General features: G+C 46.3%; 1 protein-coding gene across 1 annotated transcript; it reads left to right on the forward strand.

Annotated features, from left to right (window-relative positions):
* Positions 1-18,608: 18,608 nt before the first annotated feature.
* Positions 18,609-39,583, forward strand: ACBD3 (acyl-CoA binding domain containing 3). Its single transcript, XM_065835254.2, has 8 exons — positions 18,609-18,895; positions 27,502-27,643; positions 28,704-28,844; positions 29,598-29,756; positions 31,767-31,941; positions 35,063-35,255; positions 36,295-36,579; positions 37,482-39,583. Exons 1-8 carry the CDS (start codon positions 18,637-18,639, stop codon positions 37,691-37,693), a joined length of 1,566 nt encoding a protein of 521 aa, XP_065691326.1. The 5' UTR covers positions 18,609-18,636; the 3' UTR covers positions 37,694-39,583.
* The last annotated feature ends 14,345 nt before the right edge of the window (positions 39,584-53,928 follow it).

A 53,928-nucleotide genomic window follows, 5' to 3' on the forward strand; every position in this document is an offset into this window, starting at 1 on the left:
AAGGGAAGGTGCATGACACAGGGTTGTTCCTAGAAGATCCCTGTCCCAGAGCAGGATCAGTGCCTGCTTCCTGCTCTGCAGGCCTCCGTCTCATCTTGCAGCAATGCAGCTTCACCAGATTCTTTTGGCTAACCAGAGATGAAGAGCTGGTTTCAGATGGGAGTTCTACTTAGGACCACATAAAATGCGTATGCACCAAGAGCTGCAGAAGGCCCCCCTGACCTCTGTTCTCTGTCCACATCGCCCAGGCCAGTTCTCAAACTCTTGCTGGTGTTCTCAGCAGGTGCAGAAACCATGGACCACATCACACAGTAGGAAAGAAATACTAATTTTTTCTTCACAAAAGAAGGATTTCACACCTGTGAAATTCTCTCTATATCTGTGAGTCCAGACCGTTGGTTTTCTTCATGTAGACAGGTAGAATTCATGAAAAAAAAAAAAAAAGTCATTAAGTGCTCTTTGGAAAACTTGCAGAATAGCCACAATGTAGATATTTGCAGCTATTTTTGCTGAGTGAAGTTTGGGCCATTTGGGAACTGACCACTAAGCATGGTATAAATAGGAAGGGGAAATTTAAGTGGAAAATACCTTTGCCAGCAGTGCCTCCAGTGGGCATAGCAGAAGTAAGTAAGGGATGTACCTGCTTTGGCTGGCACTTTTTTTTGGTGAGGAAATGCCTCCATTAGACCTGTATATTGGTTGACTGCATTAGCAAAATACTCCTAGTGTGGCTTTTGTTATATAGCAAAGTGTTATTTTCCACCTCCTTCCTGAAGAAAATAAGCAGTGCTTGTATGTGGTTGTTTGACTGAAAACCAGTTAATTTTCTTTCATGCAGTTAGAAACCTTTCTTTTTCATAACAGCATGGTCATTGTTTAGATTTAGTTTGAGAACAAGAAGATAACGCTCCAGGACAGAGTTAATGTTTGTAATTGCTCTGGTCTGGGAGCTGAGGCTTCTGAGCTCTGCCCATAGGTGTGAGGAATTGAGGAAGGGGGCAGAGATGGGGCAGAGCTTGACTGACATCCACACTGATCAATGAGAGTATTCCATCCCATCAGCGTCATGCTGCATATTTGAGGAGAGTCAGGATATTCCACATAGGTTTTCTCAGAGCCAGGACTGAGACCAGTTTGGGAGAGTTCTATTCAGGGCTTGCTTTATTTTGGCCTTTTGCCATCCTGATGTTTTGCAGAGGCCTCTGGGCCTTTCTGCCTTTTTCTCTGTTCAGTCTCCAGGATCGGCTGTTCAGGACCAGGTGCTGCTGCCTGGCACTGGCTGCTTGGTGCGGATGGAATTTGTGAGGAATGGCACTGAGTATCTTATTTTATATTCTATTTTATATATATTAGTAGTAGTATATTGAAGTTATTTTATTAAACTGTGTTTACCTCAATCCACAGGTTTCTTCCTTCACTTTCAATTCTCATCCTTATTCAGGGGTGGCAGGCGGGGGAGTGAGCGAGTGGCTGTCGTGGTTATATTGCTAGCTCGGGTTAAACCACAACATTGTAAAATCAGAGATTCTTTTATGTTAGAACCGTGTTTTTATTACAGCACAGGAGAGTGGAGGGTAATGCTGGTGTAACATTGGGGGACACATGTAAAAAGGGCAGCAGCAACCTTGGACTGAGGCTCGAGAGGGCTGCTGTGGTTGCCAGTGTCACCTGTGTCAGCAGAAATTCATGTGACGTTTTGGGCAGGGGAAGGCAGTGCTGATGTTTCCTGGCTGCTGCGCTGAGGATGTGCCCATGAGCTTGGCTACGAGGATGAGATGTTTTCCAGCATAGAGGAGGTTTGTGTTTGTGCAGTTGTAAGGTCAAATTGTGCCATTGCACCCTCGAGAGTCCAGTGCAGGGCAACGAAGATGATGAAGGGAGTGGAGCATCTCCCATATGAGGAAAGGCTGAGGGACCTGGGTCTCTTTAGTTTGGAGAAAAGGAGACTGAGGGGTGACCTCAGTCATGTTTATAAATATGTAAAGGGTGAGTGTTAGGACAATGGAGCCAGGTTCTTCTCGGTGACAACCAACAATAAGACAAGGGGCAATGGGTACAAACTGGAACACAGGAGATTCCAATTAAATATGAGAAGAAACTTCTTCACAGTGAGGGTAACAGAACACTGGAACGGGCCACTTGGGGAGGTTGTGGAGTCTCCTTCTCTGGAGACATTCAAAACCCACCTGGACACCTTCCTGTGTAACCTCATCTGGGTGTTCCTGCTCCAGCAGGGGGATTGGACTGGATGATCTTTCGAGGTCCCTTCCAATCCCTGACATTCTGTGATTCTGTGAGACAGTAAACAGTGGCAGAATGTGAAAGGGACAGTACCAGTAACTCTTGCCCAGGACATTTGTGGCAGGCCAGCTAACCAATGCCTGGGAGGGCTCTCAGACTGTGGTGATGCTCTGTCTCCCCACATTGTGCAGCCCCTCCTGGTGAAGGCAGGCTCGATGGCCCTGGCTTGGCCTGTTAAATGCGCTTCTTGCCAAGATGCTGGATCCCTGTGAGATGAAACAGAGCAGGTCAGGGAAAGAGTAAGACATCAACATTTTCCTGTGAGGTCTTTTAGGATCTCAGAAGAAACCATTGTTGAAAACCAAACAGTCTTTAGTCCCAGGCTCAGAGAGGAGGTGCTGTGTGTGTAAAGCTGGGAAAGGTACCTCAGGAACCCCAGGCTATTCCTATGGCAAATGTCCACTAATGTAGTAGTACAGATATTCAGACTCACATGAGCAGAGCGTGGATTTACAGGTTTTTGGGGATAGACCTCATACAATCAGCACTGGTGAAACCTCTGCACTAAACCTTTATTCAGCAGTGTTTCAACCTTCCTCATTTTATTGTATCCTAGTTTGCATGTCTTGTATCCTGCAGGCAGTGCCCTGAGCAGTGGGCACAGACTGGAGCAGAGGAGGTTCCATCTGAATATGAGGAGAAACTTCTTTACTCTGAGGGTGCCAGAGCACTGGGACAGGCTGCCCAGAGAGGTTGTGGAGTCTCCTTCTCTGGAGACATTCAAGACCTGCCTGGACACATTCCTGTGTGATCTGCTCTGGGTGAACCTGCTTTAGCAGGTGGGTTGGACTGGATGATCTCCAGAGGTCCCTTCCAACCCCAACTATTCTGTGATTCTGTGTGATTCTGAGCAGCACCCTTGAAAGAAACTGAACCAAAAGTGTCTTCTGAATACCCCACGTGGAAGAGAACCACTTACATACAGCAGTCACAGCAGCTGCACTGTTTCTTCTATCATCACTTTTGTTGTCAGCTGACAGATATGAGGATGGAAAGAGAAAAGGGAGCCTGGATGGAACCTGGGCAACAATCTGGATTCTTTGGGGAAAAATACTTCATTAATATGTGTAATTTCAGATCCACCAGCTGGCATTGCTGCTAGCTGGACAGAAATGCCAGGCAGGCAGAGAGAAGAAGCACATCATGTATCTCATCCCGTATCTCTTTAGCAGGCAGGGGAAGTAATATGTGGCTTTTTACATGCTATAGTAGTCCAGGTGAGTTCATGGAGCATTGCAATGTGGAGGACCATCCTGGCCTAAACTCTTCCCTTAGTCGCCAGTCCCCTTGTGTTAGCTGCAGAGATTGCAGAGCACAGGCAGGAGTTGCTCCAGATCAGTGTGGTGAGTCCCTGTCTTCAGGTTTATGGAACTTGCACCCAAACTGTGTCCACTCATGCTACCGCAGCAGGTCCTCAGGGCAGCGGTGTGCCCGGATTTAAAGCAGTGCAGAGGTTTTGTTCAGGAGGTCTGTGCCACAGCAGATGCTATCCTTAGGGACCATCACTGCAACACCCTGCAGTTCTGGATAAGCTTCCCCCAAACTCAGCTTTGTTATTTTTGTTTACAGTGAGTGTGGTGGAAAGCACTCACCCAAAAGCTCTGGGAGCTGCTGGTCTGGTCTGTAAAGGGGATTGGGTGCGTGATGCTCCTCAGCGCTGGTTTTTACTGCATGGCTGCTTTTACCCAGCTTCTAGCAGCATCCCAGGGGCACCAGTGGTCAGAGCATAAAAGCAGCAGCTGTGACATTAGTCTCTTTTGGTCTGGACAGGCATCTGTGAGGCACGGAGAGAGCTACCTACTTGCTAGGTCACTATAGCTGTCAGTCAGTGCTGACTGGGGCCAGATCTGAAAGTTGGGTCCTGAGATGAGAGGTTTCACCCTGTCGTTCTTCTGCAGAGGCGGCTGCTCTTCCTGAAGAAGTCTTTGAAGAGCATTTCTCCTAAGGGATGCAGGAAAAAGAAGAAAACACCCCCATGCTTTCACTTCTGTGCTGGCATTGCATTGCTGCCTGTGGCCTTCTCTCCTCCCAGCAATGCGTGGCTTTACGGTTGCATGGGCTGGGTGGAATATATTATAGAGCAAGACTCTATTTAGCCGTGATGTCAACTGCAGCCAACTATAAAAAGCTCAGTAATGCTCTTTGAAAGTGTAACAGCTGCTGCTCTACACAGTCTCTGGTGTATTACCAGTCCGCCCTATTTCATGTGCACACAACCAAAATAAAACATTATAGCAATCATCTTATTATATAGTTCAAGGAATTTGGGACATATATTCCCTAGAAACCAGGAGGAATTCAAGGTTACCCAGACTGGGTAATTTTACACAGTTTGTTAACAGAAAGGTAATTTTGTCCTGGGTTTTACCTCGCACTTGTCTGTGTGCTATTAGTCATCCCTACATAGTGACAACAGAGCAGCAAACCTTTCCTCTGGGCGCTTTTGCTGGTTGTCATTCATGTACAGTTATATACTGAGGTCGTCTGTACTGCATGGGGCAAGTCCAGCAATGTGTTACCCAACATATGAAACCTGGTTTTGTTCTTAGCTGGATGTGGCCACATATATTTGAAAACATACTCAGCAGGCCAAAATTTCCCATAAAGTCAGGACCATTTAAGAAAAACGTGATTTGTTAATTTAGAGTGATCAGAGAAAAGCGAACGGCTGTGGAATTTTGCTAGCAATTCACCCTGTCGCAGTCCTGGAGCTGGCGTCTGGGCTGGGTTTCTGCTAAGGACAGCACTGGAACTGTGGATGCTGTAATAAAGCCAATTCTTTTCTAAAATCTGAACATTTAGGAGTAATCTCTGCATTTCACTCTGTGGGCTTCCGTCTGTTGAAAACCGTGATACATTTTTCCAGCGGTCTGTGTTTCAGTAAAATATAGAATAGTTTGGGTTGGAAGGGACCTTCAAAGGCTGAGCGACCTGCCTGCGGTTGTGTGAAAGCCAGCGGGTGGCAGAGCATGAAGGGGAGCCGGGCTGCTCGGGCTCTGCTTTCTCCCCTCCCACCCTTCCCTTTAGTTTCTGGGACTGATCTGTGACGAGCTGACGCTACCAGGGCTCCGTCCAATTCGATTTTCTGCAGCCAAATGGGGCAGCTCGAACAACACGAGTCCAGGAATCAACAGCTACATAAAAGGGCAAGAGAAAGTTGCAGAGAAATACCGTGCAAGTGCCTAGTTTGCTGTTGTGGTGGCTTGAGGTCCTGCTGGGCTGAGCCCTGGCTTGGCGGGGTCCGTTGTGGGGACCTGCCAGGCTGAGGGGCAGCACCCTCCTGCCTTGCAGAGCTCATCAGCCTGAGCTCCAGGTCCCTTCTGCATCCTCCACAAGACCCAGCAGTGCGAAGTGGCCACAGGGTTGTAGGCACGTGGATTTTGTTTGCTCTGTACCGCAGATAAGGGCCTTCATGGTGTGGGTGAGGAACGGTCTGTTCCCAAGTGACATGTAAGCTCCTCTGACACAGGTTTGAAGCAGCACTGAGCTCACTGGTCTGCAAGGAAATGGTTGGCTGCCAAACACGGCTGTTACCAAAGGAGATGGGATAGTCAGACAATGTGAGGAATGATTTGGCATCAGAAAAAGCCGCTGGGCTGGAACCGCACGCACGGCAGGACGGGCTCGGCCGTGTCTCTGCGCGCTGGCTGCACCCAGCTCCTGAGCGTGGACGTTTCATCTGTGAGGACATCAGAGACACCCAGAAACAAAAGCAAGTGGCTTCGATCACATGGGAAGGATATTAGGAAAGTTTAGCATATTAGAAAATATGAAGTTGGATATTATTATAGGAAAAGGTTCTTCACCCAGAGGGTGCTGGAGCACTGGAACAGGCTCCCCAGGGAGGTGTCACGGCCCCAAGCCTGACAGTGTTCAAGAAGAGACTGGACAACACCCTCAGACACATGGTGTGAACTGTGGGGTTGTCATATGCAGGGACAGGAGCTGGACTTGATGATCCTTGTGGGTCCCTTCCAACTCAGGACATTCTATGACTCTGTGAAGCTTGGGCAGGAGCCGGGGAGCAGCCTCAGAGCCCAGCACAGTGCTGTGGACACAGGCTCATCCTCCCTCCTGGCTCCTCAAGGCCCCCTGGGCTGTGGGCTGTGCTGGTGAGCAAGGTCAGGAGCTCACCAATACACAGGCAAACACCATAGGGTTGTTTAAATAAGCTGATGCTAAAGAGAGGTGACTTGTAGAGAGGAATTTACAGGCTACAGCGTGCAGCAATATGCTGTCAGGTGAGAACTGGGACATTTTCTGTGTCCAGCCATGTACACATAATGGTATCACAGGGGGAGCTGAGTTGCTGTGGTATTTACAGTTGTGGGGTTTTTTAAGGGCACCTAGGAAACAGGATACTGGAAATCCTTGAACATTTAATAACTTCCCAGTCAGAGCCTTTATTTGTCCTCTAAGAGTCTGCAGATTACTTAAGACTTTACTATATCCCTTGATAACTAAGAGCTCAGTTCTTTAGATATTGAGCAGCCTCCATTCTAAATAGGGATGGCTGAGACTTTTTGCAAAGCTTTTGTCTACCTTTGTCTGAGGCTTTGCAACGACTAAGTGGCTTCCACACTTCTAGAAGTGAGAGTGGTAAATCATTGGCCATGACCCCGTTTGTTCAAAGAAGAAAAGAAAATAGTTCTGCAATCCTATACAGGTGACAAGATGAAGCTGTCTGCCTCATACAATAGCCATAGAAACCTCAGGCGCCTGGTGTTCTGACTCCCTGGCTACGATTTTCCACAGTGACCAAGTAATTTACTTAATCCTTTCACTACCTCTTTGTAGAGTCTTGGAGATTCAGGGTGTCAGAAGGAATCATCAAACTAATTCCTGCAAGGCATTAGAAGGCAAGACCTTGCAGTGTGTCACTGGGGAAAAAAAAATGCTTTATTTCAAAACAGATGTTTTCCCTCAAATAAATTTTGCAAATTGAGAAAAATGAGCTCCCTCAAAAAAGAAAATTAATGGAAAACTTGGAGCCTCTTGCAATGAATGTGATGCTAAATTTGACATCTCTTTCACTTGCAGTTCAAGAAATTTTGTTCTTTGGACCTTCGGGACTTCCCACTCCTCCTGAGGGATGTTTTCTCCCGAATCCTAGGTGACTGTTAGAAAAATCAAAAATGTTATATATTTTGTAGTGCATTAAATTACTTACCTCTAAATAAGTATTATTTTCATCAAACCAGTTGTGTTGCATTGAGTACTCTTACTTATTTTTGTGGCATCTGGTAGTCCTAATCAGGACCAGCCCCTTCCTGATGTGACCACTAAAGCCTGGGGACTGGATGATTCTGTTAAAGTGATCAACAGTGAGATAACTATGCCTTGCACCAAACACAGTGAGGGAGTCAGAACGAATACCCACTGACCTGAATGTGGCACTTCACACCACTACACTAAGGTTCAACCCACAAAGGTTGCTATTGCCCTCTTTTTGAGTAGAGAGGATTAGCAAGAACTGTCTGTCCATCCTGGCTATCAGGTTACTGGGAGTTGCAGGGCACGCTACTGGTGATGTTTGGGACCTGGTCTGGCAAGGAATTTCCTTCTCCAGGTCTTCATAGAACAACTTCGGTTGGAAGAGACCTTCAGGATCATCGAGTCCAACCATAACCTAACACTGGCACTAAACCATGTTCATAGGAACCTCTTTTATATGTCTTTTAAACACCTCCAGGGATGGTGACTCCACCACTTCTCCAGATTTTGATCTGGAATGAAACTTCAGTTGCTGTTGCGAACATCAGAGCCTGGAAGATATTGTTTTGCTGTTGTGTAAAGGCTACTCAACTATTACAGTGACGGGCACTCTGTGGAGGCCTGTAATAAAGGCAACACACAAAAGGAGATAATACATTCACATAGTTTTGAGCCTAAGGGCTTGTCTATACTAGAGGTATTTTTTTTTTCCGTGAGTATCTCAGCGAGGTTAAACACGCGCTCTTCCTGCCTGTGTCTGTATAGCTACATCTCAATGAGGCCTTTTATCAGCATAACTATGTCAGCAAAAGACCCAGCTTTTAACTCTCGTAATTACGCTGGTAAGGCTCCTTAAGTGGAGGGCAGCTTATACGGATTCTGCAGATGGAAGGAAGGAAGAGAATTGCTCCTTTCATCATGATAGCGTTTTATTCTCGGGGCCCCAGTGCTGACATTCTGAGTGTTGTTAACCTCTGCTATTTTAGGGATGGTGTGTAGGAGCGCATCACCACAGAATCAGGCATTCAGATATTTCTCTCCTGAGAATACGGATCAGAAAGCTGGCTGACGAGATGTTATCACCTCGGTTAAGCTTTTCCTTTGAGAACTTGTTTTCTACTTCTTGCTTTGTTTTTTTCCCGATGAAACTCTCTCACATGCCAGCCATCCTGGACCCTGCTTCACATAAAATGCATTATAAGGTCCCCAGTGAATGACTGCATGACTATTTTAAATTGTTCATATGTGGTTACCCCACTCATTCTAAGGTTTCATTATCTTGCAGAAAAGTGAATAAAAGGATTAATGTCTCCCTGTATTTAAGAGGAAAAACATATGACCTGTTCAGCAGCAAGTCCTCTCAAGCAGCAGCAAGATACAGACCAAAAGGTGTATATATAAACTGTAGGCATTTCAAGCCAAAGGTGCTGGTTCAGATTACAGATGTAATAAATGTGCCAGTCTTGACCTCTGGCCTGATGAAAAATGAGTCTGGCAGCTTAAGGAGATCCTGACAGCCATTCCCTGTGCCATGTCCCTCCTTCACACCCCTCTCCTCACAGCTCTTCCCTGTGACACTCGTACTGACCCAGTCGTTTATGGGGCTGGGAACCAGGGCTGGGCACAAGGCCGGTTTAAAAAGAGAGAGAAAGAGAGGGTGGGATGAAGGGAAGGAGGCTGCATGTCACTACGAGCCAGTGTCACCACTGAAACCCCGTCACACCAGAACAGCCTTCTGCCATGGTGGGGAGAGGGGCCGCGGTCTCTCAGAGAGGAACGTCTGCCACCCAAGAAAAGGCAGGGTCACTACTGCAGCCCTGCACAAACTCAGATTCGTGACTCTGCCTTGCAACAAAGAGTCTTGCATTACTTTTGTGAGAAAGGATGTTACTGCTTATCTCCCTTGAGGACAGCCTGCTCACAGATAAAGAGAACAGGAAGCCCTGTGTCTGTAATTTGTCCTGTACTGTCCATTGGGAAACTGGAGTGAGGAGGTTTTAGCTCAATGTTTTCATTTTTGTTCACCAGCTTCATGCACCATAATCTGCTCTGATTTTATTATCCTTGGTGAGAAAGAGGAAGAAAAAAAATGATGTCATAACACTATCCTCAGTCTGATGAGACCTGGCTGATTGTCAGCAGTTCTGCTGCACAGCAGATTTCAGTCCATGGTTGTTGCTACTGTGAGCAACTTTCAAGGCCCACAAAAGCCACAAAGGGTTTTTTGTTGTTGTTATTACAATAGGACAAGAGGTAATGGTTTTAAACTAAAGGACGGGAGGCATGAGGAAGAAATTTTTTACAATGAGGGTGGTGAAACCCTGGCCCAGGTTACCCAGAGAGGTGGTAGATGCCCCATCCCGGGAGACATTCAAGGCCAGGCTGGATGGGGCTCTGAGCAACCTGATGTGGTTGAAGATGTCCCTGCTCACTGCAGGGGATTGAACTGGATCAGCTTTGAAGGTCCCTTCCAACACAGACTATGCTATGATTTTATTCTATGATTCTATTAAAGGAACAGAAGTCAATAGATTTAGTCCCACTGTGCAGGATCTGCCTCTCCACTCGCAGTTCACAAATTGCGAGGGGTTGAAATTGCCTGCTGGAGTGCAATTGTAGTAACACAGAATAAGGGAGATAAAAATACACTTCCTGCACTGAAAATATGTTCATCAGAGCACAAAAGCACAGGTAGGGAAGCAAACTATCTAGTGATGTGACTATTTCAGTAACAGCGGGGTGGCTGGATTGGTGTAGCGGCTTCTTAGGGTGCAGTTTGGTATTATAGCTGAGCTGATCTACAAGCCAGTTGCTGTCTGTGTTTCCCATTCATGTTGCTTTTCCTTATATTGCATCTAGTGGCTGTGTCACCACAGGGCAAATCTGTTCATCTGGCTGAAAACAGCGGCAAACTAACCGTGCCATAAAAATGAGTAGTTTTCAGCCAGATCAGCCAGCTGAATCAGTTCAGCCTGAAGCGACTCCATCGCTCGATGCAGCTCAAGGGAAAGGGCAAGAGAATGCAGCTGGAAGCCACGGTGGAGCACGACCATGGCTATTTGGCCGGAGCTCATGGCTCTATCTGCAAGCTGCACCCGAAAGGACAACCTGCTCCCGTCCTCCCTTCCCTGCTCCCGGCTGCATGGTCCTGCTGCCAGCAGTGCTTTCCTGACCCCTCAGTGAACCAGGCTGCTCTCCAAGCCAGCAGAGAACTAACCCAGGAAGCAAATAATTTTCTGCCAACTTGATAAGGTGAAGGAGATTGCTGAGAGGTCCAACGAGCCTAAGAGCTGGCAACAAAGATTTTGATGGGATTGTGTGGCTGGGAGCAGCCCAGGGTGGCTCCTGACAGCAGCCATTTCATGAAACCTCATTTTCAATTTAACCCAAAGCAGGAAAAAAAACAAACCAAAACAACAACATAAAAAAGTGAGGCACAGCTGAGCAGATGGGAACCAGCTGCATACTCTGCATTAAAAAGAGTGCATCTGATAATTAGATGAAGAGGGACGGGTTTAACACACACTCTTGAAAGGTACGTTATCCTTCTGTTTGCTGGAAGGAGTGACATGACTATTGCACACATAGCCTTGCTCTTCCCAGGAGACAGGCAGAGGGTCAGCAGACAGTTTTGCAAGTAAATCCCTTCTCTCCCCATCATCTCCCTTACCCTTGGGCAACCTGGAGGCTCAAAAGTAGATACAGTGCATTTGAAAACAAAGGCAAAAGGGAAGGACAGAGGAGGGCAGAAGCTGGTGCGTAGCACAGCACAAGGAGGAGGTGTCTGGAACATGACCCTCTGCTTGGCTCTGGTGAAACCCCACCTGGAGCCCTGCCTCCAGCTCTGGAGCCTCCAGCACAGGAGACACAAGGACCTGTTAGAGAGGGGCCAGAGGAAGCCACAGAAATGATCAGAGGGCTGGAACAGCTCTGCTGTGAGGACAGGCTGAGAGAGTTGGGGTTGTTCAGCCTGGAGAAGAGAAGGCTCTGGGGAGACCTCATTGTGGCCTTTCAGTGCTTAAAAGGGGCCTGTAAAAAAAGATGGGGACAGACTCTTTAGCAAGGGCTGTTGCGATAGGACAAGGGGTGATGGTTTTAAACTAAAAGAAGGGAGATTCAGGCTAGACATGAGGAAGAAATGTTTTACAATGAGGGTGACCCATCGCTGGAGACATTCAAGGCCAGGCTGGATGGGGCTCTGAGCAACCTGATCCGGTTGAAGATGTCCCTGCTCATGGCAGGAGGTTGGACTGGATGAGCTTTGAAGGTCCCTTCAAACCCTGACCCAGAGGTACCACTTCCTTCTGGAGGTGTTTTAAAAGAGCATCCAAGGGGACTCTGAATTTACACGGATAGCAATAATTCCTCTGGCTTCTGATGCACAGTTTTTTTTTCTGGGCAGATAGCCAAAAATGCAATTGCTAATTGCAGCTATTTCCATGTTCTCTCTTCTGTAAAATCACTTTATTAGAGGAGTTGTTTAAATTCAGGAGTGCTCACATTCCTGGCCATATCTTGTTTAGCAAAGACTTCTTGATAACAGAGCTGTGCTACTTCTCGCAGCTCATGTGCCTGTAAAAGGCGTGATTGTTTACACAGTCCCGCTGCTGCAGATGCAATCCTATCAGCTTAAGATAATTAAACTGGCATAACTTATTTTATTAGTCTGAACTGCTCTTTTATTATCACCTGTAGCTGGTATCGCTGCCTCCATGCTATGGGAGGTTTGCTGCCTGCCAAAATGGGAATATTTAGTGAAGATGGACTTTAGCACATGTGTGTTTCCTCAGGAGTCGCTCCAGCACTCTGTCAATAAACCTGATTTCAGCAGTGTTTGCTGACACAGCTAAAAAGGTATTGCCAGAACCTACATCCCATTAAGTGTTATTCTGCACCCCATGTAATAATTTAGAGAAGTCAGTGTGGATGTCACCATGAATTACTACATAAATGCAAGGCAGCAGGGCGGTGAATGGTGTTGGCTTCGAAGCTGAGACAACTCTTACCCCCCCGGCTCTAGAGAGGTCCCAGAAGGGGGATGGCAAGGGATTTGCAAAATTGCCACTGTGCTGCCATCTTTCAGAGCCGTCCAGCCAGACGTGAAGCACAGTTTGCTCTTGGGTGCAAGGCAAGATTGGACCATGTGTTGAAGGAAACCTCTTGAAGGGAAAAGAAAATGGAATTGTGGTTATTTTCAGGCATCAACACAAATTGCATGAGGGTTTCTACTTGGAAATTGCATACAGGTTTCTACTCAGAAAATTACCTTGATCTCTTTTTTCTTTGCTTTCCCCCTCTGTCTCTGTTTTTGGAGCTTTCATTAGTTCTTAGAAAAACTGAAACTATTCAGCCCAGAGGAGACGGTGGTGGAGGTCTTGCAAAAGTAGATTCAAAGTGCTCTCTTGCTTAACTGAGAAGTAGAAGCATAAAATCTTGAGTTGGCTTATTTTTCTCCATTGACATACATTTGAATAAACAAGTAGTAATGAAAAGGGACAGATTTAAATGATTTAAGAGAATTTTCTCTCAATGAATCCTATGGTGCCATTATACACTTGGTTGTCCCAGATCTGCCAATCCCTGTAGGTCCAAACGCAATTTATTGCACATGCACAAATGACTGGAGCATGATCCTTGAATTTAATGGTGTCCTGAACAACTAAAGAGTTACTGAGAAGATCGACTGTTTGTCACACATACAGCAGGGTCACCCTGGGCTCCTATACTTCAGGAAAACCAATAAACAGCCACAAAAAAAGAGCAACTTGGTGATAGATGAGGTTGAGCGGTCACCAAAATGGGCAACACTGGCAGATTCACTGTAGCTCCTGGGACAAAAATGTTTTCCAATAAGCTACCAAAAAAAAAAGAAGTTCAATTTCTATAAGGGGACACCAAAAAATTTTTACATATACTCTTAGTCTAGATTATATCAACCAGAGCAATGTAGAGACATAAACACAAACCAAATTTATTTTCCTTTGTGTTGCTAGCAGATTTGTGAGCCCACTACAGCATAACAGTGCCTCCATGGGTGGTTTTACTGTGCAAGACCAGCTCCTGACCAAACAGCTTGTGTCCATCTTTTAAGGAAAGGCAGACAGACCAAGAGAAAGCCTGTAATTTACAGTAAAGAACTTGAACACTTTCTTCCTTCTGGTCTCGGCCTGTTCCAGCCAGTTTAACTCTCACTAATGCAAAATGAAGACAGTAAAAAGAGGAACGGAACTGTCATGTTCTGAAAAAAGGTAAATCCTGTTACTACTCAAAAATGCAATTCACTTGCCAAACCTTGGGGAATTTAATTCCTGCATTAATCTGGTCATCCTCCCAGAGACACATGTCACCTTTCCCTCCAGGCAGTTGCTCTCCCCGCTCCCAGCTACAGGAGCTCTGGGCTGGTACAACACCACCAGGGCTGGGGGCGATGTCTACACCTGGTTCATTTAACGTAGCCATTCCTGAGAACCTGATAACAATATTTTCACAGCGAATGACTTGCGTTTCTGAGTCCACAGCACAGTGGCGGACCCAGCTGCTCGGAGATGTTCACTTGAGATAATCCAATATTTAGCAGCCGTTGCTCTAGCAAACATGGCATCAGGCTGCATCTTGTGAAGCGGGGCCCTTCCTCTGTGAGCCACCACCGCGCAAGGGGGCTCCTCCGGAGGACACCCCGGCTTCACCTGGGAGCCCGGGAGGATGGGCTGATGGTCCGGTACCTGCAGATGCCAGGAAGAGCAGAAGAGCTGTTTAGGTGAGAACAGTGCTCTATAAACGTGTTAATGGTTCACTGTGTAATTGCCATGAGGAGGGTGGTATTTTTAACTGTTAAATATTCGCCAGCTTGAATTAAATGATTTATTCTATATGAAGTTTCTAGGTCTGCATTTCTTAGTGGAGGGCACTGTTGCTGGACTGGAATCATAGAAGCATTTTGGTTGGAAGAGACCCTTAAGATCATTGAGTCCAACCATAACCTAACTCTGGCACTAAACCAGTCTGTAAGAACCTCATCTCTGCATCTTTTAAACCCCTCCAGGGATGGTGACTCCAACACTTCCCTGGGCAGCCTGTTCCAATGCCTGACAACCCTTTCTGTGAAGAATTTTTTCCTAATATCCAATCTAAACCTCCCCTGGCACAATTTGAGGCCATTTCCTCTTGTCCTATCTCTTGCTACTTGGGAGAAGAGCCCAACCCCCTCCATGCTACAACCTCCTTTCAGGCAGTTGCAGACAGCGATAAGGTCTCCCCTCAGCCTCCTTTTCTCCAGGCTGAACAGCCCCAGTTCCCTCAGCCGCTCCTCATCAGACTTGTGCTCCAGACCCCTCACCAGCTTCGTTGCCCTTCTCTGAACTCTCTCCAGCACCTCAATGTCTTTCCTGTAGCGAGAGGCCCAAAACTGAACACAGGGTTCAAGGTGGGGCCTCACCACTAGACTGCCTCTCTGGGACTTGTATTTCTTCTGTGTTTCTTTTCCCATGCAGAGCCAGCTGTTACAAGAAATGAATGAATAATTTTCTGGCTGAACTTAGCATTTTCATCTGTGACTTAAGCTAAGGGTTTTTGCAAATACATCAGATATTGGAAACTCTCTGTCATAATCATTTGAGAAATACTTCTTCATTTATAGGATTCATGAGCAATTCACTGGAGGTGTCAGAAGAATGCCAGGAACAGCCAGGGCCGGCTGATACATGAGGGATGGGGAGCCAGCGGGTCGGGGGGCAGAAAGGGATCTGGGGGCCCAAGACCATAGCTCAGGTGGGGGCCAAGGACAAGAGCTGCAGCTGAAGCAGCTCCCGAGGGCCAAGGCTGGGTGCTGGTGGTGGCCTCCCCAGGGCTATGAGCCAGCCCTGAGCCCACAGCCAGAGCTCCCTCAGCAGGGACGGTGCGCTCACGGCTGCCTGGACACGTAGCTCTGGGCAAATCTCTGTTCTATACCAGATGAACCAGAATTCCTGTGTAACCTCATCTGGGTGTTCCTGCTCCGGCAGGGGGATTGGACTGGATGATCTTCTGAGGTCCCTTCCAATCCCTAACATTCTGTGATTCTGTGATTCCACGCTGCAGCTCAAATAGCCATCTCTGCAAATTCAAAATATTCTTCTGGAAAAAATATTTTGTTATTGGTTATTACATTATCCCAGATCAGGACTCATCTCAAAATCTTCCTACATCTGATCACGCATTCAGCTTGTCCACCAGTTGCACATCACAGCATTTACTGACACCACAGTGTAAGAGCAAGTTTTTGTATTTATAAACCAGCCTTGGAAACAGCACGGAACAGAGAAGAGGCGATGTAATGTGTCCGTTCCACATTCACCAAACAGCTGTGCTACAGGGAAGGAAGGTAGAGAACCACTACGAGCAGCCCCACCTTGGTGGGACGCAGCACTACAGAGACTCCTTGCTTCAGTTCTCCAGCTGGGACTTTGCCAAGAGACTAAGTCACACTTTGTGGAGAAAACTGCTCCGCTGGCACCAGCTCGCGTGTCTGTTGCATGGTCAGCAAAGCTGGCACAAGAAGACAGGAACGGTCTCACGTTTGCTAAATGCACCAAACATTTGCTGCAAGAAACAGGCTGTCAGGAGACAAATCAGTTTTCTTTAATTATTGCCAAAATCAGGTTGTCAAGCAAGATGCTTGTAGAGCATCTTGGATTTAGCTTGGCCTCCAAACACACAGGCAAACGTAGGGCTGCCTGGTTTTGGGTCAGTCTCCTACCATGAAGCAGAAACCGTTCTGGTTTTGCCAGTATATAAAATGAAGTAAATATTTCCTTCTGTTTTCATGAAACATAGGAAATTCAGTAGGGAGCAGTCATAACTTCAGTTTCTTTTATTATAAGGATGCATTTTAGGATAGAGAACTCAGAGTTTCTTAAAGCAAGAACTTTAAGGTTAATCTCATTACTGTAAAATTGATGCCATAAGAAAATATGGCATGGGAATAGGTTGCCCAGAGAGGTGGTAGATGCCCCATCCCTGGAGACATTCCAGGCCAGGTTGGACGGGGCTCTGAGCAACCTGATCTGGTTGAAGATGTCCCTGCTCATTGCAGGGGGTTGGACTGGATGAGCTTTGAAGGTCCCTTCCAACCCAAACTGCTCCATTATTCTATTATTCTATTTATGAAGCACAAACTCCGCAAGACAAGCAGGAAATGTGTCACATCAAAACTTTGAAAACAGACATTTTAATATGAATTATTTCATAAATGAACTAGCAAATCTTGAAGCTGGATCTGTGGCTGAAGTGACAGACTTGTAAAGCAGGGTGCAGGCTTGCACGAGGAGATAAAATCATCTGTTCTGCTGTTAGTCTGGTCCAGGAGATAGCACCAAATAGTCAGTACGGAGAACTGTGTGCCCTGAAGAGCTCTAACCATCAAAACAGGACAATACACCCTTGTTCTGCAATCTTTGGCATAAAAATAGCAAACAGTACAGTGTTATGTTTGATCCTAAGACAAAACCAAACTGCTAGTGAAGAAGCTACAAAGGATTTCCATTTGGTTGTAAAATTTGTTTTGAAGCTTAGATGAATCATCATCTGAATCATATTCTGCCCCATTTGTAGTAAACAGTGCCCTGTGTGTCACTCTTTCAGGAAATACTAACTGTAAATGAAGTACTTTAATTTAAAGCTTTACTTTTCTTCCGCCTTTTACCCAAAGGCTTCACAGCACTTTATAACTGTGACTTTATACAATCTCTTCAGCATTCCTGAGAGATCAGCAGATGGATCTACAACTAGCTTGAAGAGTAGATGAACTCTTAGGTGGTGTGACCAGCTTCAGGGGTGACCCAGAAATGGGCAGCAGCCTTCAGCACAGTCCATGGGACAGGGAGGGGCTCCCACACACACCCCTGTGTCAGGAGGTTGCAGAGCTGTCCAGTTCTCTTCCTTCACATTGACTTCATGGAACACCAGACACAGACACCCCATTTCCAAGGTTTGCAATCTGCCTCTTGCAGTGGGTGAGAAACACAACCAGAAGCACTCAATGCTGGCACAGTCCTTCCCGAAATCCTGTGAGGAGGGTCGCTTGGGCTGGGAATAAACCCCATCAGCTGGGCACAGGAGTGACTCTCTGCCCTTGCGTAGCACATGGCAGTAGTGTTATTGTGAACAGTCTTTTACGGTCACAAGGCAGTGAGTCAATTACACATAGAGCTCCTGGAGAAGTAGAATCATAGAATAGTTTGGGGTGGAAGGGACCTTCAGTCCAACCCCCTGCTGTGAGCAGGGACATCTTCAATCAGATCAGGTTGCTCAGAGCCCCGTCCAGCCTGGCCTTGAATATCTCCAGGGATGGGGCATCCACCACCTCTCTGGGCAACCTGGGCCTGTGTTTCACCACCCTCAGTGTAAAACATTTCTTCCCCATGTCTAGCCTGAATCTGCCCTCCTTTAGTTTAAAACCATCACCCCTTGTCCTATCGCAACAGGCCCTGCTAAAGAGTCTGTCCCCATCTTTTTTACAGGCCCTTTTAAGCACTGACAGGCCACAATGAGGTCTCCCCAGAGCCTTCACCTCTCCAGGCTGAACAACCCAAACTCTCTCAGCCTTGTACTTTTGTTTTTTTTCTTTCTTTGGATCATTTCTGTGCAAGCCCTGCAGCGTGTTTTCCAAGAAGGGAGCAGCAGACACTAGTGCCAGACCCCATGCCACCTTCCTGCTGGAACAAAATTGTTCAAATTCGTGACACAAAGCTGTTTAAAAATCCTTACTCCGTTCCACAAAGCCACCAAAAAGCGCATATTCGATGGCACTCCCCCTCCCAAACGCTAACGTAACCTGCTGAGCCCGGCATGTGTGCGCTGCCGCGGGGCAGGGATCCCGGGGGAAGAGGGCGGGTGTACCCCCGGGACGATCGCCAGGCCTTGAAGGCCTCACTGGGCCCGGCCGCGCCGCCCGGGCAGCCCCGGGGCCGCCGCCACCCGAGCCCCCGTGTGTCCGCGACTCCCGCCAGCGCGGCGGGGCGGGGCGGGGCGGGGCGGGGTGTGGCTTGGGCCGTGGGCGGGGCCGGAAGTTCCGGGTCGGAGGGAACAGGAAGTCGGGACGTGGCCGCCGCAGCGGAGCAGGAGGCGGAGGGCGGGAGGGAGAGGATGGCGGCGGTGCTGAGTTCGGACCGGCTGGAGGTCTCGGTGGACGGGCTGACGCTGAGCCCCAACGCCGAGCTGCCGCCCTGCGAGGCGCGGCCGGGGCAGGGAGAGCCCGCGGCGGGGTGGAGCCGAGCGGGCCCCGGCTCCCCGGGCCAGGCGGAGGCTGGCGGGGAGGCGGCGGAGGAGGCGGCGCTGAGCCCGGAGCGGCGCTGGGGCTTCGCGCTGGAGGAGCTGTACGGCCTGGCCCTGCGCTTCTTCAAAGGTGAGGCCGCCTGGCGACGTGGCCCGCGCACCCCCTGCCGAGACCGGGGCGGCGTGGCGGGAGCCGCGATCTCCGAGGAGCCCCGAGCGGCGGCAGCGTTCACCCCCCCGCCGGGCCGAGCTCCGGGGCGCAGGCGGAGCCCCCGGTCCCCTGGGAGGCGCGGCGGGCGTCCCCTGGGGGTCATTGTGCTGGGGCCAGCATCGCGTCCCGGCGGTCGGTGGTGGCTTGTGGGGACGCGCTCTTCGCGGTAGGACCGGGAGAGGAGCGGGGGCTGCCCTAGGAAGGCATTTCAGAGGGTTTGCACCACCGGACCTAAAAACGGAGCAAAAAAAGTCCATGCTTGTGGCACGCAAATCAAAAAAAGACTCGCAAACGTAGGCGAAGAGCCCGATCGTTGAGTGTTGTGGAGCCCGCTGACAGCTGGATACCGGCGTGAGATGTGGTGCCGTCCCCACAGGATGCTGACTTCAAGCCTGGCTTTGCTGCTTTGTGTGCTGTCCTGCTGGCAGCTGCGCGAGGGAGCTGTGGCATCCCAGCACGGGTGTAGAGCTGGAGCGTTTGTCCTGAGACCCCATGTAGCCAGGCTGGCCTCTGCAGCAAGGCAGAGGTGCCTTGCTACTGTTGCTTTCCTCAGGAGGAGGAAATGGGCTATGTGGTTTTTGAGCACCTCATGGCTGTGTGTCACTCTGATGGCTCTCAGGTGGCTGCTGTTTAACGTGGGGCACAGGGTAGGGAGTCCAGCAACCTGCCTGCACTGGGGTAGATACAGCTCTGTACTTGGCAAGGTTAGTCCTGTGGCAATCAGTCATTAAGTGACCTTCCAGGAAAGCTGCATCTTCTGAGGGCAAGCATACTGGCAGATCGGAACTGCACTTAGAAGGACAAAGTTGTCTTTTTTTATTTTCACTTTGGCTGGCTTGCACCCTGATACCCGGAAAATAAGTCCTACCTGGAAAATAAGCCCTAGCATGATTTTTGAGGATGCTCGAAATACAAGCCCTGCTCCAAAAATAAGCCCTAGTTACAGTTCATTTAAAAAATCAATTTAAATGGTGTCCAAGCAGCTACACATGTAAAAAAGCAAGCAACTTTTGGAGCAAAAATTGTATAAGACCCTGTCTTGTTTTGGGGGAGACTGGGTAGCTGTTAGGAGCATGTAATGCTCTAAGCAGTTTTCTTGAGCCCTGGTTCTTTGACCCTGTTCTGCTGCCCTTCCACAAAGCAATTTTTTTGTTAGTGTGATGATACGTAGAGTTGTCCTTTTGGGTTTTTTTTTAGCTGTAAGAACCACAAGGGATCATAAAGCTCATGATTTTTTTTTTTCTTCTGTGTCAGAAGCTGCTGCAACCAAGTGTGAGGTTGGAAGGATTGTGACTTCTGTCTCTACCATTTCTGTAAAACAAGCTGCTTGAAAGAGTTCTAGTTTGGTTAATTAGCGTTTGTTCTTAAAACATGATGCAGAAAGAAATGTCACTGCGGTAGCAAATTCCTCGTCTCAGTCAACCATGGTATCATTTTGTCTTGGGCTTAATATTCTACTGGAACCTGTATTTACAGTGTAAAAATTACGCACTATGAATGAGCTTATCTACATTATTGATAACCTAAGTCTATTATGTCTCATGTTTTAATGGAATTTATGGTCTACATTTATCTCCTCTTGGATAATGAAAAGTCAGCGGAGTGTTACTTGTGCCTAGGTGCCAGTTCCTTGTGTTTTCTTGACACTGGGCTTGTTGTTGCCTTACTTTTATTAAAAGCTTAATTTCAACATGTTTCATTTTACTGCTGTTCTTTTTTTAACCTTCTGCAATTTTGTGTAATGTGTGATTTTGCTCATAAGAGGAAAATTTTCCACATTATATGGAGTTGTCAGACTTACCAAATGAAGATGATGTTCCTCTATCCTTAGGACTGGAATAAGTCATGTGAAGACATTGCCTGTATTTTTATTTGTAGTTTTTTTTTCTAAAAGTGACATAACACGAAAATTTTTATTTATAGATGTGATGGTGCATTACAGGAGCTTGTAATACTTGGGTTACTGATTTTGCCTGTTTGTTCTATATCTTTGTGGCTATGGAAATAGTTGGTCTCGTTTCCAAATGGTTTGCCTGCATCCACTGTCAAAACACCTTTGGGAGTGGGCGTGCTTGTGTAGCAACCTTATAGATGCCAAGGAACAAATACAGAGTCCTCCTTTACTTCAAGAAGGATCATATAAGGGATCTGAAGGTTGACCCATGTTAACAGGTCAATGCTGAGATCTTGTTTCTGATCATTCTTCTAAAAAACACTGATTTAGAGGTGGGGGTATCTTTGAGAAGCTTTGTCTTAAAGCTAGTTGATGCCCATGCCTCAGTGTATTCTATTACCTGCTCACAGAGCTACCGTGGAACAAACAGGTGGCTCAGGACTGCCCTTGTTTGGGAGGATGATGGTGTGTGGATTAACTGTGATTGTTGGGATGGAAGGAGCTCAGGTTGGATGCTGCGGGAGTCCCTCAAAGGGTAAACAGCAATCACTGGTTAAGCAGATTCCTTGCAGCTTCAGTGAGCAGACTGAGTTGTCTGCTTGTAACTTGTGGTGTACTTTCTTCCTAGGAAAGTTGAATCTGAGCAAAATGGTTTGGATTTGCTTATTACAATGACTGCTGACACTTGTCTGTGGTGGCATATTGCGTGTAACAGAACTGCTTGAAGACAAGACAGGGTGGGAGTGCATATAAACAATGTGAAAAACACAACTGAAAGTAGGCTAGGATATTGGAGAGACTGAAAAGCTACTTTATTCTCTGATGAAGACAGGAGCAGATCTAAAATGCTTGACCCGGTGTCACTTCAGTTGTCAGGCCTTAGGCTGTGTAGGAGATGTGCACTAGCTTTTTTTAGCATCTGTAATAGCTTGCGAAGAAAGCTTTTCAGAATAATAGAGGCATAGAAAACAGGTGGTTAATAGTGTTCCAGGGGATTTTTCTGTGATAAATAAGAGCCCTTCTCACAGTATGCACTCTTTCTCTTGCTCTGTCGAGCCTAGTTCAGGTCAGCCAGCATTTTGGCTGCCATTAAGAATGTGCTCTGCTGTGCTAGATCCGGTGTACAGGGGAGAACACACTCATGTTACTGAAATGAGGACGTTTCTTTGTCTCTTGGCTGTCTGTAATTGTGTGCCCTGGGGCAGCTGGCAAAGTAGAAGTGTCTCTGACAGCGAATTCTGCTTGTTGAGCTGGTACGAGCTGTGCCAGTGAAGGTAACTTGTTTAAGGTGTAAGCTGTGTCCTGCTCGTGTAGCTCTGCCAGAAAATCCATTCCAGTATCAACCTGGCTGGATGGTTTTCCACATCCTGCCACTGAAATCCCACTGCACCGAACCTTCGATCTGTGACGGCCTCTGAAGTGTTCATGTACTGTCTAAGGTGTTTTGCAGGGCAGCGCACCTGTGTGGGCAGTGTACAAACCATATCATTCTGGTATCTAAAAGCTCTCCTGGTATGTGAAGTACTCTGATTTTGTTTGGCTACTCAGAGTTATTTCCTCTTATCCTAACAAAAGTGCATCTTCAACCTCAGCAATACATAATTCCAAATTAATTGTTTTACCTCACTTTTTTCCTTTCCCAAGGGCTAATTTGATGGCATGATTGTAATTCATAGTTAAGTAGGCTTTTTTTTCTCAAGAATTATGAAAACCCCCATAACGTACCTACATTTGATGTGAAGTTGAGCTTTTAACAAGTTTAATTGGAAGGGCCGGTTGGTAATTCTTCTGTTGATGCAGAACATCTTCAGGAGAGGAGCATTAGGAGTGTAAAAGTGTGTGCTGGGATCTGCAGGCAGCGATTCAGTTCTTTCGCTTCTCAGTTTTGGTCTCACTCATTAAAACTTTGCAAATGAATGGCATTAACATGTGCGACTTCTGCTTCTAAAAGCTATGAGGTGAAAAATCACACTTGGCAAACTGTTTTCTAGCTTCTTCTAGATGACTCACCCGAATGCTATCCCACGGGAATTAGGCATTTAGAGAGAGAGTGCACTAGGTGAATTTGGAGAGGAAGCTGCAGCATGTTGTGCCACGTTTCTTACAGGGGAAAAAAATCTGCAGCTACCTGCATAGGAGTAACAGTATCTTGCATGACGCAGTCTCTTAAGCATATTTCTTCAACTCCCTTGTGTCTAAATGTGTGGTTTTATATTGATTCTTGTCAATGGTGCTGTGCCACATAGTGACATAAGCTTCTGTTATCTGCTTTTCATTACTAGTTATAGCTTAATCTTCCTGTTGTGCTTGCATGCTGACAGAAACGGTGGTCTTCAAGCATGCAGTTAGTTATCTGTAGGACAAGGAGGGTCATTAGTGTTTTAAGTACTGGTTTTCTAGATTAATCAACTGAGTTGTCCTTGATGCATCTCGGTTTTCTGGCCATGTGAACAAAGTAGCCTCTGTCAAGAAGAATGCTAGTATTAATATGAATAGCTGATATTTGGTGTGCAGGGATTTCCCTTTCAGGGGTGACAGTGCATTAACAGTGTGGTGTGGTTTCATGGGACACATCAGCGAGGCCTGATCTTGCGGTAAGTGGGAGCCAGTCTTTCTCCGTGTTCTTGATGAACTAATTTATGTCATTAGTGAAGGACAGGCTGGATCAATGTGCTGAAGTTCAATAAGGCCAAGAGCCGGGTCCTGCACTTGGGTCACAACAACCCCAGGCAGTGCTTCAGGCTCAGGGAAGAGTGGCTGGAAAGCTGCCTGGCAGAGAGGGGTCTGGGAGTGCTGGTTGACAGCAGCTGAATATGAACCAGCAGTGTGCCCAGGTGGCCATAAAGGCCAACAGCATAATGACTTGTATCAGGAATAGTGTGGCCAGCAGTACTAGAGAAGTGATTGTGCCACTGTACTCAACCCTGGTGAGGCCCTGCCTTGAATCCTGTGTTCAGTTTTGGGCCTCTCACTACAGGAAAGACATTGAGGTGCTGGAGAGAGTTCAGAGAAGGGCAACGAAGCTGGTGAGGGGTCTGGAGCACAAGTCTGCTGAGGGAACTGGGGCTGTTCAACCTGAAGAAAAGGAGGCTGAGGGGAGACCTTATCGCTGTCTGCAACTGCCTGAAAGGAGGTTGTAACATGGAGGGTGTTGGGTTCTTCTCCCAAGTAACAAGCAATAGGGTGAGAGGAAATGGTCTGAAGTTGTGCCAGAGAAGGTTCAGATTGGATATTAGGAAAAACTTCTTCACAGAAAGGGTTTGTCAGGTATTGGAACAGGCTGCCCAGGGAAGTGGTGGAGTTACCATCCCTGGAGGTGTTTAAAAGACACGTAGATGAGGTTCTTAGGGACATGGTTTAGAGGTGGACGTGTCAGTGTTAGATTAGTGGTTGGACTCTATCTTAAAGGTCTTTTCCAACCAAAATGATTCTATGATTCCACGTGTCTGTAGATACATGTATGTATATGTGGGTCCTTACTGCAGAATGCCTAAACCACCATGGGTCCATGGCCTGCCTTGTTCGTGTAACCGTACCTTTAATCATTAGTTGAATTTGACCTGTTAGTGGCTGCTGCTTAAGTGTAGAGTTTAGTTGACTTGAGAAACTGCCATTTCAGGCAAATGATGGTTCGAAGTATTGTCAGAGAAGTCTCTTCATCTTCTGTAAGAAAGCTGTGCCTTTCTCTGGCCCTGATGGGGGTGGCATAGGGAAAGTGGTGTAGTTGCTGTACTAGCGCTGTGCGCACCCTTTGGGTTTCTCAGTGTGTTTCTTAGAGCCCTGTGATGTCCTTCAGCTTCCTGACAGCTGTATTAGATGTGTGGGTAATACCTACTTAAATGGTGTGTTCACGGATGCTTGAATAAATTTGGCACTTCTACTTGTCTGGACTCATGAATGCTCATTTTTGGCGTATTTGACTCTGCAGATGGCTTCAGGTCGTCTGGTTCAGTTTAATGGCAACACTTCCAAATCTTTGGGATAATTGTACAGAGCGGTTCATGCTTAAGAATTGAACTGAAAAATAGCTAGTATACAACTTCGCTCCCTTGACTGGCTCCAAATGTTTTGCTGAGGGTTTGCTTCTAACCTGCATTATCTACATGTCACTGAGTGCCTGACTTATATTTTTCTAAGATCTGTTTTCCTCTCTTATTTAGTTTGTTTGTTCTTCTTCTTTGGTGACCATTCTTTGTAAATGCAGATTTTTGGCTTCTCTTGAGGTGTGACTTCTCTGGTCTGTGAAAATGCAGACATGCTGTGTACAGCATGGGAAACAATGTTGTTTTTTCCCTTTAAACCCCTTCAAAAGTGAGTTCAAATACTGATGATGTTATTATAGCTGGCTTAGGTAGCAGTCTAGTACAGCAAACAGCTATGGTTTTTTGGCAGACAGCTGCAGGTTTACAGGTTGTGCAAGGTAAATGATGCCATAGGGACCCTCTTGAGGAGCGTACTTTGCTCAGAAGCCTGGCAAAATTTCAGTGTAGTACCCTTATCAATTGACTTGCTTTTTGAGCACGCTGCCCCAGGATATTAAGCATGATTTCAGAGCGTGTGGTGTTTATTGAGGCTGATAGAAGTGCTTGCTACCTAAGAAGCAAATTGAGTTAAATGTGAAGTGGGAAGAATTGAGGAAAAGCCAAAGGGTTCTTTGGGTGGCCTGAGGGAGCTTACCAGGACATGGGGATTTGCATCTTTTAAGGGTCACAGGCTTGTTGGGGTGGGAAGGGAGCTCTGGGGACTGCCAGGTTCAGCCATCTCTGTTGAGATCAGGCTTCTTAGGACTGTCTGTTTGGGTTTTGAATATCTCCAAGGATGGAGACTTCACAACCTCTCTCTGGAAAACCTGTTCCAGTGCTTGTAAAAAAAAAAAAAAAAAAATTAAAAATAAATTTTAAAAATGTAGAATTTCCTGTATTTCAGTTTGTCTGCTGCCTCTTGTCTCTTCACTGGTTACCACTGAGTAGACTCTGGTTCAGTCTTTACACCCCCTCTTCTCAAATTCATCAGGTGTCTTTGAAAATAGATATTTTTGTGGATGAATTCTTCTGGGTTTTGAAGGTGGAAGAGATATTTCCTGTAAGGTTGTGTGATACTGAGAGAAGAGCAAATACGTAAGGTTCTGGAAGAGTGAAGTGGACCTCTAGGAATGGATAATAAGTGATGAAACATTTACCTTCCTCATTCTTTGATTCTGTCTTCAAAATTAATGGATGCATGTAATGGTTTCTTGTGTTGCTTTAACTGAGTAAGTCTAGTAATGTGCTGAACTTACTCTATTGAAAATACTGCTTCTTGCTGTGACCTGCAAACACTTTCCATCTGGGTTTGTCTCTTAATTCTCAATTTTCAGAAATATTTGCTCTGAGTTTCTCAATAAACCGTAGCAGAGGTGTTTTACCCACTCTTTTGTTCTGATATTTGCTTCTTTTCCTTTTGATAACTCTGTTTACAAAATTGCTCAGCTTATGCTTGTAATATGCAACTGTCAGCCCTAAAATTTGGGTGTGAATTGGACTGTTCAGCTCAAGGCTGTAAACGACTTGCTCCAAAGTGACCTTTACCGTATCAGGAGGGCTGGGAACTGGTGGCAGCTCTGCCTGTGGTTCCTGAAGACCTGGAGAGCAGTTAGTACAGTCCTGTGAAATGCCTGTTGTTTACATCCCATAATGAGTTCCTAGTTTCAGCCCTTCCAAAAGGAGATGATGCCTATTTATTTGTTTTCCTGTTCAAGAAAAACTCTTCTCTTAATGAACAGCATAATCACATCTAGCAATGCCTGTTTCTTTGATCTGTTTTGACAGTTTAAGTGTGTTGAAGTAAGTCCTAGCTGACTAATTCATATTATAATTTCTAAATCAATGCAAGTCTCTTCTTACCAGTAAATGCCTGGTGGGATCTAGCGGGGGCCACTTCAGAAGGAGGTGGTATGGAGCCACTGGAATTTGGTTATATTCAGGCTTACGTTCCCTGCATCTTACAGCCAGAGCTCTCTGTACGTGTTGGCACTGATGGAGTCACCTCTAGGACTTTTCATTGTGAGGGGTTATTCCAGCTGCCTTGGCAAAGTGCAGGGATCAAATTGCCTCAAGGAAAACTTTCCCTTAATTCTAATTTGTACTCTGCGGTTTTCCTTGCCTTAAACCTTGCTTGTTTTGCTTTCATCAGTGTGAAGAGCATGAAAGGAGAGCAATCTATAAAGATATCATCACATCTTTGTGGAAAATCCTTCTTATCCACGCTACAATACACTTGGCAGACACGTTTGAATTCAAGTTAAGGTTTTTAAATATTTCAGAGTTATGTATCCATATTGTATGATCTTCAACTAATTAACATAAATATTTATGTGCTAGCTTATGAGCTAAGATTCACTCTTGATGGTGTAATGAAAAACACTTCAGAATGAAGTTTCAGCAGCTGAAGTTAAATGTGTTTCTTCTGGGCAGATCTTTATTTTATTTGAATAGAACTGACTTAATTTGTCTAACCTTTTGTGGCTTCTCTTCCCTATTCCTTTTTTAGGGAGTAATCATGATAAGAGATTATACAAAATACTCTTTGCTGTCCTGTGCTTTATCAATCACAACAGTGATTTTTTTTTTTTTTTTTTTTTTTTTTCCTACAGAAAAAGATGGCAAAGCCTTTCATCCAACATATGAAGAAAAACTCAAACTTGTGGCACTGCACAAGCAGGTTCTGCTGGGACCTTACAACCCTGACACATGCCCTGAAGTTGGATTTTTTGATGTGCTGGGGAATGATAGAAGGTAAAAGGGCTGGTGATCTTGTTGACCTTCACTCTGCTTTTTCTGTTTGAAGAAAACATCATTCGATTTCTGCAATAAGGAGAAAAGTATGTGGGTTGCATCACTGTGTGTGTGGTAGTGGAAAGTGAGGGACCTCTTCAAATACATCTTAGAAATCTGAGTCACCGTTTGGTAAAGGAGCTAGCAGAATATTATTGGGGTTTTTAAACCTCATTAGGAAAAGCTGCTGTGCCTGGAGTCCAGTTTCTCCCACCAGTTTAAGACTTGTTAGCTCTGCGTTAATGTTCAGGCCTGTGTTCATCCTAACTCCACAGTGAGGTTACAACAGGCCAAACCTTTTGCCAGTGGTGACAGCATCCACTCTAGCTTTTGTTAATACCGAGGATAACTTCTGAAATCACATACCTGATACATTCAAACCCTGAGTAAATTTTTATGAGATCTGGGGAGCCTTGGGTATGTCTCTGGTATTGTTTGCACTTCAGGCAGCAGTTCTCTTGTTCACTGTTGCTGTTTCTAGTTGTGAAGATAATGTGCAACACAGCACTGGCTTCTCAGAGCTGGACCCAGGGTGCTGCTTTTGCTTAAATGGACACAGCTTTCCTGTAAGAAGAACCAAACTAACCAAAGCGCTATAATCAATGATTGTTACCATGTTTGTTCAGCCAGCCAGGAAAATGTATGTGGTGGGTTTTTTTCCACAAACTAGAGTGGGATAGGGATAAAAAAAGAAAAAAAAAAAAAATTCAGGTTCATTTGTATCTGGGAAGTTTTTGGACATTGTTCAGAATTTGAAGCAAAGTCAATGGTATGTATGACGTTTCCTATAAACACTCAGTTCTATCTGTTTGAAAGGGTTGTTCTGGTGCAGGCAGAAGAGAGCACTGAAACCTACAGGTTTAAAAGTTGTTGATTCTTTGAATCTGCATATGATAAAGTTGGGTCCCTGGTCTCCCAGCTGTGGTTTGTTGTTGTTTCTTCTTTGCTGAGTTCTCAGAGTTCATTGCTGACTTGAAAAGAATTGAGTCTTCTGTTATTTCAGCTGATTTCTCTCTCTCAGGAAGGAATGGGCTGCCCTTGGAAACATGTCAAAGCAAAAAGCTATGACAGAATTTGTGAAGCTCCTGAATAGGTGCTGCCACTTGTTTTCAACATATGTTACTTCCCACAAGATAGAGAAAGAAGAACAAGAAAAGAAAAGGTAATCCTTGTGTCCTTTGGTGTTGGAGTATATTGAGTGTTTAACTCTCGACCTCTGGACAGTGTCACAGCTGGCTTAGGTTGAAGTCATCTTGGGAATAAAAATGCTTGAAGTTTAGATAGCTGTGGTATCATTTGGTCTCTTTAAACCTTCTTACTTTACCAGTAATGAATGATTGTTTCTGAGGTGAACACCCAGAATATAAGGAGTTTTTAAAATTTTGCTCATGCTGTCATATGTTTAAGAAAGATATGCTTCACAAAATGTCTGCCCTGATATGTCTGTGGATTAAATGTATATAGAACGTGAAACTGTCAGGTGCTTTAAACTCCTAGTATGGGTTAGCAGCTTGACAAAGGGTATCTTCTATAGTTTACATATGATGTGATTATTAAACTATAGTATCCATGTAATTATTGAACATGTGTTAAAGCTTGGAACATGTGTAAAGGTTTTCAGACAATTTTTTCTACTACTGTCTGCTAAGGTTTAGTATAGTAATAGGTTAGAATGGCTATCAAATTATAATGCAGAATTTACACTTGTCACACTACACAGTGCAGTAAAACTAAACAGTAATATGTTTTCTTCTTGTGTCCAATAAGACACTTCTCCAGTCAAATTGAAGTGAGAGGAGATGATACCAAACCAAAAGCCTTATTGGGCAGGCAAAAAGCAGGTTACAGCATGTTGAAAATAACTCATCCTAGGGTTGTAGGAGTGCTGAGATAGCTTATTGAGTGGCTGTTGCAGAAGAGAAGAGGAAGAACGAAGGCGGCGTGAAGAAGAGGAGCGTGAGCGTTTACAAAAAGAAGAAGAAAAACGTAGGCGAGAAGAAGAGGAACGACTGAGAAGAGAAGAAGAAGAGAGGAGGAGAATAGAGGAGGAACGACTTCGGATGGAACAACAGAAGTGAGTAGCTGAAACAAATAACACTTCAAAGAAAATTACTGCTTTGCGCTTCAGATAATTGTATCTAACTTCCTAAATAGTTATGCTAGAATTGAATACCTGAAGTCCAGAGCACTCGACTCTGGCAGTGACATTTGCATCTGTAGTTAAGAGGACACAGTTAACAGAGAATAGTTATCCTAAAGTGTTATTGTATGTAGCCTTCTCAGATGAAAGTGCCAGAGAAGCTTTGTTTAAAGAGAAGCTCTGGGGTTTTTTGGGTTCAGTGGCTGCACCTCACGAAAACTTGTGGCTCTGCTTCTTAAATGATTTAGTGTCCAACTGGAAGTGGTGTTTGAACTGTCACTTGAAAGTTTCGATACTTTCACAAAAGATGGAGCCTTGAGAAAGGGTAACAGCAGTTCAGTGGGGTGTTTTGAATGCATGGCTGAAATTTTCAAACTTGGTAGTCTAACATTACCTCCTAAAAGGTGCTCTCTTTCTGGGAAGTGTTAAGTGTCTACAGATCTCGTTTGCACACTGGCAATCACTGGATTTTGGAACCTTTCTAAAAGGATCACAAAATTCATGTTCAAATGCACTGAACCTCTGTTTGTAGCCTCAATTAAATAGCTTACTTGCAGTATAACTAGAGCTATATATTCTGTTGTTCCCATCACATCCAGATGCTGAAAACACAGATCTAGCTTTGCATATATAATAATTAGGAGAACAGTAAATCATGAAAGCTGTTTGACATCAGTCAGCAACCATTTTCCGTAATAAAAATGTCTTTGCAAAGGATGTCTCTGAATTAGATCCTGTGATTGCCATGTAGTGGTTTTGAGAAGGGAGCAAAAAATTAATCCACAGGTTTTGTTGTTTGTTTAACACTGTGAGAGACAGAATAGTGTAAAATACAGACATAAATGAACAGAGACTACAATAGGAAAAAGCTGCACAGTGCTAAGTAACAGGAAGTGTGGTATGCCTTGAAGTTAAGAGATTACTTTTTTTTTTTAACTTGAATAGCAGTTTGTATTAAGTGGTTGTAACAGGTTACAGAGAGAGAGAGAGAGAATTTAGACAGAAAAGGAACGCGGATACATATATAAAGGCCAAGTGTATCCAAAGTCACAGTTTTCCTGAAACAGTAAATCTTGCCCTTTAGGATACAAATCGGTCTAATACTGCAGCCTTTAGAGGATGATTTGGGGGGGAAGGAAGGAGAGCAGGAAGCAAAGAATTACTCCTGTGTTTTGTGTGGTACTACTTTCTTCAACTAAAGCATTGATAGGCTGATGGATGTAATGTGAGACAAAACAAACTCTGAATCTAGTTAGTTTTTCTAGTATTAGCTTCTGTTAGCCCTTTGGAGAGAGGAGGAAGACTGAGCTTGTGCATAAGTAACCCATGTGTTCCTCCTGAAGTTTCAGCAGTTGAGTTTACTGGAGGCACAGTTGCCCTATTTGACAGCATTTTTTTAATTCCTGAATTAGGCCACAGTCAGTCATGCTTTCCATATGTTTGCATACTGCCCTGGGAAATTAAGATAGTAATGTGGTGTGTTGTTCTCAGATTTACCAGAAAGTATTGCTGTGCTGTACCGCAGCAGGTCTGTTCTTATCGATATTTGTAGAAGGGCTGCTAGGAGGATGGTTTCTGGAGGAACCAAATGTGGCTTTTTTTCCCCTTGCTCGTTTGAGATATTTAGTCACGTGTTTTTCTAGCACTACCTCTTTATCAGACTACAGATTGAGAATTATGTAAGAGCTCTTGGGTTTTTTTAACACTTGATGTTTACAAAAACTGGGTAGGAATTGTTGCTCCCTTCTTATATTCTCAGCATGTTTTAAGGCAAAACTCACATTTACATTACCTCTGGGCTCTGCTCTGTTACGTAGATTTGTTTTAATTGGTTTTTGCAGGAATTGAATTAACTGTCTTTGAGGCCACTTTAATCACTTAAGTACAGGGATTTCCCCAATGCCCTCAGCTGCTTGTAATCTTCACGCTCTCCTCCCGGTGCAGGCAGCAGATCATGGCAGCGCTGAACTCCCAGACTGCCATGCAGTTCCAGCAGTATGCAGCGCAGCAGTACCCGGGCAACTACGAGCAGCAGCAGATCCTCATTCGGCAGCTCCAGGAGCAGCATTACCAGCAATACATGCAGCAGTTGTATCAAGTCCAGCTCGCACAGCAACAGGTATGACTGACTGACCGGCTGAGAAACTTAGATTTTGTGTCCCAGGCTGTCTTTGGGAGATGTGAATTTGTCTGCCCTTATCCCCTTGAAAACCTAATTGCTACAAGGAGAGATAGTGTTCTAGTGACTAATGCTGCTTCAGATTCAGACACCAAAACCCCTTTATTTAATATTTTTAAGTAGTTTTTTGAAGCAGCTGTTAAGAAAATTCTAAGCAGTCTTTACTAATTACTTGTTCGATATGCATGGAGACCAAGTGTGAAATACTCTGCAGGAGCATCTGTTGTGTTTTTAATTTAATGGGGGTGCGTGCCAGTGCATCTGGACGTGAACAAACCTATCCAAGTGATTCCCCACGTAGGTATCACACCTGAGAATGTGTGCAGAGCAGCAGGCTTTGGTCAGCCATGTCTTTCCAGTTGAACATGGGTTCACCCCTGTCCCCTCTGGATTTGAGATGGCTCCTCCCTGTCTACTCAAGCACTCCTGACTTCTCTTTTCTTTTGCATCTATTGTCTGCCATCAGTATCTATTTAAAAGTTCAAGGATGTCCATCTGTAACTGCCATAAACAGATGTAAGCCAGACTTCAGGCTCTAGTACATCTGACCGCTCTGGGTAGGACCTGAATGGCCTCTAACTGTCTGCATGAAGTCTGTAGTTCTTGAGCTAAAGACTTAACAGGAAATTACTTATATTTTGACAAGACTGATGCCCTCAAAGAACTGTCCAAGGAAGGAAGCCACGTGAACCTCATGAAGTTCAACAAGGTCAAGTGCAGGGTCCTGCACCTGGGTGGGACAGTGCCTAATATCAATACAGACCAGGGGATGAATGAATTGAGAGCAGCCCTGCAGAGATGGACTTAAGGATACTGGTGTATGAAAGCTGGATATGAGCTCTTGCAACCTAGAAAGCCATCTGTATCCTGGGTTGTGTAAAGAGAAGTGTGGCCAGAAGGTTGAGGGAAGGAGGTGGCTCTCCATCTCCGCTTGACTCTGGTGTGGCCCCACTTGGAGTACTGTGCCCAGCTCTGGGGTCCCCAGTGCAGGAAAGACATGGGCCTTTTGGAGTGGGTCAAGAGGAGACCATAAAAATTTGTCAGAGGGCTGGAACAGCTCTGCTGTGAGGACAGGCTGAGAGAGTTGGGGTTGTTCAGCCTGGAGAAGAGAAGGCTCTGGGCAGACGTTGTTGTGACCTTTCAGTACTTAAAGGGGTTTATAAGAGAGACAAAGACCTTTTTACCAGGACCTGTAGTGACAGGACAAGGGGCAATGGTTTTAATCTACGAGGGTGTAGGTTTAGACTGGACATAAGAATTTTTTTTTATGAGGGTGATTGGACACTGGAACAGGTTACCCAGAGAAGCTGTGGATGCCCCATCATTGGAACAGTTCAAGGTCGTGTTGGATGGAGCTTTAAGCTGCTTGATCTAGTGAAAGGTGGCCCTGCCCATGGCAGCTGGGTTGGACAAGATGATCTTTTAAGGTATCTTCCAAGCTGGACCATGGTTCAATGTAGTTGAGGTGGTTTATAGTTACTCTTGAAGCTTAATGACACCTTGGTACCAATGCTGTGGTGTCATAGTGGTGAGCAAAAGCTATGGCCTCATCATTCTTGTCCTCGATGCATCTGTAATAGATACTGCTCCCTGGAGACTGAGGTGTCAGAGGTGCTGCCGCCAATTTTCTACAATTCTATCAGTGCTGCTCCTTTCAATCACGGCTGTCTGCTTTCTACGTACAAAAGACTAATTCCCTCCAAGGCCCGGGGCAAAACAACCTTTCTTTTATAGTGTTTTACAAAATAATAAGTCTGACAGGAAATGAGGCTTATCTTTCAAATCTCTTCTTGGACAACTCTTGTAGAAGAAAGGATGAAAAAGAAGCATGTAACAGAGCTAAAATTACCTGATTCCACTTTGGACTTTCCTGAAGACTCAGATGGCCTCCCTAACACTTCTGAGGAATACTTTCCTTGCAGATGCGTGTAACTCAGCTGCCTTGGGATCTGTCAATGCAGTTAAACAGTGCTGTTCCGTCATGGTTGCTTACAGATCAGCTGGTGATACAATTAATTTTGGAAAGGCTGAATGCAGTTATTTTCTAGACAAGTTCTCGCTACTTTACATTGTCTCAATGCATGAAACTGCTGTAGTAAAAAGTGGATCTGGGCAGCATCTGTACAATTGCTCAAGTTTGAAATCTAACTGATGTTTGATAATGTCTTCATACTTCTTCAGGATACCTGTATTCTGTTCATTCATCAAACCAATGTGCTTATTGGGTTATTCTTTAAAGAATGGTACTGTCAGTTATACCTTTTCCTTGTCCCAATAAAAAAGCACATCTGATCTCTCTGTACTGATAACCAGGGGCAGGGGAATAAGCCTTGAAGCTGAAAGGGTAATGCGTCCTGCTTAAATCCAAAGGAATGGTTGTTACCTTGTATAATGTCCTTTTAGGTGTATTTAATCCTTTGCACAGGGACAGCATGATAAATTCTGTCTGAAGAGTTTCAATATATGTAAGTCATGTTCTAAAGCAGCACCTCTGAGCTTTAATAACTCTTCTCCCAGGCCACTCGCAGTTCGTGTGGCTCTTACGCTTCCTGCTTTCATATTCAATAACTGCCTTTATCAGGCATTGTGGATTTGATAGAGAACCCTGTTGAGCAAGTTAACTCACAAATTGGCACTTATCTAATAACCCTTAAATACTTCCAGCTCTTCTAAGACCTGGATGAACCAGAAGCCATTCAGCCCACTGGTAAAAACCAGCAAACAAGTCTGTACCTTCAATTTTGAAAGAAATGTTATAGAAGTTACTGAAATGCAGAATTTCCATACTTAAGTGCAAGAGTTTATTGTGTGTGCCCTAATTAACTTGAAAGCTGAATCTTTTTGTTCAGGTTATATCCACCAGCCTAGAACAAAGTGACTTCACTTCCCTTGATACCGAGTATGTGTAATTCTCACTGGCTAATGTGTGCTGCTTCTGGTCTTTCATGTTAACCCTTCTCATGGGGGGGAAGGGGAAGGCTGTTGGTTTGGTTTTTAACGTGTTTATATAGAGACTTTTGGGAGTCTTTGGGTTTACTTGACTTAATTCATGTCATTTTAGGCAGCCTTACAGAAACAGCAGGAGGCAGTTGTGGCAGCAACAGGGACACCTCTGACTACTGCATCAAAGGGGAATGCACCTGCCCCAGGGGACACCCCGTCTATTAATGGGCAGGCCAGTGCACATGCAGACAGCCCTGAGAAAGAGATGGATTCTGAGGCTTTGGAAGAAGCACTGGAGAATGGACCAAAAGGTAGGACTAGCTAGATTCCTTAATTCAAAATAAATAATGAAAGCCTTTCTTAGGATTCAGGTGTCTTAAGTATGGTTACTATGGTTCTTTGCTTGGATTCATTGGGTGACACAAGAGCTGGGTTTGCTTTCTGGGCCCTGTTTCTCTCAAGGGAGAACAATATTGCACAGGCCAAACTCAGCTTTGAGAGGTGGGAAAGAGGAAGCAGCAGAAGTGTTTCAGGCAAAGTGGATGGGATCTAGAACCTCTGTTCACCCTTGACTTGAAGGAGAGGAGCAGAAAGCTATTCTGTGCAGAAATATGTTCAATCTTCTTTGAACTTGGGTCAAAACTGAGTGATTTAGCCTGCAGATTGAAATAAAGCCAAATCCTTTTTACTCTCTCTGAGTTCCTGTGAGGAATCCAGACTGTTCTTCCCTCACATTTCCCACCTTCCTCAATGTCTAGGAAGCTGTGCAAGTGGAGCAGGAAGAGCAGCCTCACAGCAGCTCTCTTTCTGCTGGTATTTCTTGGTGTTACCTCTATATTTTCATCCACAATCAGTAGTCCTCAAAAGACTTGCTTGGATCCAAGTGTAGAGCCAACACTAGCACAGCCCCTGTCTGTGTAGTGAGGTGTTCCATTATTTTAGTCAATATTTGAAAATTTCTAGACAAATCCACAGCCTCTGGCTCTGTTACATTAAAGATCTTTTCAGTGAAGGGTTCTTTGCAATGGAACCCCATCATCTGTAACAGTACATTTGTCTTCAGAATCTTTTCTGCATAAATACTGTTGGTTTAAAAGTGACAGATGGGTGAACTGGTAGGATTTAAGTGTGCGGTGTTACATGTAAACTGACGCTGCATTTCGTGAAACTTGATTTTTTTTTTTTTTTTGTTTGTTTGTTTGTTTCCTCCCCAGTAAAAATAAAAAGATAAATTACTTGGGAGTAGCTCTGATGCTTGTGGTCCTCCAGTTCTCTTAAGGCACACTTAAGTATGCAGCATAAATAACTGAAAAAAAGTCTTAACTGGAGTATTTCCTCCTCTCTCTGCAGATTCTGTTCCAGTGATAGCTGCCCCATCAATGTGGACACGACCCCAGATAAAAGACTTCAAGGAAAAAATCCGACAGGATGCAGACTCTGTGATCACAGTGGGCCGAGGAGAAGTGGTTACAGTTAGAGTACCAACTCATGAAGAGGGGTCTTACCTCTTTTGGGAGTTTGCTACAGACAATTATGACATTGGTTTTGGGGTGTATTTTGAATGGACAGACTCCCCTAATACTGCAGTCAGTGTGCATGTCAGCGAATCCAGTGATGATGAGGATGAAGAAGAAGGTAAGCATCTTTATTTATATAAACTGCCAGTCCTACAGAGTTTACTGTGGGGGAAACCCAACTGATCGTCTCATGTAATCTCTTAATTCCCCCAACTTCCATTCAGCTGGAATTTTATCTTCAATTTTGCATAGGAAGTGCCATTCTGCAAGTAACAACAGTCACCTCATTTGGTCACAAATGAGTTAGAGCAGCTGAGGGTGGGGAAATCCTTTTCCTAAGTTTTACTTACTCCTTAGTGTGCCGTCTTGTCCAATGCAACTATTCAGTACGCTAGATTGAAACCTGTGCCATAATAGAGCATAATGGGTCTGCACACTGAAAACCTTAAGAAAAAAACTGCCCTGCTGTGAATGAACTTTTTCTAGGGGAGAGGTTTCCATGAGGCTTCAGCGAAACAGCTTAAAAGAGTAATTCCTGATAGTGGCCAGGACATAGGCCACAGCCTTTACCTACAGGGGAGTCCAGCGTACAATCAGAAAAAAATGCTTTGAAACGAGGAGGTGATTTTTTTTTTTAGGAGGAACTGCTCTGACATAGGAAGCAGTGACCTTCTAGATATTCCTGCTAAGCAAGCAGTAGTAGTAAGTGCGTCTGGCAGTCAGTTATTGTGGTGTAATGTCGATGAAAACCAGAGCTTGGCATCTCTGTGACCAGACCCAGTTGTGCTGGGGAGATGAGTGTGGGGAGTTTCAATATTGAACTGTAAAACTCATGATGAAGTGAGCATGCTTGCTGTTCCTTCTGCTTCTGGGTGCTTTACCCATAGCCTGGGTATGAACACCTTCGACTCATCTGATCTCTAAACTAACTAAGGGTGCCTTGTCCACTACAAATCAGTCTTTCTCTTGTAAAGCATCCACCCATGTTAACTGGCACATTTTTTTTTTTTTTCCTTGCAGAAAATACTAGCAGTGAAGAAAAAGCCAAAAAGAATGCCAACAAGCCTCAGCTAGATGAAATAGTGCCTGTGTACAGACGAGACTGTCATGAAGAAGTGTATGCTGGCAGCCACCAGTACCCAGGGAGAGGAGTTTATCTCCTTAAATTTGACAACTCCTACTCTCTATGGAGGTCAAAAACAGTTTACTACAGAGTCTATTATACTAGATAAAGGTGTGGCTGTGTCTGAGGCTGGGCTGTGCAGAAGATGTCATTTTATTTGGAATTTTCTTCAAGCATAATGGATCCTTTTGAGTCTGTGTTTTATCCTGTCTGTATCTATATGGTTTGTGTGAACTTTTAACAAGTAGACACTGGGATCTTCCTGCTCCATGACACTAATGCATATTGCATTGGGCTTAACACAGGATCTCCCTGGCCCGTTTGGGTATTGGGGTTGACCAATGGAAGTCATGGGCTCCAGTGCTAAGGTCACATCAGTTGCATTTGTTAAAGCCTCGTAAAAAAGGGGGAGGGAGTTGCTGGCTCACTGGCTGGGTGATCTGATGTTTCCAGGTCTGGATGCTTTGAATAATTTGTTAACGGTTGATTTAAAGGTCCCATCAATAACTGGTAGATTTGGATGCAGTTTGCTGTGTAGCAAGTTTCTCTTAACTGTAATTGAATGTCAGATTTTTACACCATTAAAACTTGAAACTTTAAGTTGACACAGTTTAGAAACAAGTTGTCTCACTTCTGTCCTCACCGAAGAAGAAACATTCAGTTCCTTAAACCAGTGTAGTGGCTAAGACAAGATGAACAGCATCCTGAAAGTACAGTGAATAACCTTCTGAAGATATATAGTTCCAATTGTCATTCAGTTTATGTAACAAGAACCTTAATCTCTTTCTGCCCCACTGCTAACCAAGAATTTAAAAAGTCATTTTTTTGAGGCAATTGACTTTGAAACAGGGCACAAACTGTTTCTAAGTTTGGGATTTTAATGTGGTAGACTTTAAAAAGGTATATATGTACAAACCTGATACTAAACTAGTTTTCTGCACAACGTTCTGGTTTGTCTGTTTTTGTAAAACCTGAATAAGCACGTTGTGCATCTGAAGAGCAGTAAGTCACTTTGATAAAGTATAGGGGTTAATGTTGCACTAATTATGGAGATCACTGCCAGTCCATTTTAGTCTGAACTGGTGATACTTGGGTGCAAACTTTCTGCTTTAATCTATAACTGTCCCCAGAAAGCCAGAGTGCACATACAGATACTTAATAACGTAGCTTTAATCTCAATTTCATATGGTTTGGTTGGGGCATTTTGTATTTTGTGTAGTGGAAAAAAATGCAGGTGGCTGCTTGCCTTGAGGCTGCAGTGAGGATCTGCTCTCCTGGGCACCCTGCACCCCAGGGGTGATGCGCCACAACGGCGACTTGCCCGAGTGCTCTCTGCGTGGGTAATGCACTTTGTTACTGAAAGAAAACGGTTACTTTGGCTCTGTCAGGTCAGTTCTTGCAGTATGACTTCTATTGACCGGCTGCAGCATGTACAGTTCCACGGGAAATGATGTAGAGTTTGCGAGATTTGTTTGAATAATCAGTTTGTACATACATGATACTTTACTTTTCTCATACCAACCACGGAGATACTTCTCCTAGAGTGCTTAACTTGTCATCTTGCATTTGGTTCAGCAACACCGTACCAGCTTAGAGCTAGTTAGTGCTGCTTTATCCAAAAACACTGTACAATGTTCTGCTCTTGTGTACATATATAAACCATGACTTTAGAAAGTACCTTGCTTTTAAAGAAAACTGTATTTAATGTAAAAAAAAAAAACTTTTAAAAAGGCAGGCACTAATATATTTCTTCTGGTCTTCAATTTAAATTTTTTTGTCCATACAAAAATGTTATGACTTCTTCCTCTAAGAGTCTGTTCTTGGGAGCGGTGTTTGTTGCTTTAAATGGCAGCACTTACTGTCATGTGTTGGATGTTAGATCTTATACATTTTCAGACTTTTTTTATTGCCTCCGGCTGTTGATTAGTACAGTACAAGTGCGATTTCAAGATACCTTGAGATTAGTATTTAATCCTAATTAAAATACATTTATCTGTAATGCTGTTGGCTTTTTCTTAATTTGGAATCTTTGGCATTGCTGTGTATGGCTATTCAGCTACGAAAAGCTTGTCATCTTCCCTCTCATTTTTAAAAATGCGGTACCGTGCTAACACCGTGGTTTTAGCAGCCAAATCACTTGGGCCAAAGGCTGGGGGTGAGAAGTGTCGCGGGATGAGGCCATCTGTCGACACCAGAACTGCCCAGTTTGAACAGTGGAATCACTTCGGGTTTTGAAAGTGCTCTTCTGTAGCAGAACGGGTTGGATGGGGGCAGCCAAAAGTTACGAGCTTGACAAACCCAGCCCTGAGGAGCTGAGGAGCTGGCTGCGTGGTCCTGAAGAACCCAAAGGGACAGAGGCAGGCAGGACCACACACAGATTAGACTGAACAAAAAGAAAATCATGTAGCTTTTGTGCCTGTAAGGTTTCTGTTGGCCAAAATCACCCTTTGCTGTTTGCCCACTACTAGGAAATAGCTTATCCTGGAGCCAAGACCAGAAGTGGGTTGGGTTCTAGTCTGATCTGTGGTCCGGGTCCTGTTGGCCCCATCTGTCCCCAGACAGCAGCCTCTGAATCTGGTGCTTCCAGATTTCATCTGGGGAGGAAAAGTCTCTTTCTTCATGAGAAAAAACAAGTGCAGTGCTGTTACATGCAAGGTGCTGGGGAGTTCAATGCACCACATCGCCTAGGTATGCTACAAACTAGTTTCACACGAAATGTGCAAGTGTGTTGAAAACCAAAGTAATTACAGCAGCAACTGGACCTATTTTATCTCCCTCGTGTGTTTTTCCTCGTTCTCCAATTAAAAGGGAAACACTGTATTCCTCATGGCTGACTTCCACAAGAGAGTTGACGAACACTTTCTGTGAGTCACTGGCAATAAAGCCAGGTGATGCAACACAAACAGGTTGACAGAGCTCTGTTAGGAATATACTGGTTCTTTGAGAAAAGCTAAATAATCCAAGGGACAAACTGTTGTTAGAAACGATGATGTTTTCAGAAGCACCATCAAAATGGATGTTGCTTGTGCAGTTGTGTGGGAGAAACAAAGGCAAGGCCTTACTTGACTCTCGTGTCCCACAAGGATAAGCAATGCAGTTGAAACAACTTTCTAATTAAGCCACTGGGCTGCTGGGTGATATTCTCCTTGCCTGTTCTCCTTGCTGTCCTTCCCCACCCCTTGGCTTTTAGCACTTTCTACCTTGTACTTTGCTTTGTAAGTCACAGATTATATGCTGTGTGATTTAGAGCAGCTGGATGCAACCTTTGAGGTAACTGTAATGGGCAGGGTCAGAAAATCAGTAGTCTGCTGTCAGAGGTCTAAGGTTTAGTTTAGCCCTTTAACCTCCTCCCATTTATGCAGTTGCTCTAGAAATTGTTGAAGTACAAAGACGCAGCGTAGCCATCCTTCACCCAAGCACTAGCCCCTTCTCCAGCCTGAGTAACGGCTCAGGGCAGGAGTCAGCGTTATTAGTCTAAAACAGCAACACGAAGGTTGATTTCTGACAGCTCAGCGTTGTCTTCTCTCTAGCACCAGGTCCTGCAGTCTCCATGCTCTTCTTCCCATCCGCCTGCTATATTTGCAGTGAAAAGACTGCAAGGGAAAGCTGGAAAAAGCCAGTTTGAGACCTCTAAACCCTCCCAGCCTGTTTCATTCCTGTTCCTTGCCTCTGTCTTTAAGTCCCACAGCTCCTGCTCTTCCTTCAGCTCCACTGCCATGTTCGGCTGCTGCATCTGCACACTGGGCCAGCACCTTCTGTATGCATGGTGCTGCTCAAAGGCATCAGCTAGAGCCTAGATGAAATGCCTGTACACCCAGGGTTTTTGGAAATTCCAGTTTCCCTCTTGCAAGCTGCTACTTCCTAGCTATTTCTGCTCTGATCCCACCCCCCCATCCACCTCCCTCCAAAACCACAGTTCAAATTAATAAGCCCAGCTCCTCCGATTCCTTCATTTGCACACCAAGCTCAGCAGCAGGAGCTTTTGGCTTCCACTGGCAGCCTGTCTGTGCACTTGTTCCTGCTCGCTGTACGAGGCAACAGCCCACCCAAGGGAAAGCCTTGGCACTGGGGCTCTGCTTTGCCACATGCTGATGGCAAGGGACATGTCATAGAGGTCACACAATGGCTGGGGTGGGAAGGGACCTCTGGAGATCATCCAGTCCAACCCACCTGCTAAAGCAGGTTCACCCAGAGCAGATCGCACAGGGATGTGTCCAGGTGGGTCTTGAATGTCTCCAGGGAAGGAGACTCCACAGCCTCTCTGGGCAGCAAGTCCCTGCAGTAACATTGATCCCACACTGCGGCAGCAGCTTTGCTTGTGTTGGGCTCAGGTGTTCGCACTGACAGTTTGATAGGGCAGGTTACAAATGTGAGCTACGTGATTTTAGGTCCATTGCATAAAAAAAAAAACACCTCTAACCTCACATGGCAGCTACATCCAGCACCATGTACTGGAAGACTAAACAAAGCATGAAACGTCTCCCAAACCTTTTACCAAATACTTCTTGTCTAAGACCTGCCAGCTGCACATCAAAGGTGTAGGTTTCATTGGTACAGTGTCACAGTGGCTTAAAGAAGTACAGGATGTTTCAAAAAGATGCACCCAGTTTCAAAGCAGTACATTTCACAATGGCAACGTTACACAAAAATTTGCAGAAGGTTTACAGAAGGGTTAACTCTATGCCCCACTCTGTCAAGTGAGAAGAGTTTCATTCATAGGTGGCTCATGGTTCCAGAGATAGTGATTTCAAATTGGGTCCATCTTTTTGAAACACCCTGTATATGAAAACATTTGGATTAGTATTGATACACATATTGCAATGAAATATAGATACCGCATATGCAAAGTTATAGTTTGGTGTCCTAAAAATAACAAAATCGCAAGGAATGACGCAAAAGGTGATATATATTCTCTGTACTAAATTCTGCTGCTGGCCTTCACCTTTCTCATCTTGTACCATCTTCATCCTACAGAGTCATGACAAAGCTGGTGAGAAACCTGCTGCTTTTAGTCATGGGTCTCAATGCTGGCACGCTTAGCTGGTGGTCAAGTTTGGGGAAGTAATCCCTGATTTCAGCATACACTTCTCTTGAGTTTAGCATTTTCCTCAGTGTTTGGATTCAGATGTTGCACCCCCTCTTTAGTTTAGGGCACAAGGAACAGGCTCTGCAGCAGGGGCTGAGGGGCAGCTCTGGCCGCACAGCCATGGGGAGCCCAGCAAAACCCTCTTCTGCTCTGGGGCTGCGCATGGGGCCGTTTGACTGTGGCTGCTCCTTAGTCTGGTTTAGCCATGGCCTTCAAACCCTCCCTGCACCCCCACGAGCAGTCAGGCGTGACCCAGGCTCTTTCTAGACCTGCCTGGGTAGACCTCATGCACTGCCTTGCTAGGGAAAAGTCACTCAACAAATTACCGCCAGCTAAAACGAACACAAACTTCGATATCTATTGCATATTGCAGTGTTGCACTGAGAGAAGCCCTTACTCACAGCCCTTCCTGTGGGCCTGGCCTCAGTGATGTGGGGCTGAGACCGTGCAACTCACTACACCCCTTGCCCCAGGCTGAGCAAGCATAGAGCAACCAGCAGAGCTTTGAGTGATCCTTGTAAAATTCAGTTCTGGCTTGCAGAGAACAGAAAAAAAAAGTCAAAAAAAAAATTGTGATTAGGCCATGGGTTGCTCCGTACACTCAGGGAAGTGACTTCAGCACAGGCTCAGTGATGGGAAGAGCAAGGTGGGAAATGTTTTAGTGCCGGTTTCAGCTGTGCCAATTGACAAGCCCAGCTGCCCTCAGCCAGCACCCTGGGGCTGGGCTTTGCCCCAGCACCGCAGAGTGCTGGGAGCACCTCCAGCACAGAAACCACTCACTGACCCTACCAGCTGCACCCCACAAATACCCCCTTTGGCCCCACGTGTCCCTCGGTGGGAAGCAGGAACCTTAAAGCCTCCACCAACTAGAGGCAAACTGGGGGACATGGGAAAACACCAAGGAAAAGCACCATCCTTTCGCAGGTGCCCTGCTGCTTGTCAGAGATCATAGAATCACAGAATAGCCTGGGCTGGACGGGACCTTCAAATCTCATCCAGTCCAACTCCCTGCAATGAGCAGGGACATCTTCAACCAGACCAGGTTGCTCAGAGCCCCATCCAGCCTGGCCTTGAATGTCTCCAGGGATGGGGCATCTACCACCTCTCTGGGCAACCTGGGCCAGTGTTTCACCACCCTCAGTGTAAAACATTTCTTCCCCATGTCTAGCCTGAATCTCCTCTCTTTTAGTTTAAAACCATCACCCCTTGTCCTACCACAACAGGCCCTGCTAAAAAGTCTGTCCCCATTTTTCTTACAGGCCCCTTTTAAGTACTGAAAGGCCACAACAAGGTCTCCCCGGAGCCTTCTCTTCTCCAGGCTGAACAACCCCAACTCTCTCAGCCTGTCCCCACAGCAGAGCTGCTCCAGCTCTCTGATCATCTTGGTGGCTCCTCTGGCCCCTCTCCAACAGGTCAAAAAAAAAAAAAAAAAAAAGAAAAAACTGCACCAAATAAATCCATGCAGGTTGCTCAGCCTGGTTTAGTTATTTTCCCCAGATGAGTTATGTTTTCCTAGAGCCTGCTGACAATATTTTTCCTTGGCAAAGGCTCTCTCTGGGATGCTTGTGCCAAAACTGATTTTTACAGGTAGTCTTTTGTAGCCAGCCTGACATTGCTGGATAAACAGGGGGCTGGGGGGGTGAGCTCCCCCAAAACCAGCCAGCCTGCCAGGACATGGGCCAGGTTTCCCTCCCTAGCCTCGCGGGTCGTGTTTGCAGCAGCCATGGAGCAAATGCAAACTGCATGCCCAGTCTGGCCAGGTCTGTCTGGCTCTCTGGGTGCCAGCCCAGCAAGCCACAGCCTCGCCAGGGCAGCCTGGTCTGGCTCCAGCTGCAGGAAAAGTCTCTTCCCCAGTGCCAAGGCAAGGGCAAAGACCAAAAACAGTGGGGAAAAGAAGAGAAAAAGCAGAAATTGCTGGCAGTTCGCTTACCATATTTCTGTGCATTTGTGGGCTAGTGTGTAAGTTGGAGCCGGGGACAGGCTGTGGGACAGACGTGACCCGCTCTCACCGCGGTGCACAATGCCCGATGGTGCCCACTCCCTCCCAGTGCCCACGTGTCCCCAGGGCTCTCCAAGAGCCCCAACACCCCCATCCCCGCTCAGACTCAGTCAGCATGAGGGTCTCGGGGACCGTGTCACACAGGACATCAGGGCACAAGCTCATGCATGGAGAAAGGGTGGGGAGGAAAAAACCCACCACAAGCGGAAGTGGTGTAGAAATCCTCCTTTTGCACGGAAGAGCTGCTTTGCCCAGCGGCAGGAGCATTTCTCTCAGTGGGGCCTGGAAAAACCCTGTTCCCAGCTGTAAACCTGCACTTGTGTTTAGGGAGGGGAGCTGTAGCCTGGTGGCTGGGTGTGTGCTGGGCATCCATCCTCAGTACTTGCTATCCCTACATCCTTAGCAGCTCAAGCCCTTAATGAACTTACCCCAACAGATTGGGTGACACACACAGAGCTGTGGATGCACGCACCAGGCCACCATACCGCTCGAGACAAGAGGCTAACAGAACCATAGAGTCGTAGAATCATCGAATCATTTTGGCTGGAAGAGGCCCTGAAGACCATCACAGCTAGAGCATCCCTGCACCATCGTGGAGGGCAGCAGGGCACCTCCTGCCCACCCACCTCTCTTTCCCCTGGAAGGATGCAGTGAAGCAGACGGGCTTTCCAGCCTGCTTTTAGGTCATCACAACACCACCGTTTGGCTCTGGATGCCAAGGTCAGCTGTGCCTGGCTCCAGGGGCTAGGTTTCAGCCACCACTGGCATCCAAAGATATGTGCAAATGAAGCTGGGGAAACCAAACCAAACCAAACCAAACCAAACCAAACCAAACCAAACCAAACCAAACCAAACCAAACCAAACCAAACCAAAACAAAACAAAACAAAACAAAACAAACCAAACCAAACCAAAACAAAACAAAAAACAAAACAAAACAAACTAACTTGCCTGATGTGAAACTGTCCTCCAAAAGCAGCATCACCTGCCACAGTCCCTACCAGCACCCTCATACCCAGCACCAGTACCACCATCTGTATCGTTGCCTGCAGAAGCAGGGAAAGGGATGCTTCAGCCAGCAAGACACAAAGCAGACACAGAACCTCATCCTTCAGGCAGCAGTCAGACCAAGTTCTCCTTGCAAAACAAATACCACTGCCCTCAGTTCTTGTGACCTTTCATACCTTAACCCTAGCTTGAGCTAAAATTCAGTTAAAATCACTATTAGGTGAACTTTCTGTCACCATTAGGACATTAGTGTGTAGCTCCCCATGGCTACAGAGATTCAGCAGGAGCAGGCAACCCCAGGGAAGCAGGCTGCTGTGTGGGCTGTACATCCTGGGGCCTGCTGCAGGGGTTTGCTGCCCATTTTCCTTGTTGGAAAGGGGTGGGAAGCAACCAAGCCCCTGCAGGTCTGCTGGGGATGCAGTCAGCTCGCTGGCCCTCATGGGGGATGGAACGCCATGTCCCATGTGCTGCTGACGTGCACGACAGGCAGGGCTTTTCCATTAAATGCTCTCCATCAATCGCAGTGCTGCTCACACGCACACAGGAGCAGATAATGCCCACCATGCCAGGTACCTTGCGCCTTCTCCATGGCATGTGTGGGTGGCATCGAGCTGCTCGTTCCCTCAGCTCTGCATGGCTCTGGCAGGGCATCCACCAGAAGGTGTGCCAGACACCAGCCCGAGCGCAGCAGAAGACCTTGGCGGAGCCTTTGGGAGAGCCGGCTCATGGCTCCTGCAGCACAAGTCCTGCTGCTCCCGCAGCCACCTGTGCTGGCTCCACAGTGTCCCCTGGCACAGCGCTTGGGTGGCCACAGCCAGAGCACAACGTGCCTCACCAAAGTGGCTGTGGATGCTGCTGCTTTTCTACACCAAAAAGAGCCAGATTTAACAAAAAAAAACGTGAACTGTACTGGGGCTGCAAGGAGCAGGCTGGGGCATGGCCAAAACTGCCGGAGTGCCCAAGCATGGTGACAGTGGCAGCCCCACCGCTGCGGTGTCCCCAGCCAGAAACATCTATTGGGTTGGATTGGGCCCAGCAGTGCCGCTGGCACGTTCACCTAAACACCAGCGTTATACAGGGAGTAACTGGGATTGTGCCATTAGATGGGGCTATAGTTAAAGAATTAGGATTTGTTAATTATGTTTCAGACACTCAGCATGGGACTTGTCCAGGGGCAGCAGGTACCTACGGGCCATACCTTCCCCCATCTACCCCTCTGCTGTGGGGCAGCAAAAGCTTGTGGGGTGCAGAGGCACAGCAGGAGGGACACGGGTCCCACAGAGCCCGTGGGAGCTGTAGGTGGGAGAACTTACCCAATGCCTGTGTCCACTTCTGTTGGTGCAAAGTTTTTTCATCCTAATTCCACTGTAAATTCCCCTATTTTTCCCTGATACAGTACCTAGGGCATAGAAATGGGAAAGACCCCTGGTAAGGGGTCTGGTGCTCATCTGCCCATGGGCTCCTTTTAGCTAACAGAAAACCAGCCTCACTGATTTCTGTAATGCACCGATTTCTAAACTAGATAACTGTCAGAGCTTCAGGTACTGGCTAAACGGTTAGAAAGAAAAATAATAATCCATCTGAGGACTTTCAAGCTCCAAAATGATACCAAGCCTAGCGACGCCCAGGGGCACAGCATCTCCGTGGCACTGACAGAGTGGATGGGACACGGAGCAGACCCTGTCCAAGGCTCACAGAGACCCCGTTGCCACGAGATTGCCCCGTTTCTGTTCACATATTCAGGTGATTTCACAGTGCATGAAGTGGCACTGGAGGCAGAGGAGCTGTGCTGGTCCTCACCCCAGCAGCATCAGCATCTGTCCTACCACAGTATGGTAACTCCTGGCTTATGAGCCACAAAACCAAGCTACTCCGTGCCATCAGGCTGCCAAACACATCACCGCTTACTATAAATATTTTATGCCCAAGCAACAAGAAAGAAATTTTCTTTAAAGGCTACCTTACCAGCAGGGGAACTTGCTCTGACCCTGCTTACGTGACTATTGAACAATTTTGGGAAGCTGCTGCCCTCCCAGCTGCAGTTCATGGAAACAGATCTCACTTTTCCCCAGGAATTTTGTGCTTAAAAAATTCTAACCCTAAAACCATACTGAAAAGGCTGAACCTTCATTTCTTTTTACAGAACATCTTACAGGGCAACTTCCCTTGGTGGGGACATGCAGACCTGGACCTGTGCCCATGATACTTGAGTCAACAGCCCAAGAAGAAGTGCCCTGTGCACTTAAAGGTTAATTTGAGTCACCGAGGGATCCAGGTTTTCAAGGGTTTTTACTTCTTTGTCTCACTAAGGCATAGCGCTTATCATGCAAGACAGGTCAAGCAGGGCAAGTCACAGTGGGAAAACGCTGGCCACAGCCTTTTCTTTTTGGCTGCAGACTCGCCACATGTACCTGGGCACTAGGGGGTATTTCTAGAGCACCACTTAGTCCAGAATGTTATTCTAGTTCTTCTTTTATATACATAATTGAGCATTTAATCCCAAAGGAAAGCAGAGGAATAGCCACAGTGCTGTCAGAAATAGACAGGATTTTGGAAGTACTGGCAGCATGCCACCTCCCATTATTTATGGGAATAAAGCCATTTAGCCATGTAGAAGAAGGGGTCAGGACCCCAGCCTGCACCCAAACCCACCCTGCACACCCATCACCTGAAAGGAGAGGACATTTTTGCAGACCAAGGGCCACCCTTGTATCTGTGAAGATGAAGCAGCCTGGCTGACAGCCACCATCCTTTGCTAGGGACAGCCACACCAGTGCCTGGGCAGACCCCAGGCAGATCCCCCCCCCCAGCTATTAAAAAAACCCAGCCCTTTCCACTTTTATAAAATATAAATGACCAGATATGAACCAAAATAAGGTAGCACATACGCCTGGCTGCGGGGTGGTGAGCAGGAAAGGAAATAGGAAGCAGAGACAAAGAATTTCCGCAACATCCCCCCCAAACCACTTCCCGCACGTGAGAAGCCAGGAAACATTTATGGGAGACATGCCCAGCCCGGGCTGAACAGGGCCAAGCTCCCAAACAGCCTCCAGGGAAACTGATTAAAACATGGGGAAATAGCTGGAAACTCACAGCTCACATGCACTGTAAAAATCCCACCTGATGCGTCAAGAGCCCTGGGTTTGGGGACAAGAAACACATATGCGTTGCACTCTGGAAAACAGGTGGACCAAGGTCTTCAGTACCCATTTCTACATCCCACCCCCAGCAGCAAACCCCCCCCCGACAACCTGGTGAGGAGTCAGTCACCAGCAACACCATCCATCCTCTCTGCACCCTCATATCAACACCCCCCTTTGCTCCAGGAGGAACATGGAGAGGCAGGTTACTCATGGGCTGAGAAATACCACGTGTGGGTAAATAGCTCTGTCCCAGCCCGAGGGCAGAAAGAGCCCAGAAGATGCTTTTTACTTGCTTGCGGCACATCAGGAGGAGCTGCTGGCCACTGATGCGGTTCCCCACATTCAACACAAAGGTGATGTTTCACGTGTCCCAAGACCACTGCTGACCAATGAACAGGTTTGGGGCAAATGGTAGGTAGCGTTTTTCCTGCTTCCATGGAAATTTTTGGGTTTATCCATGCTGTTAGTAAGCAGTGCTGCCTGGCACATTGGGTTCATGGGCAGAGCCTGTGACTGGCAAACCCTGCTGCAGAACCAGGGCCTGGCATTGCAGATATTGACTCTGACATATTGAAAAGGTGGGTTATTAGAACAGCTTTTTGAAAGCAACTGTGAAAAATTGTGCACGTTCTTATATTAAATTCCTCCTCATTTTATGGGCTATTCCTTTTGGGTTTCTTCTGCTTTGTGTGGCTGGTGACACCCTGCTCACGGCTGCCTAATTAAAGATTTCTTTGGGGTTTGTTAAACAAGCCTCTTCCTATCAGAAACCTTTTTTTTGTTTGTTTTAGTTTATTCCTGTTATTCACCAGCATCCCACTAACCAGGTTTGTTTACGTTCCAGTGGTGCCATATGCACTGAACACAGGTGTGAGGTTTGGAGCATCTCTCACATGTGGGGTGGGACCAGCTGCCATTGCTAAAGACAATGGGACACAGTACAAAACTTTGACATGGGAATATGCCTTTTTTTTTCCCCACTGATCTGTTTGGCAGTAGATGGTTAATGCCTGTAGACTAAAGCACTTTGTTAGACAGCTAGTTTGCTAAGCATGCTCCTACATGTGATTTCTTCTGTCTGCATTCATGCGACATGGGAAGCTGGTGAATCTATGGGAATTATTTAAATCACCCATGTCCCACACCTAAGACTTAAATATCCTGACAGGCAAAGAAGCATTAATACTTACAACTTCTCAGCATTATTCCAGTGCTTCTAATGTTCAGCAAAATATTAATAAGTAAGTCCTAGGGCAATAATGGTTAAGGTTTTAGCTGTTGTAGTTGAAAAGTTTTTTTTGGAAGCATTAATTTGTCAGAAAGATGACAAGATCGTATGCAGCGTCAGAAAACTAGCTCATTAAAGCTGTCGTCATGCAAATACTTGGCCATGCTTTACTGCAATAGCATAAAGCAAGGGGCTGCTCCGGCTGGTGACTTACTGCAGCGCTGCAGCAGGACAGTCGCAGCTCAACGAAGAGGGGATGAACGTGTGGCAAGGGGTGGGATCTTCTGTAAAAAAATCTCAACATGAGATTTCAGGTGCTTGGTTTTGCTCAACCTGTTGGCCAGGACTGTGAGCTGACAGGATTTGTTGCCTTGTAAATGTTCCCCTTTTTCTTCATGCAGTGAATGGCAAAGAGGATCAACATGTTTAAGTCCCGCTTCTAGGTATGAAGACATGATTGACCCCAGATGTATGAATCCTCGCTAGCATGTAGCACTCCCACATCACCCCTGAGACACTCGGCCATGCATTAGAAGAAGAGGTGAACCACAACTGAAAGTCCTCCCTAAGACTTTACCCAGAGACCAAAGGATACCTCAAAATCTCACCTGTAAGAATAACTTCTAATGGTTTATTTTAAACCTCTATTATTGTAATATGCAATGTCTGATGCTGGGTTTGCACAGATTTTCAGCAATCATATTGCACTCTGCTTACACACTGTGCACCCAAGGAATACATCTATTTTTGAAGGAGCACATACCGCATCTTTAGCTTTCAGTGAAAGGGATATGAGCTCCTCAGGGAGAAGAAATCTGGAAACGTGACCTTTCAGACAGGATTCACTCTGCTACGTTCCCATGCATGCAAGGAAGATGAGCAGACCCAAGGAGCGGCTACATGAAGACCTGGCAGGTGTCATGCGGAGAGGTCCTAACTCTGCTACTGGTCCCAGTGGCGCTGGGTGAGGGGAAACTGGGTGCAGATGACCACTTTCCTGCTTGTGTCACTTGATGGGGGCAGTCAGGCATTTACTGTTTTTAAATCAAACTGCAAGTCTCCCTTTCCACTCCCTCTCTGAGTTGCAAGGGCCATCAGCGGGGTCTCTGCTGCTCTCCATGGGCCCCGGCACTGTGACAGGTTGGGACAGGAAGATGAGGTGCCCCAGTGCCAACCGGGCAGCCTCATTGCTCCGTCTCACCCCAAGATTCATGTTGTTTGGCATGGGGCAGCACGAGCCACCAGGCAGGCGCATATTGCCTTTGCTTGATGAGGGTGGTAAAGATGCTCCTCAGACACAAGGAACGCTGAGTCCCCAAGGACAAGCCCATAGCCCTCACTGCAGCTTCTGGCTCAGGGCTGGGCTGCCCACGGGGCATCATGTTAAGGTGACAGAATGATCACCTCAGGAGGGTGTGTCTAAAAAAACAGTGGTATTACCCATATGACTGCAGAGCCAGGCCCCAGGAGGGCTGCCCAGGACCTCACGGTATGCACTCGAGCCACCGCACCCATCTCCCAAATTCTCATGTGGTCTTATCACCACTGTCCCACCTCATCCCAGAGCATCCTCACCAGACCTCTCTGTTCACATACACGTGCCCAATTACTCCTGTCCCATCCAGTGGCTGCCACCAGGGCTGGGATGCTGGGATGTAGGACGTGGGATGTGGGATGCTGCGATACGGGATGTGGGATGCTGGGATGTGAGATGCTGGGATGTGGGATGCTGGGATGTGGGATGCTGGGAAATGGGACACTGGGATGTGGGATACTGGGATGTGGGATGCTGGGATATGGAACACTGGGATGTGGGATGCTGGGATGCAGGATGCTGGGATGTGGGATGCTGGGATACAGGGATGTGAGATGCTGGGATGTGGGATGCGGGATGCAGCATGTGGGATGCTGGCACATGGGATGCTGGGATGCAGGATGCTGGGATGTGGGATGTTGGGATGCTGGGATGTGGGATGTGGGATGCTGGGATGAGGGGATGTGGGATGCTGGGATATGGAACACTGGGATGTGGGATGCTGGGATGCAGGGATGTGGGATGCTGTGATGCAGCATGTGGGATGCTGGGACATGGGATTCTGGGATGTGGGATGCTGGGATGTGGGATGCTGGGATGCAGGATGCGGGATGCTGGGATGTGGGATGCGGGATGTGGGATGCTGGGATGCAGGATGCTGGGATGTGGCATGTGGTACGCTGGGGTGCTGGGATGCAGGATGTGGGATGCTGGGGTGCTGGACTGCCTGGTATTGCTGAGAGCTGTTCAATACCCAAGAGGAAAAAAGAAGGAAGAGTGGAGTCCTCTTGAAAAATATTATGGCCGTGAAGTGTTGTTACAGCCACAGCGCCTGGTTATTAAGGAGAGACAGAGAGAGGTAACATCTTTTATAGGCCCAATTTATAGTGTTGGGAAAACAGGCTTAGGGGCACAAGCACCCTCTCGCAGGAGAATGTATGTTCTTCCTCTCAGGCAACATCCATTAAAGGGATGTATTTGGACTAGGTGGTGAGGAGCAGCAGCACAAAATCCCAAAATAGACACAACAATGTTTCTTTATGTCTGGCTCAGCTCATGCAGGAGTTTCTGCTGCTCCTCTAGCAATTTGCCCAAGGAGAGATGCTTTTCCCCAGCCCATTTCCACCCCAAATCTCGCTCAGTGTAGTGGGCACAGCCTGCAGAGCCATGTCTGCCAGCCAGCTCAGTGCTCTGCTGTCATTTCTGGAAGCTTTATACGAACAATATCCCCCTCACATGGCTGCCATGCTTCTCATCTCCCCTTGTCAGCCTTTGCATCGCATGTGTAAATTCAAGAGAGGAACGTAGCAGGAAATTTCACAGCCCAAGGGGTAGGAAAATGTTCAGGAAAAACCCAAATCACAAGACAGGGAAATTAGTGGGGTGGGAGAGGGAGGTGATAGGTGCTGAAGTCTGACTTAGGAAGTCAGGCAGACAACTGAGTGAGCAAATACAGATCTCCAAAATCCTGTCCTTTCGTAAAGCCAACTTCTGCTGCTGGAGGGAGGTGGGATGGGGAAGGGGTTGGGAAGGCAGGACAGAAGCAGCACAGTGCAAAATGTAGGTGCCAAAAGGCAACTGCAGACCCCTGAGGTGACATCCAGCTTTCCTTTCCCAGCTCTATCTTACTGAGCTATATAGTTTATGCTGGGTTTTTTAAGCTCTAATCCAATATCTGTGATTCTCCACCATTGCCATCAGTCCCTGGCCATCAGGACCTGGCACCCCTGACCCAGCATCCTGCAACACCTTGGCCATGCTCCCACACAAAAGACCTGACACTCCCTGCCACGCTCAGGCAAGCCAAATATTCTTCCCTTTGATTTGTTTCAGACACACCAGCCATAAATTTCAGCCTCTGGCCTCTTCTTCTCATTCAATGAGACCAGCTCAGAGGAAGGAAGGGATTCAGGTTTCACAGCGCTGGGCAGCCTCAGCACATCTGTTGAGCAAACACACTCATTTTCTCCCCCGCAACCCAAGATCACCTCCCCATCCCTTCATCTCCTCCTTTTTAGTCCCAGTTGCTGGTTTCTCCAGGTAAGCAATGAGTGCTGTGTACTCTGGTAAACCTGCAATGGCCATCGCCATCGCTTGGTGCCCAGCATCACAGCAGCCGGAGCTCAGCCGGGCGGGTGCTGGGGTGTCCACCCCCCCCAGGAGAATGGCCGAAGGTGCGAGCTCCTGCGAAAACCTCCCCTCAGGCTCAGCGTATTCTGCACTTTTGGAAATAAAACCCTGTGTTCTGTTAAATAACTTTTTCTTTTTTTTTCCCCCTGCATGCAGGCACCCTATTACCTCTTTGAATTGACAGCTTTCCTCCCAGATGAGTCCTTTACCCCCTTTT

Source organism: Patagioenas fasciata, chromosome 3, assembly GCF_037038585.1.
Source record: "Patagioenas fasciata isolate bPatFas1 chromosome 3, bPatFas1.hap1, whole genome shotgun sequence".
In the NCBI taxonomy this organism is placed as follows: Eukaryota; Metazoa; Chordata; class Aves; order Columbiformes; family Columbidae; genus Patagioenas; species Patagioenas fasciata.

Excerpts from the sequence above, each read along its gene's own strand:
- ACBD3 (XM_065835254.2), top strand. The coding sequence starts at position 18,637 with ATGGCGGCGGTGCTGAGTTCGGACCGGCTGGAGGTCTCGGTGGACGGG. Across the intron at positions 35,256-36,294 it reads ACTGGAGAATGGACCAAAAG|ATTCTGTTCCAGTGATAGCT; the intron begins GTAGGACTAGCT and ends CTCTCTCTGCAG. Across the intron at positions 36,580-37,481 it reads TGATGAGGATGAAGAAGAAG|AAAATACTAGCAGTGAAGAA; the intron begins GTAAGCATCTTT and ends TTTTCCTTGCAG.